We start from the raw sequence: 69,797 nt of genomic DNA, 5'->3' as shown, positions 1-69,797 counted from the left end.
CATTCTTCTACAACCCACATTATTTAAGCTGGTTTGGTTATCAATTATTTTCGTTATTTGATGCCCAGAATCTGCTTTTATGTTCATTAAACTTTATATAGATCTTCATGTTAACATAATTTTTCATATATACCTAATTTATAATTATAATTGTCACTATGAAACATCCGAAGACCATTCCAAAAGACAAAAAGTCCCCATAACTACTCCATCTATATCCCTCTTTTTTGTTTTGGATGAGCCAGCATTGAGGACCACTCAAATTTAAACATTGTTACCAATTTCTAAACATCAAAACAAACAAACAAAACCCAACATCTTACATTTCTTCTCCATAGCCACGTTTCCCCACATTCTCACCCTTTAAAAATAAGAACAAACCATTTCGGCATTTCCAAGTAAAATTCGGCCCCTCTTGAGTTGTTCAACAAGGCCAAAACTCAGCCTTTTTCACCTTTGAAATGCTCTCCAGGACTCCCACTGGCGATACGTGCCCCATCACCGTCACCCTCTTGCTCTCTAGCTCTATACTGAATGATGTCACCCCTGCTATTTTCCAAAACAGTCACACACTCCCATCTTTTTTTAACCAATCATAAAAGCCATCACTTTCTATTTACTGCTACTTTACCCTACTTTGCAACCGCTTGGCTCAGCCTTGGCTTAGCTTCAAGCTCTGGCTTTGCACCAAGATCGGGTTATGAAAAGCTTTTTTGTGAAGTTTTTAGGGAAAACAAAAAAGGGTGTCTTATGATGCCATGATTTAACTGAAATCACTTGAGGGAAATTTAAATAGTAGCATAGATTCGTTAAAATACCTTCCATTTTGGATAAATGCTTCTTCACTTTACCAGCACAACCTTGACAATGCAGAGCGACTCGCATCACAACCACCTGCAATTGCTTATGAGAGAAACGACTATAGAAACCAATGTTTATTTCACTTGACACCCATGCCCAACACATATTTGAATAGGAGTGCGGGGGGATATGACCTCTCAAGGATCTTCCAAATACATTAAGAAACAAAAAGCATGGAAAATGTTGGACATGCGCAACGTAGGATATTTAGCTTGATAATGTAGAACAGGGCATTGAGATATTCAAGTAAAAGATGGTTATTTAGCCTTATAAGTTATAACCAAGTAGGACAGTTGATTTTGTTGATATATTTATCATTCCCACATTATTACATGATTCACATTGGTCAGTTCTTAACGTCATACAAAAAAATGGCATATAATCGAAGCCTGACCTGGAAAACATGATCTGATGAAGCTAGCTGAACTGATCTAGAGTGGGGCATTGGCTTCTGTTCTTGATTTCTTTCCTTTCTGACCAAGGGAGTAACAATGGATCTCTTGTCGTCTCTAACAAATCTTTGAGACTCGACGAGCCTAGAGTAATTGCAATTCTTGATCAATCTAGTATTATCTGTACGGATTCTGGCTAACTTTCTTGGCACCACTGCCGAACGAGGATCAACTGCCATGCAAGTTGCATTTACTGCAGCGGATTGGCACATGAAACCTCTCATCTTACCATTCTTCATCTTCTAAACAACCAAGACAACTGTGGAGGAAGAAGGTTATAAGGAAACTGGTAACCTAACTGAGCAAAGATGAAATGAAAAGTAGGGTCTGGTCTTATAAGTTAAATGTAGGAAATTGTAAATAAAAAAAGGAAAATATGCATGTACTCCATTTATGACTTAGCTAACTAGGCCTTGGAGGCTGTGACAGTAGTCAATACTACCCAGATTGTTTTTAAATTTATGTCTTGAATACGAGCATAATTTGACTTCTTTTTGAATTTTACATATATCTTGTATTTATATGCAAGTAGATGTTTCTCTGTTAATGCTTGCACCTACCTATCTTTGTCTAGGGCTATTAATGTTGAAAGATGTTTATATCCTTCACTTTGGTATATATATTATATGTGATGGTACAAATGAAAGCAAAACCCAGAGTATATATTTTTCGAAAAAATACATAAAAGGTATGAGCAAATGTTATTACGATTGTTGAAGAAAAGCAATAAGTTTATGTCTCCCTAAAAATTAAAGTTCTAATTATGATATTGTCGGTCGTGCCAATTATTGTGTTGAGGCTACCTACTTGAACATGTTGAGAAACATGGATAAAGCAAAGTCCTGAAATTATGACTTGACTGATGAAAGGATTTTGGTTGGAGTTAAATGAGTATATTAAGAACAACAATTTGCCATTCAAAAGAAAAAAAGAACCTCGTGGCTCTTATATACAAAATCATAATCCAAATGTTGAGTAGTGTATAGAAGATTGGGTTATGAAGAAACGAGCCAAATTGTTGGGACCAAAGAATGGTGGGTGAAAGAAGAGCAGAGGGAAAAGTTTAGGTAAAGTGGAAGAAAGGGAGGACGTAGAATAAATGAGATTGGCATGGTAAGTGACTGCACTAGATACAGTGACAGAGCTGGTAACAACTAACATTTCAGACCTGTTGCTTCTGTTGGTCTTGCTGGTTACTGCCTGTCCATCTGTCTAGTGTTGATCTCATATGAAGATGGTTTTAAATTCTTGGAATTGACCTGCCAAAGTGCAGATGCCAGCCCCAATGCCGTTGTTTCTCAAAGACAAATACTTGTGTAAATGTCTCAATCAACCAGCATGTATAGTAAATGCAATATAGATGTATCCATTTACTGCAACGTGAATTTGGTTTTTTCCTTTACTCCTGCGTTTTTAAAAATATTAATCATATATACCCCTTTGCAAATGGAAGGGGTGGTGGCGCAGTTGGCTAGCGCGTAGGTCTCATAGCTTTCTGAGTAATCCTGAGGTCGAGAGTTCGAGCCTCTCTCACCCCATTCTTTTCTTTTCCTTTTTATATTTTCAAGGCATTAAAGCATGTTTATCACATTAAATAATAATTTTAATTTTACTAAAATATTCAATTAAAGAAATTTATTTCATAAAGAAATTTATTTCATAAAGAAATTTATTATACTTATAAATAAGAATTTTGATTCTATTAAAAACTTTTATTAAATGAATTTATATATAATAAATAAAAATTATTATGTTCCCATCAACAAATAGAATAAAAGAAAATTTATATTGCTGTAGTTTTAAATAGAAAATTTTAATTATTATTTCTTATATAAAATTTTATAAATAATTCATTTACATCATCTAATATATTGCAATTATATTTATCTATCAATTATTATAGTAAATTTATTGACTATTAAAAAAGAAAACAATAAAAATTAAATAGGAAATAATTTAATTTACAATATTACAATTTTTATAGTTTGTACAATGTTTTAATAATGAATAGGATTTTTTATTAGCACTATATTTAAATGATAAAAATAGTTGATATATTTTAATTATTTATTATTTTGAATAATTTTATTCTGTATTAATTATATGAAGTAAAACTATATTATACATTGAATATAGTAAACATGCTTTAATTATGATTTGAATTTATTATAATATTTGAATTAGTAAATAAGTTAATATATTTTAATTATTTTCAATAATTTTAATAAATATTATTTTACACTAATTGCAATACATTATTTTAAAAATAAATTAAAAAATTAAACAGGCAAAATTACATATCATGTATGTGACATTAGAAATTTGTATATCTTGTATATATATACTAAACATGACATGGGTTAGTTTTATTTATATAATATATATTTACACGTTTATTTTATTTAATTAAAATTAAAAACTAAAAATGTAATTTAAATTATTTAAATAAAATAAAATTATTATCTTATATTTTTAAATATTTTTAGTATAACAAAAGATATTATAAATATTGTTAATTTTAAGTTAAGTATGATAAAATATTTAAAATAGGTTCAATTTTGCTATAGTCCCTGTACTTTAGGAAAGTTGTGGATTTAATCCTATATTTTAATTTGATCAATTTTAGTATTTGTACTTTTCGAATAGGTTAAATTTTGCTATAATCCTTGTACTTTTTAAACTTTGAAAATTTAGTCCTAACCCAAATAGTATATATTAAATTCATTTGGTTAAATTAAATTGCTAGTCCTGTACTATGCGTACAGTTGTAGATTTAATCCATATTCTCCAATTGAATGATTCTAAGTCCTTTTACTTTTCGAATTTTGAGATTTCAGTCTTGACACAAATGATAGTCTTTACTCTATTAACTGGATTTCAAGTGAGTTATATGTGAAAAGAACAATCAGACATGACATTACACGTATGATAATATGTTTGGCGCGTCAAATTACTCTGTTAACTAATAGCAAAATTTAACCACTAAAATATGACTTAATATAAAAATAAAATATAAAAATATATTTTTAATTTTTAATTATAAATTATAAATTATTATTAAGTGAAAATAAAAGAAATGTGTATGATTTTGAATTACTTTTACTTTAAAATAATTTAAAAGATTTAATGATAAAATAAATTTTAATATTAAATAATTGAAAAAATATCTTATTGAATTATTTAAAGTTTTAAAATTATATTAATTTATTCACTTTTTATCATCTTAATAAAATATACTTTTAAGTTTATAAGTCATAAGATAAATAAATTAAAATATTGAAATCACATATCATATAAAACTATTTTTAAAATGTGTTGTAAAATAGTCAAAATGTAAAAGTTAAAATATATATAAAAAATTAATTAGACATATATTTGTTAGCTTTGATGTTTCAAGATTTTGATATAATAATATTTAAGATAAAATTTACTTATTTTATTACTAAGTCATTTAGTGAAATTATTGTTGAAAATTTCATTAAATTTTGTACCAAATGTTTTTGAGTTAATACTGAAGTGTCCCAAGGCGTTTAAGTTGATTTTAAGGCATTTTGATAACTAAGTATTGATACCAAAGGTCTAGGTATCAATACATTGCAAGTCAGTAGCCTCAAAACCAAAATGGAAGGTTAGGTATCGATGCATGAATACATGCTTTTATAACGACTAATTTTATAGCAAGTATCGATACTTGCTTTGTAGGTATCGATATTTGGGCTGCAAGGTCACTTTTTCAATCTAAAATAAATAGCTAGATTTGAGTTCTTGATAAAAATACAAGTCAAAGGCACTACAATTTAGAAAAGATCAATATCCAAGCAATCAAAACAAGAGAAAACTATTCAATTATTTATTTCTGCTTTTTCTCTTGTACATATATCTCTTGCAGCTTATTATAATATATTTTGTTATTCTCGTTTCATTGTATTAGTGAGCTTAACTTTGCAAACACTCGCTTATTAGAGGTTGATAATTGGTTTGTTTATTTTTTTCTCTTTGTAATTAATGATGTACTTAAGGATTTTTGGTAGAAAATCTTAAAAAATGATTAAGAGCTTTCTAGTTGAGCGTTTGTAAAAGCAAAAGGGTTTTAGTTAAGCTATAAAAACTATGCAAAAGTTTCTATCTCAGTCTTAAGAGAAAAATAGGGATTGTAAATCGATTTGTCCAAGCTTTTTTCATTTCTTTTAAACTAAAAAAGTTTGTAAAAGTTTTCAAAATCCTGATTCTCCCACCTTCTTAGTATTTTCAGACCTAACAATTAGTATCATAGCTAGGGGGGATGACAGTGGGCTCGACCCCCTTAAAATAGAAAAATTTTCATTTCGGCTTTTTAAAATTTTTAAAATTTTAAATTAGTAAAGGTAAAATTATACTTTGCCCCCCTAAAAATAATAAAATTTTGATTTAACTCTTTAAAAATTACATTTTTACTATCGCAAAAATTACAATTTAATTTTCTGATTGTAAATTTTGATTAATTTTTTTATTTAATAATAGTTGATTGTGAGAGAGAAAGTTGTAGCTGGTAATTTAATTGTTGGCCCTGTATGAACACATGATCAAATAGTAAATGTCTTCACCAAACCTTTGTAACCTCCTTTCTTCAAACTTCGATCCAAGCTTTGAGTTGTTAACAGGTTTCTGAAAATTACTCAGTTGGGTGAACATTAAAGATTGTATCAGCTCAAGTATTACTTCATGAGTTTGCTGTTTTAAACATGTATTAAATGTTAGCTTGATCAGTTAGTTGTAAGTTTGTTTCTACTTGTGTAACTATTTCGGTTAGTGGTTAAGCTTGGTAGCAGGGGCAAAATTAAGAGGTTGGGTGGAGGTTCGGATTTCCCTAAAATAGAAAATTTTTCATTTAGGTCTTTTATAATTTTTAAAATTTTAAATTAATAAAGATAAAATTATATTTTGACTCCTTTAAAAATATAAAAATTTAATTTAATCATAAAGATATAAGCTATTAAAATTGTGAAATTATATTTTTACTATCATAAAAATTACAATTTAATTTGAAATAGTTTTTAGTTTCGCCTACTTAGTAGCTCAATTAAGCTTCATGTTCAATTTTTCTTTTGTTGCTGAAGCTTTGCTGTTAGTATGTAGACTAAATCAAACTTTTCATGTTAAAATAAATCATATAACGTGAGTTACCATTTTACATGCTTATTTTAGGTGTTTAAAATGAAAATTTTTAGAAGTTGAGTAACTAATTACCCAACTTATAATATGTATACATTGATATATTATATATATGTATGAGATAAGATTAGAAACTGTTGTAAATTTCGGTAATGTTCATAGGATTTTCAAAATTCTCGAAATATTTTTCCTGTGAAACTTACAGTTTCTAGCGGATTTATTATATATAACAATACATCCTTCGACACGTTAGGGGTGGTGGCGCAGTTGGCTAGCGCGTAGGTCTCATAGCTTTCTGAGTAATCCTGAGGTCGAGAGTTCGAGCCTCTCTCACCCCAAGCATAATTTTTTCATTTACAATAAACATTGAATTGAAATTCTAACATATTTTGTTTATTTACAGTCATTCCTTCTTTTTTCGTTTTTGTTAAGATAAGAGAAAATATTTTCTTCTAAAATGAATGTTTATTTAACACATGAACAATGAAAATTTTCAACTTCACAAACCGAATTGAAATTTTGACACACATTTATATTTATTTTTAGATTTTTATAATTATTTGTTCCATATATTCTATTTCTTTTTTAAAATATAATTTAAGGATAAATGAAAAATGTCAAATTTGGTTATAGAATAAAAATTTCAACTATATTTGAATTAGAGAGAAAATATATTGAAAATGCTGGAATCGGGCTTTTACAGTTCCCCATGCATTATTTATTGAATGTTATAAAATTGTTCATACAGCTCTCAAAGTTTTTCTCATCAATTAGGATGATCTAATTTTCTTATTTATGTATTTCAGCTTATGAAATTGTGAGTGAAAAATTTTAGTTTATAGAAAATTAATCTTAAAAGGCAATTGAATCTTTGGTTGAAATGATTAAGTTCCTATATTAAATTTTTATTATTTTGGGTCCAAATCCTTCAATTTTTAAAATTTTACATAATTTAAGTTATTATAATAATGTTTCTGATTTTACCTAAAAAAAAGGGTTTGTGATAATTGCTCAACTGAATTGAGACTCGGTTGATAGATTACACCAACTCAACCAGTCTGTAACACCCAAAAAAATCGATATATTATAAAAGTAGTGTTAAATTAAATAGAGTATAATTGATTTCCAGTCAAATGAAGGGGAGATATAAAGATGATAAAGGAGAAGGTTAATAAATGCTAAAGAAAATTTTAAATTAAGAAGTATGTTGAGACATGTTAGCCTAAAGCAATGACTAAATCGTAAATATGTGAAAATTTTGTGGCCCAAGAGTAGATATTCAAAAATATAAGGGGTCGAAGTGTAAAATGAGAAAGTTAAAGGAACAAGAGTAAAAATAACCCAATTTATTACGATGTGGAATTTGCATGTAGGGACCAAATTGAATAAGTGGAGAAATAAGAGGGACTAAATCACAAAATTATCAAAAGTAAGTAGTGACTAACAATGAAATTTTGAAGAAACATGAAAGGTAAAATGATCATTTAGTAAAAAAATAATTATTGGGTGTAATGGTGATATGAGAGATATTTTGAATATTTTATTTAATTAAATAATATATTTTTATAATATTTTAATAATAAAATGATAATATAAATGGGAGGAAAGATGAAGAATTTTCTTCCCCAATGTGAATGGCAAAATGAAGGAGGGAAAAACTTTCCTTCTTTTACAATTTGGTCCTTATCATGAAATGTCATTTTTTTTCAAATTATTTAATAATTTTCATAGTCACCCAAAGGAGAAGTGAAGTAAAGATATTAGAGAGTATGTTCATCAATTTAGAAGCAAGAAATTGGTAGACAAAAGTGAAGAAATGGGAAGGATAATGAGGAAGATGAGAAAGAAATGGAAGTGAGGAAAAAGGGAAGAAACTCTTCATAAAAAAAGGTAAGTTTTCATGCAAACCATACTTGTATTCAATAAAATTAAATATCTTGAAAATAAAATGTATGAAATATGTATTTTAATCTACTCTCTTGAAATAGAAAGTACGTAATGAAGCATGACATGTAGAAACTTGAAACACTAAGCTTTCAAGTAGGAGATAATATGATGTGTGTTGTAAAAGCATTAAGAACTAAGAAATGTGTATGTTGCCTACACATAAACATGAGTGATTAAATTGAATAGAAATCAAAGGTATAAGGACTATGTGTGATTAAATGAAAATAATGTAAAGAACCATAGAAAAGTAGAGAAATTTACTAAAAAAAATTTGGACAACAAGAAGTGGCTCTATTTTGAAAATTCACCAAAAATTTTAGAAATTTATTTAGAGATTAAATCAAATATTAAATTAAAGCATAATGAATCTAATTTTGCATAGAAGAAACAATGCAAGCAATGAAATTGTAGATTGTAAGAAATAATAATATTTGTGAGACAATGTCGAATGATTTGGGTTCCCTGTTTTAACTTTGAAAATCATTATAAATTGTAAAATTAAAAAAATAAGAGATCAAATTTATATTCCTAAAATCTTAATGAGCCTATTTTCAAGGGAAACAAATGGTAAAATAATACGAGATTTGTACTGAATGATATTTAATTTTTAGTGAAGAAGAGTCAGAGTTGCCTAGCAACAGAACAGGAGAAGGTTTGAGGAAAAAAATGTATTAATCGACATATGTGAAAATTTTGAAATTTTTACTGTAAAAAATTCATTGAGCCTAGTTTCAAAAATAACAAGCGGATTCTAATTTCGATTTCTTTAGAAAAAGATAAAAAAACAATTTAGTGACTACTACTCAAATAGACAACTTTACTAAGAGTATACATGTGATTCATGTAATCATAATTAATGTTAAATGAAAGCATGTTATACTAAAAGCTAAATAATCTTATATATGTACAATAAGGATGTGGAATGGAGTGGAGGAGGGAAAAATAGTAGAAGGGTTGAAATATTATGAAGTTGTTATAAGTGTTGGAATGACTAATACATATGAGAAGTTTAAAGGAATTGATGAGATAATAAGTGAATAATGGTTATTTGATGTGTTCATTAAATGTTAGTTAATAAATTGAAGTATTGTGTTGAAGGCCATATTGATTGGATTAACGGAATTGCAAAATGTATAAACTACTTTAGCTCATAAACAGTTCTAATATGAATTCAATTGTTACGATAAGAGTGAAATGGTCTTCAATAATCAAACAATATGATAGATTGATCTGAAATTTCTGTAGTTGCTTTGACAATGAATGTGACATCTCGATACCTTAACCTGACGACCGGGTCAAGTATAAGGATGTTACGCAACCCTTTAAGCATAAAAGAAATGGATATATATAAGCTTGTGAAAGCCAATAAAAGAAGAATTATCCTCTTATTTTTTGTCTTACTTTTTCCTCATCTCTTGTTTTGCCCTATATTTCTCTTTAATTTCTTATTGTTACTATAGTTTCCTATAATTTCACAATCGGTTATTAGTACAATTTTGTTCAAAGTTCCTGGTTAAAATATGGTTTAATTTCTTTTTACTTTAAAGTAATTCTAAACTTACATTTACATTATCAAATTACTTTATACTATTTCTTACTTTTGTTGTCAAAGATATTGTTACTATAATTTATTTTCCTATTAAGTTATATACATGTTGATAATATTATGTTTATAATTGTATGTATAAACTTTAATTTGTGTTGGTCTTCAAGTTATTGATGTTTTTTATTCTACATGTATTGGAAGGATTTCAAACTTCTAGACGATTTTCTAAAGAAGAGCTACCACTTATTTTTCTTTTTATATTAAATGCAATTGGTTACCTAAAAATATATTTTTAATAAAATTTTAAAATTAAATTAAAATTAATTAAAAATTGTTATACTTTAGTAGAGCAGGCTATATATCAAACCATTGAGCGGCCTGTGATTAACCATTTGTGGATCCCTCTGTAACACCTCCTACCCGTATCTGTTGTCGAAATAGGGCACGAGGCATTACCAGAGTTTACTAAACATTTTCAATAATTCTGAGTCATTTATTATTCATATTCTGAAAATAATCATAACGTCCCTCTATTGGGCCCTCGAGGCCCAAAACATTCATTAGGAACCTACTGAGATTAAATCGGAATCATAGAGAATTTTTCGCAGAATCCTAAATATATATATATAGAGAGAGAGAGAGAGAGAGAGAGATTTTAGATTTCTTTTTATTTCCGAATTAGGTGCAGGATTCATACGGGCGTATCACATAACAAATCTTTTCATAAGAAATTGCATAACTGAAACCTTTCCACTCTTTCATAAGCTCAATTATATTTTCATCTAAGCATTTACCATTCCAATGCACCTTATAATTAAACATATTACCATTCAACAGTAATTTGGCTCTTGCCAAAACTTCAAGCAACAACATTGGTTAGCGTACTTTAATATTGACAAACTTATTTTCTCGCCATGTCTCACTTAAATTTATTATTCGTCTTAATACACATAATTTTCCTTGTATCAACGTATCAAAGATAGTGTCATATCTACATGTCATGATACATATCATTTTCTTGTTGTTTCTTCTTAAATATAAATCATTCAATTCATTATGACAATAATTCATGTACCATAATTTTTATAAGTTCAATGTAAATTTATTCCAGTAGCAGTTCATAATCTTGAATATGCATAATTATCAGGCAAGTTTCACATACATGTATTTTCCATGTTATATTTCAGTATATCAAATAATTATCATTTTTATGTCTTTCAAGTTTAATTTCATGATTTTAAGTACTTATCATTTTCTATTTTTATCCCGTTGAATTTCTCGAAATTTCGATGGATTTTTAGGGGTACACTTTAGTGTACAAATTCGAGTCCGTCAATTCATATTCATGTGTGCACATTTTCCAATTCAGAGAGCACACTCTCGCGAACCTCATTTCTTACAGCGGGATTACCAGTCCAGGCTAAATCCCCTACAAGAGAGCACACTCTCGCGAACCTTATTTCTTACAACGGGATTACCAGTCCAGGCTAAATCCCCTGTAATATAAACTCATAGAGTATTGTCGGGATTACCAGTCCAGGCTAAATCCCCTACAATGACAATTACTCTAATGAGCTTGGATCTGAATTACCAGTCCAGGCTAAATTTAGACCCTAATTCATATTACCCGTCTGGGCTAAATCCATTTTCCACATATTCTTTGGGAGGGCTATATCAAGATCACCCGTCCGGGCTAGATCTTTTTCACACATATTCTTCGGGAGGGCTATATCAGGATAGGATCACCCGTCCGGGATAGATCCTTTTTACCGTCAATTCCTTTTCAAAGATCTATCGAATTTTCCTTTCATTCAACCGAGATTTCTTCCCCTTTTTTATCAATTATATCAATGTTTCAATGAACATTTAAATCATATTCACATCAATAACATACATTTCAAGCTTTTAAGAATATAATTCAAGTTACACGAACTTACCTCGTTACTTGTTCGTGTTTACAATTTCACTAATTCGATATCTTTTCTTTTTCATGTTGAAGTCTCGTTTTTGAGTCATTCGGATCTTTATAAATAAATTTAATCATCATTTTCATTCATTTCATATTCTGATACCTTCAATTAATGCTCTAGGCAAGATTACCATTTTGCCCCTAAGCTTTTAATTAATGATGATTTTAATCCTTAGGCTTAGAAAAATAAATTCTTATAATTTTAATCCTTGTTTTAAGCCTAATTATTCCCATACATATTGATAACAGCCCATGAATTCTATAAAATATCGAATTTTTCATAATTTCAACACTTTTCAATTTAATCCCTAAAACATGTTTTCACTCGATCTTGTTCTAATTTCATTCAATTTTGTAATTTAAATAAATAAAAAATCCATTTCATGCAATTTGGTCATTTTTGACGTTTTTACAAAATTACCCATAAAGTTTTACTTTTATTCAATTTAGTCCCTGAGCCTAAAACGTGCAAATTATCCATGCTAGCTGAATATTCATTCATATATATATTTTCTCCTCCTCCTCTCCATTCCACATTCTTAATTTATATAACATGCTTATAAGTAGCAATATCTATGATTTCACTATTTACTTGTAAATTTATTCAAAGCTGTCCATTTGAGTCATGGTCACTAAATTATTTTTATCTTGAGCTACAGAACTAAAAATTAGGATCTGCTAATTTTACCTGAAACTAGACTAACATATCTTCTTACCATAAAATTTTTAGAATTTTTGGTTTAGCCAATAAATACATTTTATTCTTTAAAGTCACCTCTGTTCTGTTGTCTAACAGTTCCGACCCTTCTTCACTAAAACTTAATTATCTCTTTGTACAGAATTCGGATGATGTTTTCGTTTATTTCTATTGAAAATAGGCTCATTCGAGATTTTAAATATATAAATTCAAGCCTCTAATTATTTTTATTCAAGTTTTTATGATTTTCCAAATTCAAAATAGGGGAACCCAAATTCATTCTGACTTTGTCTCACAAAATTTATTATATCTTATGATTTAAAATTTCATTACTTACACCGTTTCTTCTATGAGAAACTAGACTTAATAAGATTTAATTCCATATTTTTAATCCTCTAATTCAATTCCCATAATTTATGGTGATTTTTCAAATTTAACCTCATGTGCTTATCCAAAACTGTTTTAGTGCATGATGTTTATTACCATGTTTATAACACCCTTATTTTCTTTCTCTACACTATTTCTTATCACTTTCTCTTATTTTCTCTTCACTAACATATCAAGAACATAGGACCATATATATGAAAACTTTACATTAACATCATTTCCATACTTTTCAATAATATCAAACTTAAAAATATATTAAAATCTTGATGTTCTTACCTTGTCACATTGATTTCAATCTTTAACTTGATTTTCTCTCTCCTCCAACTTCTATTTCTAGAATCTAACTTGATATTCTAGCTCCCCAGTCTCCTTGTTATCTTTCTCTCTTGATGGATATGGAAATTCTTTTGATTTCTAGATGAAAATGGTAAATTTTTGGTGAAAGGACCAAATTGTAAAGAAAAGAAAGTTTCTTTCTTTCTTTTCTCTTCATATGTTGGAATGCATGGGAGAAGATGATGATTCTTCTAAAATAATAAAATAATAAAATATCATTTAAAAATCAAGTTAAAATATTAATAAACTAATATTTATTTATTTATGTAATCTAAAATATCTACAACATCATCATTATCTTCTAGATTTCTCTCTCTTCTAATTGACCATTTTGCCTTTTATGATCTTTTAAAATTCCATCATTGAGTCATCACTTAATTTGATAAATTTGTAATTTAATCCCTCAAAATTCTTCACCTTTTTCAATTTGGTCCTAATCCATCCATTTTCCTTAGTTTCTAGATCATTCCACCCTTAAAATATTTACACCATTGGTCCTTCAACTTTTTCATATTTACACTTTAACCCCTCAAATTTTGAGTATTTATTCTTAGTAACAAAACTTTTCTCACTTTTACGATTTAATCATTTCTTGAACTAATATGTCATAATATACTTTTCAATGTTGACATAACTCCAAAATTTTCCCTTTTTGTCGCTTTATTTCCTTATTTTATTATATCAAAGATAATATCTTACTGTAAAAATTTTTGGGGTATTACACCCTCGGTAAACTAACCTGTGGATGGTTCATAGCTTACCCTTCACTATACACCCCTCACTAGGTCACTTAGGCACAACCATTTCTATGAATTTAAGGACAAATATGTCAGAGTATGTGTAAAACCCCTCGCTCGACCTTGTTGCCTAATCCAAGCTACAGGATGCTACATTCGTTATCGGAGCAACTACAGACGAATACACAGTATAACAATCATCCACACATTCAATTCAATGTTAATCATACTCATTTCATGTTAAAAAATATTTTTTTTGAGTCTTAATCGAGCTTACGAAAGCTCTTTTAAGAACCCGAGTACGAAATAGGATCAAATTGTAATATTTTAAAAGTTCAAGACCAACATCGTGACGTCATCTCCTCCACGTCGTGACTTCAGTTACATCACTTAGGGACTCTCTACTATTTATTATTACTAAAATTTCACATCAATTTTACATTTTATTCACTTAAGTTCTTATGAACAAAACTAATAAAACATTACAATGTAGTCCTTTTTCATATCTAAGCTTAAAATCTATCAATTTAAGATCAATTTCTTCAAGAAATCAACAATGGCAACTATTAAAAATTTTAACAATTTTGCAAATTGGTACATGGGCTAGCTAAATCAAGCTCCCATGACCTAAAATCATAAAAATTACAAGAAAATGACTTGGAAAAGCTTACCAATTAGGGACTGATTGCTTTGAGCTTCAAAATGGTTTTTCCTTACATTTTTATGAGTTGTTTCGGTGAAGAAAAAAGAAAAAAGGTGAAAATTCCACTTACTTAATGTATTTATACCTAGTTTAACATTTAATTAAGTTTAATTAAGTTTAACTTAATTAACTTAATATAATTTCCTATATACATCACATTCCACTAATTCATGTTGAGAAATGGTAATTGTCATTTTGGATCTTTAGTTAATTACAATTTAAGTCCTTAAATCTTTGGCCAATTAAAAACCTATTGCGATAAACTTTTACAATTTAGTCATTGTATCTAAATTAAACAATTAATAGACAAAATTGAAGGACCAAACTTTATTATTAATATTCTTTTATACTAACCATGTTTACGAAAATAGGGTTACGAAATTGACTTTTTCGGCACCACTAAAAATCAGGTAGTTACAACATGACAACCTATGACACGTACGAGATCATGTAGCATGTACCATGACGATAACTAACCTGTAACAACACTGGCATCTAGCCAACCCGCACAACCATGCATGACACTGTTATAATCTAGTGCCTTAGTTGTAGTGTATTCGCCATTTAGTACTTGTAATTTTTTTGAACATATTGATTTAAATAAAATTCCATTACTCATTAATATCATTTGTATCTATCCTCAATATTTTTTGCATACAAAGCAAAATAATAGCAAATATTGGCTCATTGATTATCTAATGTTTAACTAATATTGAGTTGCATTATATGGTTAAATCATAATGCGAGAAGACAAATTATATTAGTAAATAATTTAAACAATCCATAGTCTAATCGAACTTGAGCAAAACAATTGAAAGACTATTGCGTCATCTACCAAGTCCAGTTGGGGAAACACCTTGTTTTGGGTATCAGAGCAAGTGACTCCTAAAAGATATATACATGTAATTGTCTGGACTGGCAATACATTGTATATGATCCAATCTGTTTATGAATTTATGCACTTGTGATGTACATAGTGTGGCATACCTTAATATTGAGTAGATGACGTACTATGTATGATGACTCATATATTTTGACGTATTAAAAGATTGAGTTCAAATAATTAATGAACCGAAAGCTAGTACGTTGGGTATACGACTTTTGCATGATGTAGCATCATTCCACAACAATGGAATCATAGTCCTATAGGGTAAATGGTATCCTCTCATTGGTATTATATGGTTATTGAAAAAAGAACGTAACCACAGGTCATTTGTCATAAGACAAAGTGATTTAATTATTATGTGTTAGTAATTGGCTTTTTCGTATAGCAAGATGTAATTGATGCCATGAAATAACATAAGATCACATTAGGAGAACGAATTTTATCCTAAAGAGATTTAAGAATATCCTATGAGAGTAACACAATTATGACAAGGTCATTAGGCGATCACTTAAGGAGTAACTTTCGTAATAATCATGGTACTATAGTGGAATGGCTCCATGATTAAATAATATTGTAATTAATAAGCAAATAACAATAACTTAATTACAAACTATTTGATCCCTAATTATATATATGCCCGATCGGCCCCTCCATGATTTTTTTTCATAAAATAATTTTGAATGTCATAAATCCATGAATCAAAATTTAAATAACTTTCTTCTCTGATTTTTAACAATGATCGTTATATTAACTTGGATCTAAGGTATATTCTACTACTCGTCGATCGGTATTGGTCCACCAAACAATCGTTAAAAAGTTTCTTGGAGCTCACTAGCTAGATTTAAAAAATATATATGTTTAAATATGTTTTAACGCAAATATTCATACTAATCGAATCGATAATTTGAAAAATATGTTTAAATAAGCTTCCACTTATGTTACCTTAAACATTGCAACAACGATGGCGGTAACTAAATTACAGCTTAATTAATTTTCTTTATTATATTTTATAATATATATTGTTATAAATTATAAATATCTATTAGGTCATGGTGACGTTTGGAAGCTGATGTGAGCAGGAATACGTAGTTACAAATAATATAAAATAAAATAAAAATTCAAATATACTATGACAAAACTTCAATTTATAATAATTTTTTAAATATTTTTATAATTTAATAAATATTAATATTTATAATATCTATAAAATGAATTAAAAAGTTATATACATAATCAATATAATTATATTGATAAATTTCTTATTTTTATTCAAGTATGTAACATATAAATTGTGTGATTTGAATGTATTACATATAAGTTGTTCACCCATAACAGGGAAGCTCAGACTCTGCACAAAAAGTTAACTACGAATGGATAGCCTGAATACCCCATACGAATCGTCTTCTCTGTCTCTTCCTCTTTCTGCAAATACTAAGGTTTTTCTTTTCTCTTTTCACTTTATTTTTTCTGTTTCAATTCCTTTAAAAGTTTGGTCTTTTAGCCTTTTTTTTTTTGTGGGCTTCAACTTTTATGAACTTTCAGTCAAAAATCTGTCCCTTGGAATAAAACAGACTCACAGTTCACAATAAAGGCTCTCTTTTCTTTCATTTATTCTTCAGTTTGTTTTAACAGTGTTAATTTCAATTGATTGTAGGCAAATGTTGCATTTAATTTAGCTGTTTTTTTCCCTCTTCTTTTAGATTACTGCAGTTTCTTTTTTTTTTCTTTTTAATTAATTGTGGATTTATGTGAAGAGCCCTTATTGAATTGTTGTAATTGAGAATTTGGGGTGGGGGGTGTTTAGCTTGTTTTTGCTGGGTGAAGTGTGATTAAAGGAAGGAACTTTTTATTTTACATTTTTTGTTTGTTTAGAAGAAAATAAAAAAAGGATAAGTGATGAGGTATTTTTAATGGTTTCTGTACTGTTCTGACACTCTCACCTGAGTTTGAGTGAATTGGTTCTAAATATCTAATTGGGTTTATTTGGGAAAAATAAGAAAGAGTTACCATTTTTGACGATGTCTTAGAACCAAGTTATTATAGTGTTCTTTGTTTCTCCCGGTTGACCTCTTATATTGGAAGTTTTTAAAGAGGGTATCATTAGCCTCTTCGTTGTTGCACTTCCAATCTTTGCTTTCTGAAGAGAGTGCTGACACCCGCGATAGAAGAGTTGATGGCTGCAGAGATGTATTGGGGAGAGATAAATGTGACCATCTTTATTGTTATATACTGAGCTCGGAAGTTCTTGCTGGCTTTATATGAATTTAAGAATTCTATCTAATTTACCTTGGGATATCAGCTTTATAGTAGAAAAGGGGGTGGGGGAGTTCCTTTTGCTTGTTTCTTTTCTTATCATTCTCATAAGGTATTCCAGTTCCTTTTCTCGTTATACAATTTGCAAAGGGGATTATTTCTCCCCCTTCTTTAGTGCTTTCTAATCTATAGATGATTGTTAAATGCTTATTTATCTGGTTATTGTTGATTGTCTCCCTTCAATCAGATGGTTATACTGAAACTAAGTTAATTGCCTTTCATGCATGCTGTTGGCCTTTTGATTCAACTCTGACGTCTTCCGTCTTACTCTGCTGTTCTGACCTCAGATACCTGATAGAGTCCCGATGGTTTTGAGCAGATTCATGTAGAAAGTTAGATAATTTGGTGTTGATTAAAATCTCTAGCCATCAAAAGTCGGTTCTTCTGGGGTTGATATATGAATATATTTCTATCAGTAAGATATTGATGGGGGCATTCTTAAGTTCAAATTATTCCAGGGCTGGAACGAGTGAGCCCTTAGAGGTTTCACAAAATGAAACATGCAAGAGGCAGAAGTTGTCAACATGTCTTTGTGATGAGAATCCAAGATTGATTCCCTGCCTTCCTGATGAGGTATCCTATCAGATTCTTGCTCGAGTTCCAAGGATTAATTACTTGAATGCGAAGTTAGTGTCTCGATCCTGGAAAGCTTCCATCATGAGTTCTGAGCTTTTCAATATTAGGAAAGAGCTTGGAACAACAGAGGAATGGCTCTATATATTGACTAAGAATGAAGGAGAAAAGCCTTTGTGGTATGCCTTGGACCCTTTGTCAAGAAGATGGCTTAGATTCCCTCCAATGCCCAACGTTGCTTCTGAAGATGAATCCAGGAAAGGTTTAAATGGCCTTCGAATGTGGAATGTGGTGGGCTCAAGCATAAAAATTGCTGATGTCATAAGGGGATGGCTTGTCAGGAAGGATGCATTGGACGGTCCATCATGTGGGTGTGCAATTGGTGCTGTTAACGGATGCCTCTATGTGTTAGGAGGATTCTCTAGAGCTTCAGCCCTTAGATGTGTTTGGCAGTATAATCCAGTTCTAAATTCCTGGAGTGAAGTATGTCCAATGTTAACTGCTAGGGCCTACTGTAAGACTGGCATCCTAAATAATAAGCTCTATGTTGTCGGAGGGGTTACCAGGGGTCCTGGTGGATTAACCCCACTTCAGTCTGCTGAAGTATTTGATTCTCATACAGGTATATGGTCTCAAATACCAAGCATGCCATTTTCAAAAGCTCAGGTTCTACCCACTGCCTTTCTGGCTGATCTACTCAAACCCATTGCCACGGGACTGACATCATATAGGGGAAGGTTGTTTGTGCCACAAAGTTTATATTGCTGGCCGTTTTTTGTTGATGTTGGAGGGGAGGTATATGATCCAGAGGTAAATTCATGGGTCGAAATGCCGGTGGGTATGGGTGAGGGTTGGCCTGCAAGACAGGCAGGAATGAAATTAAGTGTCACTGTGGATGGCGAGTTGTATGCGCTTGATCCGTCTAGTTCTCTTGAAAGTGCCAGGGTCAAGGTATATGATTACCAAGATGATGCTTGGAAATTTGTAGTTGGAGAGGTCCCCATTCCTAACTTTACGGATTCAGAATCTCCATATTTACTTGCTGGTTTACTAGGAAAGCTTCATGTGATTACTAAAGATGCCAACAACAATATATTGGTCCTGCAGACTGATGTCCGAAACCATTGTACCTCTCTATCACCAGCTTCTTCCGACATGCATGCTGAGTCTGCAGAGTCTGCAGCTGGATTAGACATGGATATTTGGAGGGTTGTTGCCACAAGGACAGCTCGATGTTTTGAACTAGTAAGTTGTCAGACCCTTAGTATCTAGTACCACCATCAGGGTACTTTGGGATCTCAGTTGCCATCAGCTTTCCAAAACAGTGGTTCATACAATAGTCTGTTCTGTTTCTATTGCCCCTATCTATTTTACCAGGAAGATTGATTCTGCAAGCTCGGAATTATCTTTGTTCTTGCTTTATTACCATATTTCATGAATTGTTTATTTTTTTAATCTCTATTGACAGCACAGTATCTTCTTTAGTCATTGTTATGATGTGAGAATGATGCTACTATTTATTATTGATGTCAACTAACCAATTTATCTTGATAGTGGTCCATTAAAAATATGTTCAAATATGAATAGGATCTAAATATGATCAATAATTAGATGATGTCACCCCCTTTGAAATAAGGCTATACGTGTATGTATGTCATAGAAACTTTCAATGAAGTGACATCAATTAGTTGACTGGTAGTGTATATAAACTCGTATGTATAGGTTGTCAGTAAAGAAAATATAAACTTGAATGTATATACCTTCCAAGATATTTTGTATTCCTTTTCTAAACGCTTCAAAGAGCAACTCTAATTCAATATGTGAATTGTAAAACCATTATAGCAATGCTTGTGGAACACCATTTAGAATTTTGTATCGTAGGTCCCCAAGTTTGTTGTGTCCCCTCAAGGAGACCAAGTTGGTACAAAAAGCTTGTCTAGAATCCCATTGAGGACAATCATAGACGTTATCTTAGTTTGGGCACCAGCCATCCCATTCTTTCTTTCCTCGACGACAACCATCAGACACCTGCTTAATTGCTACTTGAAGAAGAGCTTAAAGTACTTGGAATTTCCAAGCTCTATATTCAGTTTCCCAGTCTCCCAGAATCTCATCTCCATCTCTATTTCTACTTATGATATGAACAGCACCAATGATCACTTGGAAAATCATATTAATACTTGCTGAAGTGATAACAACTGCAAATCTCCAGCCATGCACATAATGCAGGCCTGTTAGGAAACTTTTATAATTACAGAAACCAGCATAACTTGAACTCAACTAGCAGCAATGTGGGATCAATGTGAACCGATTTCAAAGAGCGGCGGGGTCTCAAAACATCCATGAGAGAACATTGAAACACTCAACATCTCCTTGTTGCCGTACCTGATCCATGCTTGAATCAAGAGCGATCGAGTTGTTCCTCTTGGCATTGATGTCACTAAACCCTTCCCTTGATATGTTGCTGGATAGGTTGGATGTTTCTAGTTCTACATGGTCATCATTGATGTTTAGGCATTGGAGGTTTTGGAATTATATATAAGACCAAGTGGTGTCATTGGAAGCGTTTGTTAAAGCCAAAATCCCATTGGAACTTGATATGTTAAGCTTAAAGCATGGACAAGGCCTAGAAGTAGAATGTGAGACAAGAGACCAAAAACTCCTAGACTTGAACTTCAGTTTTAATGATTACCAGAAGTAGCACAGGCGAGGAATAATAGGGGGTAGGCAGTCCATATGTACACCATAGATAATATTACTTATTGAATGGCTAAAACTCAGGCAGGCTCCCTAGGCGTCGGTACTAGGCTTGTTTTTTTGTTTTTGTTTTTTAAAAGTTGGTGCTTTGTGGTTGTTTTGTAATATATGATATGGTTTCCACTTTCCAGTTTCCAGTTTCCAATGTTTGGTGAAGTGAAATTCACTTCACCACACCACATTTAGAAATGTGGAAATGTTTCTTTCAGACAAAGGGAGACTCAAAAAAATACATATCTTTCAACGCTTCCCAGGATCATATATATAAGTATGTTCATAATGGTTCCCAGGAACATGCGATGAAAGTTTTCCAGGTTATATTATCTTAGTACCAACTTTGGAAAGTTCATGAATTTCGAGGTTATTGCATTTGGCTACAATTACAAGCAACTTCCATATTTTTCTACCACTCTATACACTTGCTTTTTTAATACATTTTAATACTAAAAAGTAAGTCAAGATATTCACATTATTATTTTTTTAATACAATTGCTGAATCTATCCTTGGGTATTATTGTGTTTTAATTACAAGTCATTTATAAAACATTCTTAATGTCTTTCTAAACTGTTATATTCACTTTAGGAATGAAGTTTGGAAATTTATATAGAAGATCACATCTTAATTTTGAGCCATGCTTTAATTATGAAATAATAAGAATTTTGAAAATTGGAATACACTCTTGAGAGATGAGAGTGAGCAAAACTCTATTCAACTAAAAAATAAAGAGTTCACCGAATCGAGTTATTCGATTTTTCGAATCAGTAATTCAGTGTTTTGAGTTGAATTAATTTTTTACTACTTAGATAACAAATTGGTATAAATATCATTTTAGTCCAAGTCAAATTCGAAAATAAGCAAAAAAAAAATTAGTTTTCAATTTATCTCGAAATTAGTTGTATTGTCAACAAGACTTTAGTTTAACCCAAGCAATTTCACTTGACTCTTGAAAAATATTTCAAATCAAGTAAGAATAATAAAATAGGACTTATGACTAAATTACTTATTTACTATTTGATTCAATCAAGCGCTCTGTATTTTTATTTTGAATTATTTTATGTTTACATCATCTCCATTTCGAAACACGTATTTTTACACGCATATGCATCGATAGATAATATTCTATGAAAATGTAATTTTTATTTTAAGTTTTTAAAATATATATATATATATATATATATATATATATATATATATATCGAGTTGTGTAGGTGTTGTTTTAAGGTAGATTTTTCTACATTATGAAAAATTTCCTTTCTAAAATTTGAATTTGTGTGTTGGAATAATTTCATCTTAAGCTGTATTATTGGAGCTAAGTTAGTTAACTTTCATTGCGCCTGAAAGAGATGAATACCCAAATCCTACTATTCACCCTTATAGTTTAGGTAATGCAATGGTCACTCTATCCACCACCTAACATTTATTCATTTCAAGCCTTTTTTTTTACAACTTATATCACATATATTTAAATTTTTTTATAATTATTGAATAAAAATAAGTTTTTAAATTCATTCTAAAATAGCGTGTTTTTTTATTTTTCTCACTTCAATTTGTTTTGTCAATTTAATCATTCTAATTAAGATAATTATTTGTATTGATCATTGTTGTTAACAATGTCGTTAATCTACTAACAGATTGTTGACGTGGTACAATAGCTCATTCAATGATTGGCACATGTCATTTTTGTTTACTTTTGACTAAGGCTAGGGACTTCTCTGTAATTAGTCTAAAACATTTTTTTTTGTTTATTTGCAACATAAAAACCACCAATCCTTATTACTGCCCATCCCCTTCTCCCCCATCTCTATTGCTCATGACTATGCTACCCCCACACCATAAGAACCACCTTACACGACTGCTTCTCCAACATGGTTGATGCAATTATGAGAAGCAGTTGTGTAAGGTGATTCTTATAGTGCGGGGATAGCATAGTCAGGAACGATAGAGACAGGGGAGCAGGGGATGGGCGGTAATAAGGATTGGTGGTTCTTTTCAAGTTATTCGAGTTTAAGAGGGACCAAAGGGGTATTTACACAAATCTGCTCTCTTTTTTTTGAAATTAAGAGGGACCAAAGGAGTATTTACACAATCTATTATTTAAGTTATTCAAATTATAAAATTCAACTCAATTAAAACTCAAAAAAAAAAAACTTATTCGAGTTGACTCGGCAAAACTGAATAACTTAATTCAGTTAACCTTGAAATTCGAAATTGTTATTCGTTTTTTCGAGTCGAATCAAATATTACTCATCCCAAATTCGAGAACACCTCGATTGTGATCTTCTCCAATAGTTTCTTCCTGTTTTGCAAGAAAGAAATTAAGGTAAAATTGAAAAATCCAAAGATATTTTAGTACGAAACACTTCAAACCCCTTTTTTTTCAAAACACATTCTTGAAAACCTATTAATGTTTTTGTCCTAAACCCTTAAATTCGAAACACATAATTCCTTTGATCTAAAAACCCATAGCTATATTCTTTCTCCTATTGTGCTTATAAACTCTAAACCCCTAAACGAACACTCAAATCCTTCCCAAACGCCAAAACAAAATGGCTATTACCACTTCCATAAAATAACCTACAAATCTTAAACAAGTTTTAGATTGAATATGCAATTCTTTAATTATTTTTATTTTTTTATATTAAAAACAATAAGTCAATGTGTGTCAGTATATGATTGGACCACTTGTCCTTGAAAGTGTTATGCAATAACAAATTTAATGGAGTTGCACTTTGGGATAATTTGTATAATATATCTAAATTGGATATCATAAATATCAATTTAAGAGGATGTGGGTTCAAGTATGTTGAAACACATTATCTTCATATTTATAGGTTGGGGAGGAACTATAGGTAGTTCTAAACATTGTATCAAAAAAAGCATATATGATTACAACTTACAGTGAAATTTTTCAAAAGAAATACTAAGTTGAAATGCTAAAACGTATATTAACTTTTTTTTTTTTTTTTTAGAAAAAAAGTGCAAATAAGCACATATAATATATATACCCTTTGGTGATTATATGATGAAGTTTGGCAATTGGCACACGGCGTGTAGAAAAAAGGGTGCGCGTTGCGAGTGCCGCGCTGCCAAACAGATGTGAACGCCCTTGGAAATCGGTTTGGATAACCACCGCTTTATATTGATTTGATTTCTGCAACCCCACCCGTAGCTTTCTTATAAAGGGGCACTTAAGGACCAAAGCTTATATTATGCATGTGATATGCGTCTTTCTCCTTTCTACTTCACCTTAATTAAATCATTTTTAACATGCTAAAATCATTCCTATATGTAAATTCTAGTTTTAATATTTTAAGATTTGTTATTTGGTATACTATCGAAAGTAAAAATCTTATAAGTAATAAACCGACGTTGGGTGCAATGATAAATGTATATTGCACTCTCAAAGAAGAATACAAACTTAAAGCTTAGAAACGATATTACGGAGAAGAGCAGATATAAAATCGGAACATAAACCATAAAAAGAACATGGAAAATATAAAAAATAATTAATGGGACATGTGTTTTCATTTTTAAGATTTTTTTTTTCACAAAATTAAAATATGAACTAAATAAATACAAAAAAAACATTCAACCCCTAGTAACTCTACCTCCTACCTTCTACCCCAATTATCAAAATCTACTTCAACTCCTACCCTTACCCTATCCCACGATTTGGATGCTCTGCCCACTCTTACATGCTTGCTACAAAGAAGTGTTGCATATATAAAATATTGTACATCATCTAAACATTTTTTTTCTTTTGATTTTTGAAAGTTATTCAAATATGAATTTGAGAATAAAAAAATAAAAAAAACCAAGTAATTGATTGAGGAAAAAATTGATAATATTATTTATTAATGATGAGGTGTAGCGTGGTATGATTGTTGCTCACCTCATCCTTCAATCATGAACTTAAAGATTCAATCCCCATCGCTATTTCAAAAAACACTTTCATTTATGTGATGCATTATTTGTAGAGATACTAATCTCCGTCTTTATCTTTTTCTCTGACCCCATTGAAGTTGAGTTGAGCTTGAACTCCCTTATTAAGGAATTAATTGGTTGGGTTGATTTGCTTTTTTAACACTGACTTATGCTTTTTTGTATCTCAGGTTTTGAATAAAATAATAACATATTGGTTGCTGCATGTGAGAAAGAGAAAAAGTATGCCCAATGTGTTATTTAGTTACATATGTGATCAATGGCAATTCCTTGATGTTAAAATAAAAGATGTGACTAATATCTAAAATCAAATCACTTCTAACAAAACCCAATCTTCTAAATTCATTTTCAATTTAATAACATTTTTGTATAATTTTTAAAAAATTTTTAAACTAATTTATAAATAAAATCTTTATGTTATTGTTAAAAAAATTAAAAAAGAAAAAGAAAAATCAACCTATTTTCCAAATTTTAAAAAAAAGAAGAAGGAGAAGAAGAAGCAATTTTTGGTTTAAAATATTGAAAATATATGAGCCCTACATTAAAGTTGTAATATATATGGATAGGACCAAACCCCGAATTGATTAGTGCCACGTGTATGCCAGCAGATGCATGATATAAGCATGATGTATGAGGACGGTCCACCTACATCCATCATATATATTCATTCATTCATTTAATAAATTAAAAAATGAACCAACAGTACATATGACAAAAATCTCTTTCTCTTTCACCTCCATATCTTATTAACTAATAGTAGTAACAGATAGCGTTACTTGGAAGTAGGCGAAGCCATGCGTCCCGTTAACCGCCGCCCGCCCGCCTAGTGGAGTGTTTTGGAGCTTTGAGTTGAGAGCACCCAAACCAAATATTATCATCAACTTCCCTTTCCCTATTCGTCCTTTTCCATCAAACCCCACCTCCTTTTTTCACGTCATTTAAAAAAAAAAAACAGAATAAATAAATTCCTCTCCCACTCACACTATAAATATCACCCCACTACAAATCCTTCTTCTTCACTATTCTTCTTCTTGTTTCTTTTACTGCAGTGGAGAGAGATGGGAGAGAATAGCAGTGTTAATCTTCCTCCAGGATTCAGGTTTTGTCCAACTGATGAAGAGCTTGTGGTTCATTTCCTTCAACGCAAGGCTGCCCTGTTGCCTTGCCACCCTGATGTCATCCCTGATCTTGAACTCTATCCCCATGATCCTTGGGAACTTGATGGTATCGATCTACTATGTTTTTACATAAACTGATCATTACGTACTAGTAGTAGTATTTGGTTTTTTTTTTTTTTTTTTTTGTTAAAGTTAATATGTTTTTGATAGGCAAAGCTTTGGGTGAGGGGAACCAATGGTACTTTTACAGTAGAAGGACGCAAAAAAGGATTACCGGCAATGGGTACTGGAAGCCAATGGGAATAGAAGAAGATGTTATTAATAGCAGGAGCAAGAAAGTTGGTATGAAAAAGTATTTGGTTTTCTACATTGGAGAGGGCCCGGCTGCCATCAAAACCAATTGGATAATGCAGGAGTATCGTCTTTCCAAGTCTGATTCTAGCTCCACCAAATCATCCAAACGCCGAGGACATTCCAAAGTAGTAATATACATTTTACATATAAAATACGTCCAACTCGATCTATTTGTCTTTTATTTATTGACTTGTTCTGTTGATTTTTCTGATATGTTAGGATTATAGCAAGTGGGTTGTATGTCGAGTTTATGAAAGAAATTGTAGTGAAGACGAAGATGATGGTGATGATGATGATGATGGAACACAACTGTCATGCTTGGATGAAGTGTTTCTATCTTTGGATGATATGGATGAAATAAGCTTGCCATTCAACTAGCTAATTGGAGGAGCAAATATCTGGGAAGATCTTAGCTAGATAGGGTTAATTCCATTTCCATCAAAAAAGCTTTATCCAAATGTAGAATGTTGACAATATTGTGTTTCTTGGGAAATGATATTACTGTAGCTAAGTATATTAATGCTACGGACTGGACTATATAGACTATATTATATATATGGCATTGTATATTTCTGGAATTCACTTTCACTGTTTTACTACCGAAATTTCCCTGCTTGTATACTTAATGCTTCCGAAATATGCAAAAACATTCTGCAAGGACGACAGACACCAATTATGTTGGAAAATATTAGATTCATGAATTGAAACACTTTACGTGAGAGTGGAGATAACTTGGTAGGTAAATGTATATTTTTATGAAAATAATTGTACGTGCACTATAAATTAGGATACATCCACACTTCGTAATAAACTATGTTTTTGGAGTAATGTTTGTGCCAAACTTTTGGTGAGATAATCACGTGCAAGGATGAAAGTGGAGCCCAAACAGCACTGTGAAGCTTGGTAGGGCATGGAGCAATAGAGGATTATATATTTCGCATCCCCTCGCCCCTGCCCTCTGCCCTTTGTCCATTGTAGCCTTTTAATAGCATTTTCCACTTTGATGGGTGTTTGGTAGTTGTCTTGTGTCGCAATGCTAAGGAACAATTTTTTTCCTGGGTGCCTACTTAGACAAGCATTCAGTCACATATGATGCAAGCAGTCGCACGCTTTCCAATTTTTCCAACACGTGCTTTTTCATATATACGTCCATAGAGATTTAATTAAAAATGTTAGTATTTGGTTGTATTTTTTTATTTTTTAATTAATTTTAAAAAAAATTCTTGGGTCTCTATTTTTAAAAAAATAATATTTTACATCAACTCCTTGATTTAACTTATAGAGTTTAAAAAATCTAAACCGAATGCAAACTTTAGGGTTCTAGCTTGGTTCAAGTGCTTGAGAAGAAGTCTACTTCCACTTTTTCCAATCACTTGTTGGTCAAATATATATATACATATATTAATATAAACAATATTTTAGATTGATATTATAGAGATATTGTATTGATTCAAAATTGTACATACATGATAAGTATAATTATATTGATAAATTCAACGGCGAACTGTTAAAATGTAAATCTTATAAAAGTATGTGACTATTACCAATTAACAAAAATAATATTGTCTAAATCCTTCTTTGTTATAATTGATATCGATTAAATATATATTTTTTATTAAAAATCATGTGCATAAAAATTGAAAGGTACTTTAACAAGATTTATCATTAGTGAATACATCAACAAGGTCGACTATTCTAATGCATTAAAAAAATTAGAACATCAAGACAAAAACTATTCTAATAAAGTCCTATACTTGATTGATAAACTTAATTTTACAACAAATAGGATGGGCTTATAATCCTTATCGAGATTAATAGCTTATAATCTACAAGTGAAGTGCAAAAGAAGATTCTAAACACTTTTGATGAGCTCGTCTATGCAAGTAAAGAAGTTAGAGGTCGCTTTTTATGGATTTGCTAGTAGAACCCTATGAGTACTTTCTAGAAACAGGATGTGACGCAAGTCCCTTTAACGCACTGTCTTGTAGAAATTAGAATAACTTTGTGGTACAAAAGTATTGCTTAATATCTTACTTTAATTTTACAAGCTCAAGCCTCAGCCACTTTTGACTATGTGCCAATTAGGGTTGGTCTAGTATTGCTTTTGAACTTCGCTTTTGAACAGTGTTGTAAAAAAATATTTTTGAAAAGTTTAGTTTAAGATTTAGGGCTTGTCTTTGTCTCCCCTGCCATTTCCCCTTGGTTTGAATTTGGGCTTGGAAGACTCAGGCTTGTCTTTCTTCGGGACAAGCTCGACAAATGATTTTGCTATAGTTATAGATTTGGTAAGCTCTTGAACTCTTCGGCGTTAAAACTCTTGCTTCGTCCATAGCTTCAATCCATCCATAAAGGAAAAGAACGCCTCTTTCTCTCCCATATTCGAGATCTGAAGCATGAGTTTATTGAGATCTCGCATATACTCTCTAACTGTGCCTTGTTGCGTAAGCCAACACAACTTTGTTCGAGCTTCATCCTTGACATACTCTAGGTAAAACTGTGCTTTAAACTCCCTTTAGGACTCCTCCCAAGTCTCAATTTCGGTCTTACCACGTCTCATATCTGTGAACTTATGACACCACCACAACAAAGAAACGTCAGTAAAATATATAGCAGCAATATTTACCTTAGTGGTACCATCCATAATGCCTTTGTCACAGAAGTATCACTCCATTCTCCATAGAAAATTGTCCACATCTCTCGCGGACTTTGTCCCCTTGAAATTCTTTGGGCTTGGGAACATCCACGTTGGGCTTGAGTGTCGTAACAAACCCTCAATTGTCCAAAGCAACTTTGCAGATTTTGAGTTCACCCTTGAACTTCGTAATCTTCTCTTTCAAGGTCGTCATCATAGCCTCAATGGCATTATCTCTTCCCGTCAGCTTGTTCTCAACGGAACTGAGAGACTCTCATACATAGTCCCTGAGTTACTCATTCATTGATTGCAACCCATCTGTGAGTCCCTCCTCAACTTCCTTGAGCCTCTCCTTGACGTCCCCCATGGACTCTTCGAGAGTGACTACCCGTCCTTCCAAAATCGACAGTATGTCCCTCGATCGACTAGCTTTTCTAGCCCTCTCACGGGTCTCTTTTGACTCACTCTAATCAACAATTTCTTTAGACATCTTTCAACAGTGCCTTCGAAACTTTAGCTCGGTACCAACTGTCACAGAGCTAGAACTTTAGTCTCGCAATTCATGCGGCCTTAAGCAAATTCTTCACTATAAAAAAGCTTAGGTCAACCTAACTCCCAACAATTGAGGATTCAAATGGAATTCCTCCAAGGCACCAACGAAAAGCAAAGTGGAAGCAAGATAAAAGTTGAAAGAACTCAAAAGATGAACAAAGCCATAGAAAAGCAAGAACACAAGAGAGAATGTTTGAGTGAATGCTCTCAAGAATCCTATTACTCAATGAATGAATTACAATAAGGGGGAGAGACCTCCATTTATAGTTTAGACATGATATTGTAAAGTAAAAAAAATAGTTAAATGATGTTCAAATTCGCTAATATTATGATATTTAATATAAATATATAAAATAATTTATTGTAACTCAGTATGAATATTTTCATATATAAAATATAAATTTTAATAGACAAATAATTGTATACCCAATATAAATATTACATAAAACGCATTAGATTATAATTGAAGGTTAAAAACATCATTTGATTCAAATTTTTTTCCAAAATGCAAAAGTTAGAAATTACAACTTTTGTATTTGGATTTAAAAACACTTTTGACTTTAAAAACACACATTTTTTTACTTTAAAAGTCATGTGTTTAACATTACTTATTTGCTTTAAAAGTGCTTTAGAATTTGATTTCTTTCTAAATTTTGGGCTGCAATTGAAATTTTGTCTTGGAGCTATTGAATTTTAAACTGGTTTGGGCCTTATATTTTTTCTGATTCCGCTTTATTTGATATTATGTTTCTAATGTTTGGGGACATTTAGTTTGTATTTAAATTTTGGGTAAACACTTTAAAATAGGGTTTGTTTTATTTGATCACTCTAAATAATTTTTCAATTTATGGTCCGCTTATTTCACTGCACCTCCTGCTACACCTGAATTCACGCGCTTTTGAAAATTCTAGATGTTTGAACATGATTAATGGAAAACAAAAACCCTCATGCAACAACTTCCCGTAACTTAAATTATTTTAGTATTTTATTTAATTATTAAATTTATGTTTTATCAAATCACCTAAAAATTGATGAAAAAACTAGATAATTTATGTTTAAATATTAATAAGTATATATTTTTTTAAAAATATTAGTGTGATGCTGATTGAGTTTTAACTCGATTGGCATAGGCATTGTTACCAATGCAGGAAAATATGGTTCGAGTGTGTTAAAACACATTATCCTTATTTATGAATAGATATGATAAAACGATTATTAAAAAAAGTATTGACGTGATTAATGAGAAATTAATTCAATTTGCCACGTAATAAGGAAAAACCAAGTCAACATAATAGAGGCAAAATTATAAAATTTAAAAAGAAAATCCTAGTTTATGTAGGTTTTTATTCATCAAGTGTTTTGTATATATAAAACTCTCAAAAGTGTCCCTCTTATTTATTGATTTAAGTAATGTTAATTAAATACAATATTAATGATAATTATGATATAACTAAAATTTACATGTGTTGATTAACATAAATAATGCTTAAATTTTTTCAATAACTAACGTATTTATTGAAGATGTTAATGCTTCAATTCATTTTTATGGGAAAATATGTATGTGCAGAAGTTGTGAAGAGATTCCTATGTTCAGCAATGCGTAAAAACATGCATGGTGAAAATTCCTAACACTTGTAGTTGGCATGCGACTTAAATTTAAGACAAGGGCACCGGAAAAGGGAAATGCTTTGTTGTGGTTTCGTTGTTTGATAGGTTTAATTTGGTTTGCTATTATATATAAAGCAGAATAAATGGAAGATTGGTCTTCAAACTTACGAAGCCAGTTACATGGCCTGCACATGAAAATATCCTTCGTCAGTACGAGTAATTTACATGTTCATATATTTCTGCCGGATTAATATTATTTTTCACGTGTACTTCAGTTAATTTTTCTATATTGTTTTTGTGTAGTATCTTAATTTATTTACTGTTTTCATAATTTATTATTTTGATTCATTCCAAAAATTATTACATATTTTACATAATTTATTTTAGTGATACAATTTATATGTATGAGTTGATTCATCAAGCATACAATTTTGAAATGTTTCAATTATATCCCTAAATTATTTGAGATTATATCAATCGGGGTTTTCTATTATTAAAACAAAATTTAAAAGCAAAACTAAGAACAAAGTAAAATTAAAAAAAATTAAAGCTTCTGTAAAACTTCTTAAAATTTTTACAATTTGACGTGTTATTTAACGATTAAGTTAATAATTGTAGAAATGAGAGTTTAAGGGGTCGGATGCAATTAACTTTATTTGTATTAGTGATGTATATTTTTATTATAAGATATGCATTTATGTTAGAAAGTAGTTGGAAGAAATGATAATAAATTTAATTTTTAAATATTTGGGTTAAGTTTGAATGTTGAAATATTCAAGAAAATTACCATTATAATATTACGTGTTGACGAAAGAACGCAAAAAGCTCTCTTGCTAGGAAAAGATTATTTTTAATGACCTAAAGAGTCGGCTAGACTTACACGTGTTACTTGTTGTCACGTGCGGTAAGGAAAAGACAAGTAGGTCCCTTCTGTAAAGCACTCACCAAATCCACTAACCCTGTTAAACGACGAAGTTTCCTCCCATAATACATTCCACTTTCATTAACAGCGCAGGAGCAGGGCCCGAGATTGAAACGACACCATGAATATCCTCTCCTTCTGACTTAATTTGTCCACTTTATGTGGACACTGGATATTCGACTTTTCTCTTCAAATTCCCATTAAACCCCCCAAAGAGAAAAAAAAAAGCTATACGTCCGAGGAAACGAAACGAAAGAGCTGTTAGAGTTGAGAGAGTATGGGGCACGGGAGCTCAAAGGAGGACGGCTCTTCTTCTTCTTCGGATGAGGATGCTAAACCCTCGCGCATCTCTCGGGTGAAGCAGAGATTGCGTCGTCACCGCCTTCGTCGCCGTCGTGGAAGCGATTCTTCTCATAAAAAACTCTTTGCCGCCGAGGATTTCGCTGGCATTGCTCACCTTACTCTCATTAACGTATTCTGAATTCATCGTCTCCTTATTTACTCTTTACTGTTAGTTTCTTTGATTCTAATTTTTTTTCCGTTTAATTCTCTCTCTCTCTCTCTCTCTCTTTGATCATAGGCGGAGATGAAGTTTAAGGACAAATGGCTGGCATGTGTTTCGTTTGGGGAGCAAACGTTTCGAACAAATGTTTCTAATGAGTTAAGCATTGTAAACTAATTCCTATTACGTATTAAAATAGAGTTTTGCTCTGCTTTTTTTTCTTTTAATTCTTACTCAGTCTTTTGGTCCGACATGCAGTTTAGTCCTTACTTTAGTGCTTATGTTTTTCAATTTTGGATTAACTTTGAGCGAAATTAATTTCTTTTCAATCTGTTGCAGATAGCTTAGATTGTACAAGTTCTTACATTTTTAGGGCTTGACTTCCCATTTCCAGTTTTATGCTTGTTGACTTTTTTTTTTTTTTTTTGGTTTGGTGGTGCAGAACAGACAAGCCTGTTTGGAACTGTGTGAGTACTCCGAACTATAGGCTTATGATTTTATACTTCTTGTAATCTTATTTGATTTGAATAGTTGTTGATTTAGTACCGATTTGTGGAATGAGCTACTGATAGTCCATTGTTAAAATGAAAATGTCTGGCCTTCAGTTTACATTTGCTGCTAGCAGTTGTTCAAAGCTTCTAATCTGTTTTATGAATGTTATAACATGGAATTTATGTTCCCAGTTATTTACTATCTGCTTGTTTCAGCTAACAACTTCATCTCTTGACAGGAGAGGAAACTTCTTTTGGAAAAAACTGGACCTCGTGTTGCCAGAATCTCAGTATTTGAGGTGCGTGCAACAATCTGAAAGTGAATTTTCATTTATTTGACTAAACTACAGTTTCATTTATCATGTCTTGTGCTCAATTTGTCATTATGTCCATTTGGGGCAGACGAACAGATTATCAAAAAATAACCTCATAGGGTACTGTGAGATCAATCTACTTGACTATCTGACACAGGTGAACAGTCTTTCTCATTGAACATCATTATTGTATATTGCTATTCAGGATAACTTTATTGCATAAAACTCTTATTTCAGGATTCAGATTCTGACTTTGGTACATTCGACCTGATTGATCCTGGATCATCTGACAAGGTTGTTGGTTGTGTCTGTATTTCCTGTAATGTTGAGGTGTGCACTATGCAACAAATAATTCTCTAAGTTGATTGGAACTATTGTATTTATTTCTAACATCTAGTTGGAAAAACTGTCAGGACCCAATTGAAACGGAGAAAAATTTTGCAAGACGAATCTTATCAGTTGTGGTGAGTCATATTTAATGATATGTTTTGTGCCACATTTTATTTGTTTATGCATATTACCACAAAAAGAATTTAGGTCTTGATGTTGTCATTGACCTTTATCACCTAGCTATGGGATTGTGTATATGAGAAGTTGCTATAGCATTTCTATGGTGGACTTAGTTGTGCTTAAGATGTGCTATATATTTTCCATAGGTTTTCCTTTTTTAGATTTATTTTGTTGCAATCAGTAGGTTGGGGTGAGGATGGGAAAAGGAAGATGCTACTAATCATAGGATTTCATTAAAGTGTGGCAATATAATACAATGGTAACACCCTTGCCTCTAGATTTTTCTCATTTCCTTTTTGCCATTTCCTATAGTTCTGCTTGTTCTCATTGTGGTATAAGTGTATAGCTAACCATGGCTTTTAAAACAATAAAATAAAATCCCTAATGGTTTCAAGTCAATCTGCTCTGAAGTTCTAATCTAATTCTGGATTCTCTTAAGAATGGTTTTGTTTTCCTGTCATGTGTATGTGTTAAAAATTTTGGAGATATTGCTCTCAGTTCTTATGACAAGATCTTGGACTTTTCATGCAGCTTTCTAGTTCAGTATTAAAGCTTGGCCATTATATGTAATTATTTTCAGGACTACGATGAAGATGGAAGGCTTTCACTCTCTGAGTTTTCTGAGTTAATTAATGCTTTTGGCAATAATCTGGCTGCTAGCAAGGTTTGAGCTCCTGTGGTTTATTAGCATATTGTTTTCTACAAAAAATTCCTCTCCTACCTAAATGCAAGTGATACAGTTCACAGTTTGTTCCTCAAGAAATTTGTCTGCTCTCATTGTTTCAAATTCCTCACCTGTGGTTAAGCCTTGCATAGTTATATATTGAAAATCTTCTGAGTAGGCCATTGAGTCTTAATGATGCAAATTTAGCATTAAGTTCTCATGGAAATTCATTTTCTTGACTTTATCTCTGCACTGGTTTGCTAGAAAGAGGAGCTCTTCAAAGCCGCTGATAAAAATGGGGATGGTGTTGTGAGCCTGGATGAGCTGGCTGAACTTCTTGCTCTTCAACAAGAAACGTAATGTCTCTAGTATAAGTGACATCATGATGATGTTGAGGGATTTTATTTGGCATCATAAACTTTTTTTTTCTTTTATTGTTGCATTTATTTATAAAGTGTGTCATTCATTTCTTGCATTCAGTCGGGAGATTTATGATTTTTACATTTTGTACACTGTTTCTGTTAAGAAAACCTTGAGAAGGTTCCCTAAATTAATACTAATATCCTCTGCCTTTTCAATGTTATTTTGCGTCATGCTGAATCCTTGTAGGTTAAGACATAAGGTGTAAACATCACAATCCTTTTTTTCTTTTTATCTATCTCCATTGAGTTTCCACATTCCTAGGTGTATTGAATAAGTTTCTTCTTAGTTCGAGGCCCAGGTGTCAGAGTTGGTTACCATTCTAAAGCATTACTCTTCTATCTGAACTTGACTTTTCATAGCTGCTTGGTTATCAAGATTCTCACAAACTTGCATGTTATGATTTTTACTTCGATTATGATATCTTTTCATTGTGGGTGGGTTTGTAGTCAGGGTAGTTGGATTTATGAAACATTGTTAATTCAAGTTTCTTAGTTCGAGGTCTGGGTGTAAGAGTTAGTTACCATTCCAAACCTTTACTCTTCTATCTGAACATGACTTTTCATTGCTGCTTGGTAATCAAGATGCTCACAAACTCACATGTTATGGTCTTACTTTGATTATGATGTCCTTTCATTGTGAGTGGATTTGTAGTCAGGGTTGTTGGATTTATGAAACATTGTTAATTCAAGCTCCCACTTTTAAGTAAAATTTTGGACCTCTCCCTTGGTTTGAGTGCTGACCCTAGCTTTCACCTGGCTTCCATGTTATATGATTTATTCGTGGTAGATATAATAGGTTCAGGTTTATACTTCCCAGTAAAACAGTCAAAGCTTAGCGAAATTTCTCCAGAAACATGTTATGAAATTTTACCTGTTGTTTTTGTGTATTATATTACTGTATTGCAGAGAGCCGATAATGAACTGTTGCCCTGTCTGTGGCGAGGTAGTTGAAGGCGGTGATCAGCTGAACTCTCTGATTCATTTGTCTTTGTGTTTTGACGAAGGAACTGGTAACCAGGTCATGACAGGAGGCTTCTTGACTGATAAACAGGCCTCGTATGGGTGAGAATCTTATCCTCCAACTTTGTGATTTTTGTAATATTGTTGTGAAATTTCTTAGTATAATCATTGAACTTCATTACCATGGCTTAAATGGTAGGTTCAAATTGTAAATTTGTAGGTGGATGTTCAAATTAAGCGAGTGGGCCCATTTTTCATCATATAGTTTTGGTTTGAACTCTGGGTCAAGTGCGTCACATATATTGGTAATTTCATTTTAATTCTCTTTTGAAAAAAAAAAAATCTCATTCTTGATCTGCTAGTTTTTGTTGGTTTCTTGGTGCTATTGATTCACATCAGTACTTCCAGAAGATGTTTGTCTTCATGATATCTTTCTTTAACAATTTGTTGCTCTAGGTCTTTGATCGAAAGACAAAGAGGTTGGTAGAAGAATTAATCGATACAAAGATTGTTCTGTCAATGAGAACCATTTACCAGTCAAAAATAGGACTTGGCCTTATGGATAAAGGTATACCTTTATGTATTACACATGCATGTATGTCATGCCTGTTAGGGTTGAAATTCAACTAAACAGTTAATAACAAATAATTAGCCAGGATGGGTTTTCATGTGATAGAATGATAGCTTAGAAAACTGTGCTTATTTGGATCACAAATTCAGACAAAGTATAAGCATTAATCTTGTAGCCCTTATACCCATATTCAATTTTATGTGAGGATATTGCAATGCCTCATTTTCTTTTTTGTGATAATACTTCCAATTCTTTTCTAATATTTGAAGTAAAGAGAGGTCATTCATTGTTTTCTTTCATGGCTTGACACTCGTTTTTTTGCACACAATGAAGGGATGCATCGTATATGATGGTTACCTTTATATTCTTGTACTGTCATTCTTACTCCGTTTCATCCCGTGTTGAGTTTTATCCTTGCCAAAAGCAAGAAGGTAACATGCTTTGCCTCTTAGGGATGGTTATATTAGGGTTGGGATAAGGGCAAGAAAAGTTGAACCTGATCTAGTTTAGAGGAGTCATCTGTTTTCCATGTCATAAAACAATTAATTTATCATCTGTTCTCCAAAAGACTTGATATTTTAACTTTGTGCCATTTAGTTATAGATGTATAAGTTGAGCATAATTCATTTTATTATCCTTCCAATCTAAATTAGGTTTAAATTTAAATAATTTTATGAAATGGCTTAGGTCAAATGTCTGAAACCTAAACTGATGTCTCTAGTTTAGAGGAGTCATCTGTTTTCCATGTCATAAAACAATTAATTTATCATCTGTTTTCCAAAAGACTTAATATTTTAACTTTGTGCCATTTAGTTATAGATGTATAAGTTGAGCATAATTCATTTTATTATCCTTCCAATCTAAATTAGATTTAAATTTAAATAATTTTATGAAACGGCTTAGATCAAATGTCTGAAACCAAAACTAATGTCTCTAGTTTAGAGGAGTCATCTGTTTAACATGTCATAAAACAATTAATTTATCATCTGTTTTCCAAAAGACTTAATATTTTAACTTTGTGCCATTTAGTTATAGATGTATAAGTTGAGCATAATTCATTTTATTATCCTTCCAATCTTAATTAGATTTAAATTTAAATAATTTTATGAAATGGCTTAGATCAAATGTTTGAAACCTAAACTGATGTCTCTAATCTATTGGTGGATCATTTGGATTAAGGTGCAAAGGAAATCTTGCAAAGCATCTCGGAGAGGCAAGGAAGACAGATGAATACAGTTGAATCTGCTAAAGAAATTCCTAAATTTGTAGAATTTTTCAAGGTCTGATACTCTGTGCTATAGAAGAAACCATTGTTCTAAGGTTTTGATCAGGAGCATTTATAAGTTGCTTTGATTGATACTGTTTAAATGATGTATGGTTATAGGCTTATTTGGTTTTTGAGTTTTTCCTTTTCTTCTTGAAATGGACTAGCTAAGCATGAACTTTCTAAAAATCCATGGCTTAGAAGTTTCTGTTATTAGAAGTTAACTATGGACTATGGTATTGTAGGACCAAATCAATATGGCTGAAGTCAAGTATCCTTTGGAGCACTTTAAGGTAAAGGTCCATATCCCCAAAATCTGGTTTCTCTAGCTTTCTTGTTGAGGTAAGCAGTTAAATTCCTGTAGTATTGTTTCTCCCCTAGGACTCTAAGCATCCCCCCTACTGCTTCCCGTAGTTGAGCCTTTGCTCCTTGTGGACTTAAAGCTCAGTGTTGGATAAGTAAAGAAGGGCCACGGGTACTTATGAGTTTATAGATGTGCCTAATCCACGCCGTAAATTCTATATGGCATTGTATTTAAAATGTTTATGAAGAAGCTCAAGTAGAAAGAATAAAGTTGATTCTTCTTATAAATAATGCAATCTAGTCTGGCATTTATTTTCATTCAGTTACCAGGATTTCTTGCTGTTCCAAATTTAAAATACTGAAAGTTATTTAACGAATAAATTTGTTCTTTGAGGCTCTGAATTTTGTCTTTTTCCCCCCCTAATGCACACAAATAATTAAATAATATTACTAAACACAAGACTAATTACCTAGCAAAACTTATGGGCTTATTAGCATGGAGCTTATAAGTTGAGATATTTTAAGGAGGATGTTTGTTCACTCTCCCCCTTTAAAACCAAGCCATTTCCCAATTCAATTCTATGATTGATGAAATTCATACTTGTTCCTTTCTTCAAAGTGATCATAGGTAAAATTGAACACTGCTTGTTCTGTGATAATTGATTATTATCATGCTAGTAATCTCTTTACACTGGACGATCCTTTAGTTAGACTGAAAGAATTGGCACATAACTTGCAAATTTGCTCTTAATTCTAGTTAATTTAGGTTCTATGATCAGTGGCAGCATGGTTTATGATTGCTGGAACTTCTGTCTTTTTTCTTTTTGGCATTTTCTGGTTCTCGGCAACCCCAAACTTACATTTTATTGTGTCAGACATTTAATGAATTTTTCGTGAGAGAGCTAAAACCTGGAGCAAGAACAATAGCTTCCATTGAGCGTCATGATGTTGCAGTATGTGCTGCTGATTGTCGGTTGATGTCTTTTAAGTCAGTAGAAGATAGTCTGCGGTTTTGGGTCAAGGTATTATTTGCACTTCTTCTGCTTCGAATATCTCCCATGTTACAATTTTATTGGTTCTATATAAATATTTCTTGAAAGAGGTTGAGACCCTCGCATAAAACAATCTTATCTCTACCTTTCACCCAATGCAACTAAGCCAACTATCAATTCGTCTTGCACTACTCTACCAAGTGTTCTTTAGCTTTTATTCTTGTTCTTCTTCCTTCTCTCTCCCTCTCTCACTATCTAATTTTCCTCCTTTCTCTCTTCGGAAATGCACTTTCCTAGGAACATGCTTTAATTTTGTATGGGCAATTTTTAGGGTCGAAAGTTTTCAATTCAAGGTCTTCTGGGGAAAGAAGTCTGTTCAAATGCTTTTATTGATGGAAGTTTGGTGATATTCAGGTTGGCCCCACAGGTAGGTGGTGCAAGCTCTTACACTATTTCCATTGTAACATGAAGTTCACTAAATTTTTTTATCAGATTTTATTAATGTTAAACTTGGACTCCTTTACCCTTGGAACAGGACTATCATAGGTTTCATCTTCCAGTTTCTGGCACCATTGGGAAATTTGTAAATATTCCTGGATGCTTATACACAGTAAGTGCAGCCTTTAAGACATCTTGGATTTGGGGATGCTAGGCTTTGTACTCAAGCTCTAATGCCACAAAAGCTTCTTTCCTTGAAGCCAAGATGTTATTGGCATCTTCCCTTACAATTCTATGCATCTTCCCTTACAATTCTATGCATCTTCTTTTTAAAACTAGTGACATTTGTATTATTCTTGATTGTTCACATCTTATTTCCATTTCCTAGGTTAATCCCATTGCTGTCAATAGCAAATATTGTAATGTTTTCACCGAGAATAAACGAGTGGTGACCATTATTTCTACTGCAGAGTTTGGAAAGGTTGGACTCTGCTTTAATTGACTGTGGATCTTTTACTGATATTTTCTTGAAATTCTGGTACAACCCTCAATGCTCTGCATGGCATTGAGGCTTAGATCCATCAACGCTCTCATAACTTCTATCAATAAGGAAATTCTTTCCATGCCGCAGGTGGCATTTGTTGCAATTGGAGCTACTATGGTTGGTAGCATTACTTTTGTGAAGAAGGAAGGTGACTTTGTCAAAAAGGGAGAGGAGGTTAGCACCCCATACATATATATTATTGATGTTTGTCGTTTCGCATAATGCCATCCCTTTTAATAAGCAATTCACTCATTTGATCTGCAGCTTGGATATTTCTCATTCGGGGGGAGCACAGTGATTTGTGTTTTTGAAAAGGTTGGCATCATACTCTTCATATTCATCTATATTACTTTTAACTTTTGATTTTCATCGACGTATATCGTGTGATTGGGTGCAGGGTGCAATAGATATAGATGATGACCTCTTAGCTAACAGTGGAAGATCACTAGAGACGCTAGTCTCTGTTGGAATGACGCTGGGAGTTTCCAAAAAGAAACCTGGGAGCGAAGGGTTGCCAAACTTGGAAAACTGTGTTTTGAGGAATTGAGTTTCGCTTGCCTGATCAGTTGCAAACTATCTTTACTACTTTCATAACTCACTCCGGCGACATTGTTAGTATCGTCTTATTAGTGTTTGACATGATAATTTTAAAGTTTTAGTATATATTTATAGTAAATAGGAATTGTTAATAAATTACTGGTTTAATGGTAATTAACTTGTTTAGGGCTCTGGTACACTTTAACATGAGGTTTTTTTTCTTTCCCCAACTTAAAATATAAATGTGAGCTTAATCCTATAAAATTAGGAAATATTTTTAGTAAAAATATTTAAAAAGTATATTGTTATTTTAAAATGTTAATTTTAGTAAAAAAACATTAAGAATAGTAAGAGATACCATTACAATACAAGAAATGTTTATTATGAAAATATTAATAAAATTCTCGTTAAACTATAAATAATAATATTTTGTTTGGGGTGTGTTTCCTTTTGACGTTATAAAATAACGACGGAATTTTAGTTTTGGTCTTATTTTAGGCTAAAATTTGAAATTTAATTGATGTAATTTAATTTTAACGTCTCTTTATTATTATAAGATCATTAGTATAAATAATTAATATAGTTAATTATTTTAATTAAAAAATAATATCAATTTTTCCTAAAAATACTTCCAACAATTTTCTCTACATAAAGAGTTTGAATGACTGTTTTAAAACCTCATATTCATATTTTCAATTTTACTTTTTTTACATGTCTATCATGTAAAATTTTTTAAGAGGATAACAAAAATGAACCTAAATTTTTAAATAAAAAACAAATCAACCAAGTCGGGCCGCCCCATCTCTCCTCTGTTTTTGGTAGATGACTTGGTATTTTTCTCGAGTGGATTTACAGCAAGGGAGTGTGGTGGAGGATATTCTGGCTCGTTTCAGTTGATGTTCTGGGCACAGGGTTACTAGTCAAAAGACTCAGAAGGCCTTTTCAAGCAATGTCGAGGACAGGGTGACGAATTAGATTAGCAGGCTGCTAGGTGTTAGTAGGTATCTTGGGGTTCCACTGTTTCACACGAGCGTGACTATAGATACTTGTAAGTTTGTTGTGGAGAAGATTAAAAATCGACTAAATGGTTATGAAGTAAGCCTCCTTTCCTTAGCTGGTCGTGTCACTTTGGCTAAGTCGGTTCTTCTGGTCGTACCAAGTTACTGTATGCTATCGACCCTTCTGCTTGTGGGGGTGTGTAGGGAGATTGAACGATTGGTTAGAAGGTTTATTTGGGGTTCCACAACTGCTAAGTAGAAAGTTCAGCTTGTTAACTGGGACTGTTGCTGCCAGCCGTTGGACCATGGTGGGCTTGGCGTGCGATCAGTTCATTATCAGAATTGGGCATTTATCATGAAACTTGGGTACACTTTGGTTGCCCGCCCGGAGGGATTTTTGGTTCGGGTCCTCCGATCAAAGTATAAATTGGTTGAGCGGTGCCCCCATGGACATTGACCAGCGGTGTCGTAGCTTTGTTTAAAGATCCCTTTCTAGAGAATGGAGGGACTTGCGGGAGAACACGATTTGCAACTTAGTGATGGTAAAACCCCGATGTTTTGGAATGACGTTTGGATTAAATTGGGTTCCTTGGTTGGCTACTGCTTGCTGTCCGAACCTAGTTTTCCATTGGCCTCAGTTTTTACGATGGTAACGATTGATGGTGAATGGAATCGGTCAATGTTTGCTGGTGAGCTGCAGCATTCCGTGTTGACGATCATTGCTGGGATTCACTCTCCTAGAGCAGATGCAAGGGTTGACCGGTGGGTGTATGAAAGGTTCGAGACGGATTGTTTCACGGTGGCTAGTAGCTATTGAATCCTGAGGCAACCATGTTGGGAGCCAATCAGTTCAAATTGGAAGCTGGTTTGGTAGCTCCGACTGCCACAGAGAATACGACAATTCTTGTGGTTGTTGGTGCATGATCGCTTGCTTACGAACTCTGAGCGACAACGACGACAAATGACCGATTATGGCTCTTGCTTTATCTGTGGGCAGCATGAGGAAACTGTAGTCCATGTTATTTGAGATTGCCCAGTCCGCGGTCAATTTGGAAACAACATGGGTTTTATACGTCATCAGTGGGCAGCTGGTTATTGGAAAATCTTTGGAATAGTGATGATGTGGTGGTTAATGGTGTCGGCTGGGAGATATGTTTGGTGCTTTTGCAGGGAACATATGGAAGAACCGCAACCGGGTTATTTTTCAACACCTGCATCACTGTGTAGTAGACATAGGGGCCGCTAGCCTGTCTTGGGCTAAGGTTATTGACGAATCCCTTGAAGCTGAGTGACGACTGAGGCAAGTACAGTGAAATGCGCCCCGAAGCGGATGATATAAGCTGAATACATATGGGGGCGTTAGCAGTGTCACAGGTGCAACGGTTGGTGGTGGGTTGATACGAGATTCATCAGGAGGATGGGTGGTCAGTTTCAGTTGCTACATTGGGTTATGCTCGGTCTCACAATTTTTACATTTCAAAATCAGAAAATGTAATTTTTAGAATTTTAGGAAAAAAAAAACCTTAATTTTGGTCTCACAATTGGCTCGTTTTCTATAAAAGAAACAAAAATATAGTTCGCATTAGCCAATTAGGAATGAACATGTGGCTTAATATCTCCCATCGAAAGCTTTTCTTATAATAGAGGAAATAAATGGCAATGCTGGTTTGACAGATATGACTTTTAACGTTTGATTTAAACCTAAAAACAAATAAGAAAAAAGGAAAGGGAAAGATATAGTGAAAGAAGGGAGAGGAAAGTTTCCCAGGAGAAAAAGGAGACCCTATTCTTCAAAGACATATTCCTCGTTTCTCTTACTTCCTTTCTTCTCTGTAATAATCTTTATTCTCCCTTCAACGATCGTTTTGTAATAAAAACGATTGTTGTTGGGGGATTTATTTGACCCTTCATTCATATTCTTACGTCCGACAGCCAACGAGGTGGGATTTCATTCCATGATTCTCTCTCTATCTCAGCATTCATTTCATATAATTCATTGCTTAATGCCAGAATTGTTGTAGCAGGAAGGAATACGAAATTCCCCATGGCCCCAAGCAAGATCAGAAGAGCCATCGGACATGTGAAAGACCAAACCAGCATAAGCCTGGCCAAAGTGGGCAGCAGCAGCTCAGTTTCCGACCTCGAAGTGGCCATTGTCAAGGCAACAAGGCACGAAGAATACCCAGCAGAGGAAAGACACATTCAAGAAATCCTGAGTTTAACCTCCTACTCGCGTGCCCACATCAGCGCCTGTGTCAAAACCCTCTCCAAACGCCTCAACAAGACCCGCAACTGGACCGTCGCCCTCAAAACCCTCATGCTTATCCAACGCCTCCTCTCCGAAGGCGATCCTGCCTATGAACAAGAGATTTTCTTCTCCACTCGCCGCGGGACTCGCATCCTCAACATGTCGGATTTCCGCGATACTTCCCAATCCAATTCCTGGGATTTCTCTGCCTTCGTGCGTACTTACGCGTTGTACCTGGATGAAAGACTTGAATACATGATGGAAGGCAGGTATGGTGGAAGACGAAGCATGTATGGTTACAATGATGAAGATCATGAAGATAACGAGGACCCCTCTGTTGTCCGATCCATACCTATTGCTGAGTTGAAGAACGAGCATTTGTTTTCAAAGTTGTTGCATTTGCAACAGCTTCTCGACCGCTTCTTAGGCTGTCGTCCAATAGGTTTGCCTATATATATACACATCATAATCGAGGAGGCAACCATTATCATTTCTTAAAAAGTAATGATATGTACGTAGTGGTAACTTTTGTTTTTTGAATTGAAACAGGTTCAGCAAAGGGCAACAGGGTGGTCATCGTGGCTCTTCACGCAATAGTTAAAGAAAGTTTCCAAATATATTATGACATAACGGAAATATTAGGGGTTTTAATCGATCGTTTCATGGAGCTTGATATCTCTGATTCCATAAAAATCTACAATATATTCTGCCGCGAAAGAAAACAGTTCGATGACCTCGAAAATTTCTACTCATGGTGCAAGAGCATCGGCATTGCACGATCTTATGATTATCCCGAAATCGAGAAAATCACCCAGAAAAAGCTCGACCTTATCGATGAATTTATCCGCGATAAATCTGCATTGGAACAAGGGAAGAAAATTAGTGATGAATCGGGATTCGTTAAAGAAACAGACTCATGTGAGGAAGCAGAAGATATGAACGCCGTTAAATCGTTGCCAGAACCCGAGCCTGTTGAAAAGGAAGAACCAGAACCTGAGAAAGAAGAGGAAGTAGATAATTCGAAAGCTTTAGTTGTTGAACCAAAGGGTGATCTATTGGACCTCGCAGAGGACGCAATGTCCAGTCAAGATTACGGAGACAAATTGGCGTTGGCGTTGTTTGATGGTTATGCACCAGCCGCCGTTGGTACTCCGTCATCGGGTCCAGGATGGGAAGCTTTCATGGATGATGCTGATTGGGAATCAGCTTTGGTTCAATCAGCGAGCAACTTAACCAAACAAAGAGCGACACTCGGTGGTGGGTTCGACATATTATTGCTTGACAGCATGTACCAACAGGGCAACACCATGGCGGCCATGGCTTCATCGGGTTATGCCGCCAGTGGAAGTACTAGCAGCTTTGCGTTTGGTTCATCAGGAAGACCGGCGATGCTTGCCTTACCGGCACCACCATTATCTAAAAACATAGGAAACACCGTCGTTGATCCGTTCTCGGCGTCTCTGACGGTGGAGCCGCCTTCGTATGTGCAAATGTCAGACATAGAGAAGAAGCAGAGGTTTTTGGTGGAGGAGCAAGCGATGTGGGATCAATACAGGAGGGATGGATTGCGAGGGCATAGTTCGATGTCGAAAGTACACAGTTACCCTTACAGCCCAGGGTACACGCCATGGCATGGTTATTGAAGCTTTGGTTAAATCGACCCATTTAGATTAGTTACCATAGCGGTTATTTAGTGATCTATATTCGGATAACAAAGCAACAATAGCGAAGATGTGAAAATTAAGAGAAAATTGAAGACGTAAAAGTGTACCCTATTCACTCCTTATTTGAATGACATTTTACAAATTTTTAAATACCAATAAAATAATAAGATATCAAATATACTCCAATGTGTTGGGAAAGTGTCTTGATTTCTTCTTTTGCCTCTTCTTGTTTGATAGCTTTTTCCTATATATTATGGCTCGTAAAATGGGGGTGTTGATGTTGGAATGCATCACTGGAGAAGAAGAGGTGGTGGCAATGTTATCCCCTCTAGAGTGATGTGATGGGGGACCTCTTCATCTTCCTTTTACATCCTTTGTTTGTTATTGTTTTGAGAGAGAATAGAAGCACATAGATTTCTTGGTGCATCTTGATTGTTTTTTCCTTTGATTGTAAGAGGAATAAGGCTACAAATCTTGATTGTTTTAGAATCTTGTATTTACTGCGTTTTTCAAGCACTGGTGTTGTATATATTATATATTATTATATTATTTTCACACCAAATTTTTTTTAATATTATTCATAGGATTGAATATATAATTGGTATCCAAACTTATCCACTTCTTCCAGATTGATATTTATGAATTTTTTTTGTCCCAAATTAGTACCCAAACTTTTTTTCCGTTCATTATATTGGTACTTAAGAATAGTGACGTTAATTTTTTGCTAATGTGGTAGCACTGACCAATCGCACGCCGCCACATGCCATCCTATTATGCCTCATTTTTTTTCTTTTTATTTTCCTTCCTCTTTCCTTTTTCTTATTTTTCTATTTCTTTTTCTTTTTCTGGGCCTGCTTCTACACTTCATCTTTCTTCGTCCATCAAAAACTTCCTCCCATCGAAATGCTCATCTCTGCCCACTTGGAACCAGATTACCCAATGCCCCATCTCCATCTGATCTCTGAGAAAACGAAATCAACGACAACTCGAAACCTGATGTAAAGAAGAGCTACAACCAAAAGAAGTGCGAGGCTCGTCATGCCGTCTGTTGGGGCATGGACCTCGCTTCCTTCTCAGCTCCTCAAATCAAACGTCTCCTCAAGTGTAGTGCTTCCTACAAACATATATTCATTAAAAAACATTTTTAAACTTTTCAAGTCCAATGGTATAATATTGAAAGCTAACATCTTTGTTTATTTTAATTTATTTTGCGGCGTGGATGATTAGAGCTTCATCTCTCGAACAAGATGTTTTCGATGCTTTAATGTTGGTTAAGGTACTTAAGGAAGTTTTATAATTCTAAAGCTTTAATGTTTTCGGCGTGGATGATTAGTGCAAGTTTTATAATTCTGAAGCTTCTTAGTTTCGTTGGAAAATATGTTATTGTAGACAAGGTATTTATTTTTTGGTTGCAGAGACTAGGGCTTGATATGTAACGACCCGGTTTCCAGTGGTATCAGAAATTATGGTTCTGAAATGACATTTTCGTAAATTGTGTTAATAGATATTAATTTTTAATATTTATGAGACTATTATGGAAATATATTAAAGTTTGGTTTAGTAATTTTGCTTAATTGATAGTAAATTAAGGTACAAGTGTAATGATTCTAAAGTTAGTGGAGTTGGAAATTACGATTTTGAGACCCCGTTTCCATAAATAATATTTACAAAGTTAGTAAAAAGATTAATTAAAGTTTGGTCCATTAATTTTGTCATTTGAATAGCTAATTAAGATACAAGGACTAAATCGTAAAAAAAATGCAAAAGTTGATTGCTATTGATTTTTTTATTAACTAAAAGGCTTATATAATAATGGTTCAAGGCTTAAAGTGGCAATTAGCCATCTTTTTATAATAGTGGAGGGTTGGTATGAGATTTTAGGGGCTTTTTTACCCAACTAACCTAAAATAAATAAATAATTACAAAATTACCCTATTCGAAAAACTATGATGGAAATAACCTAAAATCTACAGTGCCAGATGGTGTCGGCCATCTCACCGCCGACACCACCCTCCACAGTCCCCTAATCATGCCTTAACAATTGCCCCATTAACAATTGCCCCATTCAATAAAAGATGATTTTTTTGTGTCGACACTGTAATAATCGGCACATGTATGTATTTTTTTGAAATACCTTTAAAAAATATATGTATTCTACGATTTAAAAAGAAAAAATAATATTTTAATAGGTGCCGACGTTGAAGTGGCCAATATCGGTTCAAAATTAAAGAAAATAATTTTTTATTTTGTGGTGTCAATGTTGAAGTGGCCGACACCGATTCAAAATAATAATAAAAAGGTGGATTGAGAAGGAAGAGAGCTACACTTCGATTGTGTCAATTGACTTGAGGGACGTCGGCGATGACTGACTACATAGTGGAGTGAAGGCGACTAGGATAAATAGAGAAGAAAAAATAGGAGTAAAGAATGAAAAATGAAAAATAAAAATGAAACCAAAGCCCAACTGTGACCATTATTGAGGAGAGAGAAGATATGAGATGAAAGTTCAAGAAAAGATAAAATCTCTTACAGTTACCAATGAAATTAAAATAATTAAAAATTAAAATTAATGATATCATACCTACAAGCATCCTTTTAAATATGAGATATTAATTAAAATAAATCAATTTGGAATTAGAGAGGGGAGTAAATGTGCTCATGGGCCGGGCCGGGCCCATAAAAATTTTGGCCCGAGTCCTAGGCCTGGGTCCAGCCCGAAATATGGGCTTAAAATTTTGCCCAGGCCTGGCAGGAAAAATCATAAAGGCCTACCGCCCATTTTTTAATAAATACCAAAAATTTATTTTAAAAATTAAAAAAGTATTTTAAAAATATTTTAAAATTAAAAAATAATTAAAAAAAGTATTTTAAAATTAAAAAAATTAAAAAATAAATATATTTATTATATCGGGTAGGCCCGGCCAAAAAGTGGTGTCAGCCCAGCCTGATTTTCTAAAGGCCTCATTTTTTGCCCAAGCCCATATTTCGGCCTATATTTTACCCAAACCCTCCTATATTTTGGGCGGGTCGTCGGGCTGGGCCAGGCCGCCCGGCCCATGAGCACCTCTAGAAGGGAGCTAACATCTAGGTTTAAATGCTAAGGGGTTTAAAATGTATTGAATGATTTTTTTTTTATTTTTAAAAAATATTTAATTGAATGTTAAATATGAATTATTTAATAAAGAATACCGAGTTCTAATAAAAAAATTTTAAAAAAATTACTTAAATATAAAAATTGTTTGGTGGGTCATTAATGTTAAAACTTGTTATTTCATTGGTAATTGTAAGAGATTTTCTCTTTTTTTGAACTTTCATCTCATGTCTTCTCTCTCCTCAATAACGGTCACAGATGAGTTTTGGTTTTATTTTTATTTTCTATTAGGTAAATTACAGCAACAGTCATTCAATTTTTAGGTAGCTGATAAAATAATCATTCATGTTTCACTTTAGTTACTTAACTTTTGAAAATTAACACATCAGTTCTTTTAACCATTTTTCGTGACAGACGTAACGAAAACGTGATATGGTATTTAATAGTGGGCTAGCTGTCATTTAAACAATCCCATTTAAGAGCACTGGGCAGTAGAAAAAGAAGTGAAAAAAATGGAGAAGAAGAAGAAGCGAAAATGGAAGGATCTTCGTACCAGCGATTCCTAGGGGTTGAAATTCGGGAAGTCAAAGACGACGACTACGCTTCCACGACACCGACATCTTCATGGCCAACACCCTCCACCGCATCATGATTGTCGAGGTTCCCACCATAGCCATTGACCTCGTCGAAATTGAAGTTAACTCTTCTGTCCTCAACGACAAGTTCATCGCCTATTGACTCGATCTAATCCCTCTCACTAGCCAATGTGCCATGTCTGGTCTATATTAACCTTCTTCTTGGAAAAAGGTTAATTGCATTCATGGGTTGTTTTTGCTTGAAGAAAGTTAGAAACAAATCTGGGTGTAAAGATTCATTTTCTTTGCACCATTTTCTTTGAATTTAGCATATATTTCTTAGAAGTTTTTATTTTTTTTTGTTTAAACAGAAGAAATTCCAGCATGCAATTTTTACAAACTGCAACAAGCAAAATCTTTTTGCAGATAAAGGGAGTAAGAAAATGCTAACGTTATGGAAAAACTTGTGTTGATTAATCATTGAAACCTTTTATGCTACCACAATTTTTCCTGCTATTATATGTGCTTGAACTGTCAATTTTCTCATTCAGTTGAAGCATAAGGAAAGTGAAACATAAGGAGGAAAAATAGTGGAGAAGGAAAAGCCGAAGCATAAGGAGGATAAGGGAGAGAAACAAAAGAGAAGGTTAAGGAAAAACAGAGGATAGTGAAATTGGAGAAATGAAGAATAAAGAAGAGAAAATGAGAAGATGCACAAAGATGAAGAAGATGATGAGAACACAGAGAAAAAAAAGAAGAAAAAAGACAAGGAGGTGGAGATAAAGAGAGAAGGAAAACACGAGGATACAGAGGTGGTAAAAGAAGATAAAGAGAAGAAGAAGAAGATGAAAAAGAAAAGAAGCATAAGGAAAAAGAGGTTGAAGGAGAAGAAGATGAAGAGAAAGATGAGAAGAAAAAGAAGAAAAACACAAGGAAGAAAAAAAGTAAAACCCAATCATCCATTAACCTTGTGACAGAAAATATGTTAATGGGTGACTGATTTGTTAATTTTAAAAAGTTGAGTGACTGAATTGAAATTTGGGTGGTTGTTTTGTCATCTACCCCTAAAGTTGAGTGATTGTTAGTGTAATTTATCTTTTTTTTATATTTTATTATTTACTTCTCTTTTTCCTTCTCCAATTGACCTAGCCGCCGCCTTCACTCATTATGTAGTTAGCCATCGCCGACTTCTCTCAAGCCAACTGACACAATTGAAGTGAAGTTCTTTTCCTCCTGAATCCATTTTTTTTATTTTGAACCGATGTCGGCCACTTCAACACCGGCACTAAAAAATCAAATTTTTTTTAAGATTTTGAATCGGTGCCGGCCACCGGCACCTATTAAAAAATATATATTTGAAAATCATAAAATACTCATATTTTTCAAAGGTAATTCAATAAAATACATATATGGGTGCTGGCCATTACAGTGCTAACACAAAAAAAAACATTTTTTAGTGGACGGGGCAATCATTAAGGCATGATTAGGGATTATGGAGGGTAGTGCCAGCGGTGAGATGGTCGGCGTCGCCCGAAACTATAGATTTTAGTTTATTTCCGTTATAATTTTTCAAATAGAATCATTTTTGTAAATATTTTTTTTTTGAGGTTAGTTGGATAAAAAAAAAGCTGATTTTAGTTGAAAAAGATATTCAAATTTTAATTAATTAATTAATTAATATTATATATTAAAACATAATAAAAGTTACAACTTCCACTTTCTTTCTTTTTCTCTCCGCCGTTTGGAAAGGAAAAAAAAATTGCAGGAAAGAACCCTTGGTTGTTTTCGTTGTTTTTGGGAAGAACCTCTCATGAAGGATAGTTACGAATAGGAGAGGAGAAGAGGAGACAGATTGTGAGGGAAAGGAGCTTGCTTGAAGATGGGTATGATTTGGAGAGAATTCGGGTAAGCCCTTAAGGTCTATATTTTCTACTTGATATCTCATTGGTTGCGAGTTTACATGAATGTTTAGTTGTTCCATCCTTAATTATGTTGGCATGTACTTAGTAGATTGGATTCCACGTTATTAAATAATTTTACGATCAGACTTTGATCTTTATAGTCTAGTTGGTTGATAGTTTGTATGTTCTTAGATGCATGTAAATGAAACTCCTAATTATATAAGTATAATTGAGGAATATATATTCGTTTGATTTAGTTAAATTAATTGTATAATTTAGTGGTGAATTATTCACAATCGCTTCAACAACGATTGTAATACACTGTAGTTCAGGCTCAACAATCGGGTCGAGTTTAGCGTGTTACATTATGTATAGCGTAACTCAAGTTTTGATTTGAAGACTTATTTTAGGCTTAAATTAATTACACGTACATGTATATTCTCTTACTATTTGTGCTATTTCTTTTACATGCAGGAGTCACAGGAGTTTGTTAACACTGCAAATAGATGGTTTGATGGGTCGATCAGCAATGACGTATTTTCAGTTAGCAGTGTTTTAACATACTCTCGCGAAGCCGTCTGACCCAGGGGAAATTAAAACACCAACATCATTTATATATATATATATACGAACGCATATTGGCATATGAAAGGTCTGGCAAGCACAGTGCAGATAATTTTTTCGCTGTTAAAAAAAAGAAAAGATTTTCATTACTTTGTTTTTTGTTGTATCCCTAGATTTTTCAAGGTTTTCAGTGTTCCACGGCGGTGTTTTTGCGACGACGGTGATCTGTTTTCAAGCTTCCTACCAAAGTTTCCACTATGAATCTTCGTCTTTATAAGGTATTCTATATGTGTGTATGTGTGTTTACTCTGTTTGGCTTTAACGAGGAAATGAAGGAAAAGGAAGATGTCGATACATGATATATATGTGCTTACTCTGTTTGGCTTCAATGAGAAAGTGAAGGAAAACGAAATGGAAAACGTCAATGCATGATATGTGTGTGTTTCTTGCTCTGTTTGGCTTTGACGCATCATTCCTATTATTATTTTTATGAACACTGACGTTTCTGTTTAATATTTCTATTATATTAATGGACAATCGAAAACCACATATTCACTGAATGAAAGCTTTTTATATCAAACCAATAATTAGACATTTTTAATTTATTTAAAATTCTACATGCGTAATCCACTTTAATAACATGAAGTATGACACTAATGTAAGTTTAACCTCTTGTATATATTTGCTCTGTTCATTGAAAAGTCCTCTAGTTTACTTAATTTGGCTGTTCAATGCTTGTTAATGAAAAGACAATTGAATTTAAGTTTGTACCTGCTTCATTTTCTTTACCATGCTCAGCCTGTATATGATTTATTTGCTGAAGATGTGTTTCTAAGAAACTGAGGCCTAGAAATGGTTTCAAAAGTTTCTTTTATGCTTTGCTTTTATTATAATAAAACACTTCACTTTCTTTAGAAGAGTGACCTTCTGAAATCTGTTAATGCTTTAATTTTTAATATAGGGTTTTACTTGCTAAAGTTTCCCATGGAATTATTAGACTTTGAGTTAGGTACTTGTGTTGTAAATAAGGACTATCTTTAGTGAGTGGTCATGGATTCGTGCTCTTATGGGTGGCAAATTTTGAGATGCTACGGAATCCATTTGGCGCACTTAGTGCATCATAGCAGCACATACTTTCTAGTTGTTTACAAACTTAAAAGATGTGTCTTTGTTTATTTCTTGATGTGCATGTTTGTTCATCCATGGAAGGGTATCTTTGCCAATATTCCAACAACATTGCAAGATGGAAAACATGTAGGGGAAAGTGGAAGGAAATTGAGGGAGGATTTGGCAAAAAGTTATGTAACGACTCGAAAGTCAGTGGAGTCGGAAACGGTCTGATAGAATTAGTGAATATTATTTATTAATATTTACAAAAGTATTACAGTATTATTGAGATTTGGTTTAATAAAATTAATTATTTGTAAAGTTATATAAGGTACAACTGTATCGGTTCTAAAGTCGATAGTTTTGAAAATTAAGGTATCGGAACCTTGTTTTCCATAAATCGAACTTGTAAATATTTTTATTAAATATTTACAATTTAAATTAGATCTGAATCAAACTTTGGTTAAGAAATTTTATCGAATTAGTGCTAAAATTTAGCAAGAGTCAAAAGTTGAATTATAATTAAATCGTAAAGTAAATCATAGTTAAGGGACTTATTAGGAAATTAAACCGTTAGTTAAATGGAAGTGGACGGCAATTGAGAAATTTTATTAGGAAAATGTTATAAAAATTATTTATTAAAACATAAGTTAAAAATTAAAAATTAAAAGTATAATATATGTAAAGTGGAAAGAAAGAGAGATGAAATTTTCTTCATTTCGTTCTTTGGCCGATCCATTAGAGAAGGAGAGAAGAAGCTAAGTGCATGGGGATTCATTTTTCAAGCTTAAAATTGGTTAGTGCAATTTAGTCATTTTCTTATAATTTTTATGTTTTTGGAATTTTGGTACCTCGAACTAACTAAAATATGTTCTATTTTTCGGTACAGCTTAAGATTGAAGATGTTATCATTGTTGATTAGTTAAAGTTTTAAGGACTAATTTGATAGATTTTTAGTTTAGAAGTGAAAAATAACTAAATTGTAAAGTTAATAGTTGATTTTGAGCAATAAGGATTAAATTACGAAAATTTTGAAATTGAGAGGTAGAAATGAAAAATAGGAAGTTAAATTTAGCTTAGAGTGAAATTGGTATAAAAATTCAGGATTAATTGTGGAAGTTATGTTAGTTCCGGTTTTAGGGACTAAATTGATTAAAATGTAAAAGTTGCATTAATTAGGAATGGAATGTGAAAGTGTATGTATATTGATGAAATATGTTGTTTATTTTATTCCGTAGCTAATGACGACCCAAAATCCTCAAAAAAGAAGGGAAAAACAAAGTCGTTAATAAATAGCTCGAAATTTACGATTTATATTTCTATAACCTGAACAACTTCAATTGCTACACTTATGAATTGTATTGCATGAGAAGTTCATAAGGTAAGCTATAAATGATAAAAAGAGTTGAATTGGTCCAATTCAAATTTATTATTTGCGATGAGGATTAAAGTGAATAGTTTTAGAAATATCGTATAGTAATATAAATATGAAATTGAATCTATTTTGAGATGTGATATATATAAATATAATTGCGTATATGTATATAAGTATGAGGGATGAAATAATGATATGGAATTGAGACATTGATTATAAATGAAATTGAATAGAGGATCTTTGGAGTTAAGTCCTAAATGTGTATATAATATTGATGTGATAAAATTATTTTGATTGTTATAAGTAAAATGTATATGTGTTACAATTATGTTAGATAGATTTATTATAGTAAATCAATTGTAATATTAAATGGTGCATTATGATTTGTAGCTTTCAATATTAATTTGCATTAGATATTGTTGTTAAGTCATGTATTACATAATTTATATTATAATTTAATATTGCATATAGAAATACCACTAAGTTATACTCAGCGTACGTTTGTTTCTCTCAAGCGCAGGTTAGATACCTAGTAGTTCTATCATCGATTCAACATCTAACGACGATCCCAAACTCAAATATGGTGAACAGTCTTTTTGTTTGGTTTTGGCATGTACCTAAGTTGTGATATTCTAGTTTTGGTCATTTTGTATCTTGATGGTCTTTAATGGTATGTAATTAAATACATGTGTATTGGAAATGGTCAATTTGCTGATAGCTTGGAAGAGTTTTACTTTGGGTTAATTGCTTAATATTGTCATGAATCAGTTGGTTACATATTTGGTTTTATGCTTGATGATTGTTTGGAACTAGTTAATACATGATATGCCTAGTGATGTTAGTATGGAACTGGTACAAGTCAAGTTATAACTATGTTTTACCTTATTAGCTTTGGTAGTATTTGTATCTAAGTTATAATGTTAGAATGAACATCAAATATGAGATGGTTAAATGGCCTAATGTGCTTAAGATTAGTATGTTTGATCAATTCCATTCTGAGTTGCTTTTGAATTATTGAAATGTGGTGCTAATGAAGGTACACTAGTTAAGCACTTAGGTTGAATGTTTTAACATGTTTTAAGCTTGTTTGAATAAGTTTTTAAGTTATGTAAATAATTGATTTTGGTTTGGCTTGAGACCCAAGTGATGTGTGAATAATTGTCTTGTTTTAGAAGCCATTTTAGGTGCACACGGCCGTGTGTCTTGTTAATTTTAGGTGCAGGATTTTTCACATGGTCTACGACATGACTGTGTGACCATATTTCGAACACATTCATAGTTCAGCACACGGTCTGCGACACAGCCGTGTGACCCATATTTCGATTTGTACACGGTTTGACTATACAATCATGTTTCTGAGCCACACAGTCTGGGCTCTGTCACACAGCTTAGCCACACAGCCGTGTGGCCATTATTTTAAAATTTTCTCAACTTTTTGTTTTCAATTCAAATTTATCCATGTTCAATCCTGAATTGTTTTTAAGCTTCCATATAGTCATTATTTACCTGAAATTGATTAATTAGTGTGATTATACATGCACGTATGTGATAATTTAATAATTATTTGTGATTTTGGATTATAAATTACTTGTCATTGTGTGGTATTTGTTCGTAGCATTCTATTGCTCAGGTTTGGTAACCGGACCTAGTAAGGATTGTTATAGGTTAATACTCTTTGGAACTAGCAGTCACTCAGGATAGGCCATAATAGAGTTCAATAAAGAATGGGATGGTTTGAACAATGCCATCATGTTTGAAAAGAGTTTTGAATTGGATCATTGGAGAAAGAAGGATAGCATTATTACAAGGACGGGATGTTATGTGCGTAGTTGTAGATTTAGTTCACATTCTCCAATTAGAGCATTCTAAGCCCCAATGTTTTTGAATTTTAAAATTTCAATCTTGACACAAACGATAATTGTTAATCCATTAATTAGATTTGTAGTGAGTAATATGTGGAAATAATAATCTAACATGATATTACACATATGATAATATGTTCGCTGCATTAGATTTTAGAAATAGCAAGATTTAATGAATCTAATAATTACCGTTTAGTGAGGCTGAAATTTTAAAATTCAAAAAGCACAGGGACTGATAGCAGAATTTAACCATTTAAGTTTAAATAAAAAGATTTGTTTACTTCTAATAGTAATTTGGGTTGGGTATGGTAGACCGGAATGCACAACACTTTTCCATGGATTGATTTGTAGGAGTCAAATTTACCAGGTGGTGCAGATTGCCAGTCCTTGAACAAGTGGCCAACTGCATTTGTCAATTGGATAAAAGTTTTATTATTTTACTACATTACAAATTGGAAGAGATTATGGATTAATCTGTGATGCCAACTTACCACTATTGTTCCCGCTACAACTACAATTTTATCAGCAGTTGGATAAAATTTAGATTAGTGGTGGATTTGATGGTATTTGTGTCTAAAATTTCATTTTCTTTTGAATTTACACTCTCCTTGACCAGATATTGAATTTGAACATTAAACCTTGCTCCTTGGAAGATCCAAAATATACTTCAGCATTCAGTCACACCCGACTGAATCCCTTCCTCGATATTCATGCAACTATGCAACTGCTGGACCATGATGTTAATCTCTTGAGCCCGAGGGTTTGAGCAATCCCCTGCAACAAAGCTACATGCCCTGTTTCCGACTTGAACCATACTGTAACCAGCAGAGAACCTCACCCCTTGTTCTTCTGCCAACTGCTTCATTATTGCTGCCTGGTCCCATGAACCTTCAGCAGCATACATGCTTGATCCCAGCAAATATCCAGCCGAGTTCATCGGCTCCAGCTCAAGAATATGAGAGAGTGCTCCTGCACCAACTTCCTTGTTTCCATGGCTTCTACAGGCACTTAAAAGAGCTCCCCAAGCTCTTGCACTAATTTTAACACCACTAGGGATCTGGTTGATCAACTCCATTGCAAGGTCCACCTTTCCTGCCCGACCCAACATGTCGATCACACATGAATAATGTTCCATCCCAGGTACTATCCCATATTCATGGACCATAGATTTAAAAAAGGTAAGCCCTTCTTCGACTAACCCTCCATGGCTACATGCAGATAGTGCTGAGAGAGTAGTCACAGAGTTCGGCTTCAGACCTTGCGATTTCATTTCTGAGAGCAATGCCAATGCCTCTCTAGGGAGACCATTCATACCGTATGCTGCTACCATCGCACTCCATGAGACCACATTTTTCCACTGCATTTGATCAAAGATCCTTCTGGACGTATCAATGGCACCACATTTTGCGTACATATCAACAATTGCAGTTGCAACAGCTACATTGGCCACCATGTCTCTTCTGATTGCAACTCCATGGGCCCATTTTGACCTTCCCAGTTCGGCTGAAAATGAACATGCTTCAAGAAGGTTTACAATGGTAATAGCAGTGGGCTTCTCCTGAATTTTGGTCATCTCACGGAAGACCCTGACGGCCTCATCAGGCTTGCCACAGTGAGCAAACCCAGCTATCATAGTGCTCCATGTCACCACATCCCTGCCCTCCAAGCCATCAAAAAGTTTCCATGCAAGATTAACGAGATTACACTTAGCATAAGCATCAATCAAAGAATTTATAACCAATTCATTCAATTCGTACCCCCGTCGTATTACTAGACAGTGAACGGACTTGCATGGAGATGCGAGCACAAAATGTTTGCAGATTTGAAGAAAATTCGATAAAGTTACCTCATTTACCTCGACCCCTTCCTCCCCCATCAAATTAAACAACAATAAAGCTTCTGAGTACTTATCATTGAGGACAAATCCATATAACATAGAATTCCATGAAACACTGTTCTTTTGGGACATGTCCCTGTAAACTTGAAAGGCAGAAACAACATCATTACATTTCGAATACATATCAATTAAGTAGTTCCCTACAAACAAATCCTCATAGCCTCCTCTTCTGATCACTACTCCGTGGACCACCTTCCCCATATGAATGTCTCTTAATCTCCCGCAGGCCTTTATGACAATTGCAGCAGTTATTGCATCTGGTTGGATCCCATCCTCAGACACCATTTTCTGAAACAACTTCAAGGCAATATCCGCTTCCTCGCTTTGCAAATAACCCTCAATCATTGCACTCCAGGAGATCACATCTTTGTCAGACATTTCATCGAAAAGCTTTCGTGCACTCACCAAGTCTATATGCACATACATACTTAACAGGGAGTTTTGAATGGAACCCATGGCGCACAATCCCCTCCTAATTATGTACCCATGAATTTCCAGTCCTTCAAGGTAAGCTCCTACATTGCGACATGCCTGAGTTACAAGAATCAATGTGGCAGTATTTGGTGCAAAGCTAGCTACCCTAGCTTTATTAAACCACTGTAGACCTTCTTCTATATCACCCCGATTAAGGTGCTCATAAATAATGATATTCCAAGAAACTGAGTCCCTGTTTTTCATGCAATCAAACGCACGCAATGCTGATTCCAAGTCTCCACGTTTCATGTAAAAGTCCAAAATCGAATTCCCAATGGAAGTAAATGATTCATAACCTTGTTTGATGAAACGCGCATGCATTGTTTTCCCATAACATATGGAGGAAAGGTTTAGACATGCTTTGAGAATGGAGGAGAAGAATGAAGGATCTGATGGTTGAACTCCGTATCTCAGCATCTCCCGATAGTTAGATAACACCTCAACCCATTTCCCAAAACGTGATGACTCTTGGATCCTCAAACTCCAGCCTGGGAGCTTCGAAACCCAAAGGTTTGTTGGAAAGCGCATTGCGAATCAAAACACATAAGTGAAACTAAAAAACGGTAATGGCATCAAAGCAACAAAGAACCATAAAGAAATGAAGGTAATGGTTACTAAACTTCACATATTTAGACCAGTATGAATTGCGTACTGGACGACCAACCAGGCTTATGGTTTCCATTGTAAAGGATGAAAAGCTGCACACTGTCTATCCTAATTTGGTTGAGGAGTGGGTCATACCTAAAGTCCCAAAACATGCCATTTTTGCTCCAGTTGTAGGAAGGGATCAGTCCCGACGGACGGTAATGTGCCAAGCTTCCAACCAGTTCTATCCGAGTTTCTGCAAATTAATTTTTCTTCTTCGGTCGCAATCCAAATCACGACAGGATCGATATAAATGCATAGATTCATGCCTCCCTCGATAGAAAGAGAATCAAATTAGCTTAACCGAAAATAGGACTAGTGAAGTCGTAACAATCCGAAATGCGGCTGAATCACCAATCAAATTTCTCAAAAATTATTTTCAGCTCAATGGTAAATTATTTTTGTTTTTGAGTTTTCTATAACTTTTAACTTTTATATATATTTATATTTATATATATATATATATTTATTACGTAAATAGCAACTTTAATATAATTACCTTCAATGTCACATGAATTGATATTTAAGTAATTTGTTAAGTATTATATTTTAATTATTAATGTAAAATTATTTGAATTATTAAATATAATTAAAAAGTATTAATTTATCAATTTAAATAATAGTTAGGTAAGTTACACTATTATCACTCTAAAATTAATGTAAAATTAATTGAATTATTAAATATAATTAAAAAGTATTAATTTATCGATTTAAATAATAATTAAGATAAGTTACACTATGATCACTCAAAAATAAGATTTTTTATTTTAATCACTCTAATTTTTCTTAATTTAATTACTTAAATTAAGATAATTGCTCAAATTAATCACTCTAATAAAAAAAGAGAGGACTAATTTCCTATAATCTAAAATGTAGCTTAAATTTCTAAATAAATTCTTTTATTAGGTATATAATTAAAAAATAAAAACGAAGTCCCACTACACCTTGTGTGTGACCTTTATACTTATGTTCAAGGTGTGACCTTTATATTTATGTTCAAGGTGTAACCTTTATACTTATGTTGCAGTTAAATAAACTGCATAAAGTCACTATACAAGTGATCACCCGAAGTGATGAAATGCATTAGACATTGCGTAACTTAATATTATCAGTCAGATTGTAATTGAATTTGATTATGGGTCGGGTTGATTTCGGGCGAAAGTCAATATAAAATTTTAATTCCATTTTCTAGGTTCGGTTCGATTCGAAAAATAAGTTTAAAAATTTGTCTAAGGTCAATCCATATTAAAAAAACTAAACTCGAGACAAACTCGGCTCGACTATCATAATTCATTTTAGATTATTATTATTTGTATATAAAAATAAATTTAAAAAATATAATGCATCAAATATATTAAAAATATTAAAATAAATATTTCTCAACAAATTGAAAATATAAAAAAAGAAAGTATAAGCATGAGATTTGGGTTGGGGCAGGTCGGGCCTGGACCAAAAAGTTTTATCCGAGGCTCGGTCCGTTTAAAAAACGGGTCTTATTTTTTGTCCAAACTCATTTTTCGGGCTTATATTTTTACCGAAATTCTCTCACTTTTCTAGCAGACCTTCGAGTCTACACAAATAGCTTAATCCTTGATCAGGTCTACATTTGGAATGGAAGATGCACTTGTGAATAACAGCAAGAAGCGTAAAAATGTAATATTCTAGGCTGGACTTATCATCGGGATCACATTACAACATTTGGTTTTTATCTCTACTGTTTGTGATCAATAAATATAGGGATTTGTGGTGTCAAACAGCACAATACTGTAGGTAAAACTATTCTAACCAAGTTATCAAGCACAACTTGCTATACTTACTGAAACAAGTGCTATTTAAATAAACTCCTAGACTCTTGAACAAACTAAGGAAATGGGAGATGTTTGAGAAACAATCGGCACCTTAATATTGAGACCTGCAACCAATTTTGCATAGATGAAGTAAGTTATCTCACCCCATGCTTTGGAGCAAGTGGAGAACGATGGCGCAATGACTGCTTGCCGTGTCTGCGAGCAGAACGATTTCTTGGCTCTTTTGGGTTTTCGTTGATTGACTTAATCTGTTCCAAAGTCTCTACAACTTCTTTCATTGATGGGCGGTTCTTAGGTTCAGGTACAAGGCATTTTAAAGCAAGCTGGGCTATTTGAAATGCGGCTTTGGGAGGATATTTTCCATCCAGTCCTTGGTCCATTATGTTGTTTAACTTTCTTCTATCAGATAAATATGGTTTTGCCCAGTCCACCAGATTACATTGTCCACTTGGACGGTTCGGGTCAAGCGCTCGCAAGCCTGTTAATATTTCAACTAAAACAACACCAAAACCGTACACATCGCTCTTTACGTATAAATGTCCTGTTTAATCAGCAAGGTAAGCAAATCATGAGAAGAGCAAAGTAGGCTTTCTTAAATTGGCTCAGAAAGGCAACTTATGAAAGCACCCAAAAATTGAATGAAGATTACCTGTAGCCACATATTCTGGTGCTGCATAACCACATGTACCCATGATCCTTGTTGTTACATGTGATTGGCTAGCTGATGGACCAAATTTGGCCAACCCAAAATCCGATATCTTGGCAGTGTAGGACTGTAATGTGTAACAATAGTAAAACTATATATATCAGTTTTATGTACTTGATATGTTTTGAAGGAGAATGATGCAAGTCATCAGCATTTAATCCCAAAAATAAAGGCTATCCTGCTAGTGTACATCTGTTATTACCAAATATTGAGGCTTGTACAGAAACTTACGCCATCAAGTAGTATATTGGAGGCTTTGAAATCTCTGTAAATTACTTGGTTGTTTGCAGTGTGCAAGAAACATAAGCCCTTTGCTGCTCCTATCACTATCTTAAGCCGTATATTCCAATCAAGCGATTGAACGGTACAACCCCCTGGAGAATGAAAACAGTAAAGAATGAAGTTAACTCATTGGATATAAGAGATGGAAAGTGTGCACACATAAATAGAAGCTCAAACGAAAAGTCAGATGCATAAACTTACTTCCGAATAGATGGTTTTCCAAGCTACCCTTCTGCATAAACTCATACACCAGAAGAAGCTCTTTATCCTCCCAACAGTATCCCAGCAGCCTTACAAGATGTGGATGTGACAATTTTTCTAAGAAATTCACCTCACACTGCACCAATAAGTAGAAGTCAAAAGCACGTATTAAGATGACATGGTACAACAAATTAAGTTTTTCAATAGGTTAATTCGTTCTCAAGACGGATGAAAAATGACCTGCCATTCCTCGAATCCTTGCAAGCTCTCTGGGTTCAACTTTTTAACAGCAACAAGGGTTCCACTTCCACTCTTCCCTGATGCTTTCTCATCAAGCCAACCTTTGAAGACTTTACCGAAACCTCCTTCACCAAGTACCACGTCAGGCCTAAAATTCTTAGTTGCAGACTTCAGTTCTGCAAAACTGAAGATCCTTAGGTTAGGAGTGGGCAAGATGTGGTCATTTGGAGAAGACTCATCGCCACTGGAAGCCGAGAACACGCTGTCCCCAGACATGTTACTGCCCCTAGATGTTGCAGTAGAGGATGCTGTGTTGCTGGTTGTTTGAGATATCACTATTGCAATCACAGATTTTAAATTTACTTAATAAATGTTAATTGTAAATTTGTCAAACATATGAGTACTTATAACAATACAGCAAATAGAACACAGCACAACACAACACAACAGTCTGTAATGATCACAAAGACACAAACACAAGTCAACGGTCAAAATACCATACAAAGCCAGCAGCAAGAGCTGGGTTTTTGGCGATGATTACAGAAAAGAACATGGATTGTTGGTCAACTAAAATTGAAAACTAAACTGAACCCAGTTAACAAAATCAGGCAATCTAATTATAAAACTATACAACAATCTTTGGTTTTTTTTTTTTTTTTTCAAAAATAAAGTTTGGGAATCAATATGTTTTGAAGGGTACCTGAACTGAGATGAGCAGTGGTGCTTGGTGTTGGACAACCCCAGCAAATCCCCATCTTCAAAGTACGTCTTTTCCTTTCCTTTTTCACTTCACTTTGTCTTCTTGTTGGAGCATAACCAGACACATAAATCAGCTGTTTTTTTCCTTCTGCAGATGCCAGAGAATATATATATATATCAACAAGTTGTTGATTAAAATTTTCAACTTTCTTGAACCTTTGTTCTCAATTCAAATAGCAATGGAAAAGGGTTACTACGTTATCTTTTTCTTTGACTATATTTTTAGAAAATTCGGCTTCAATTCTCTGTTTCCGTTTTCCACTATCTGAGCATGTAAAGTTATGCACTAATGATGGGTGAAATATGATTTGATAATGTAGTATTGTTTCATAATAATAAGATTTGTGCATGCGTTAGGCTAATTACCAAATAAGACAAGACTAAGTCGAACATCGTTGGTATGTTAGCAGGTAATAAGTAGACAACGTTTTATATCATGGGTCAACTGCCGTGTCTTGGAAAAGAAGTCAGTCAAGATAATATATATATATCATTATTCAAGGACTTCAATTTTCCAAAGACAAATTCAAAGACTTCACATTTATTGACTTGATTAGTAGTAGTTTGGTACATCAACTTACTCCTTGTTTTTATAATAGTAAAAAAACCTTAATCATTGCTTTTATGCTACTATTTGGAAGTCCTTTTCTTTAACAACCTAGTAATTAAAATTCAACTAAAAATACATTTGCAGCGATGGTTCAAATAATGTATATGTGTAGTACAGCTCATCATGCCCGGGTTCGACTAAACTAAAAATTTAATCCGTTTTTTTAGGTTCGGGTTTGGTCTAAAAAATGAGTTTAAAATTTTATTTAAGCTCAGTCCGAATAAAAATGTTAAAATATGAACTCAGTCCACCCATATTAAATTTTTTATATAAAAATAAATTTAAAAAATATAACACATCAAATACAATAAAAACATTAAAATAATTGTTTTCCAAGAAATGGAAAAAAAATTGAAAATTTTTATACTTAAATAACACTAAGATAGGTGCAACTTAGCAAGTAAATACCTCTAAAATAGTAGCAAAATTAATAATGAGTAATACTTATACAATATTCAAATAATAACAACAATATAATAATAATAATATAATAGCAAAATGATAGCAAAACAATGAAAAAATTTAGGGCAAAACAGTAAAAAACAATAACAGATTTTCTTTTTGCAAATTCGGGTCGAGCCAAGCCGGGCCTAGGCAAAAAAAAAGGTTACTCAAGGCTCGACCAGTTTAGAAAACGGGTCTTACTTTTGTCTAATCTCATTTTTAGGTCTATATTTTTACCCAAATCATCTCATTTTTCGAGCGAGCTTTCGACTCAACCAATGATTAGGTCTAACATGTAGAGAAAGCAACTATGTAATTAACGCATTAACCAACATAGCACGATCATGAGACTTGGATTCGTAGTTAAGCTTATTAGCTTGTAGAAGGGTGAAGGAAGTTTGAGTAAAAAAAGGTATTCATGAATTGGGTCGGGTCAAGTTCGAATTAAGCTTAAGCATAATATTAACATATTTTATATTCAAATGTGGTTGGACCTAAAATTCTGTTCAAGCATACTCATATTAGTAAATTGCTAACCCAAGGATATTTTAAGATTTATTTTTAATTTTAAAAAATCATATTATTTTAAATTTTAAATTTAATATTTTTTCATTTATTAAAATAGTTAAACGTTAAAGACGAAATTTGCAATTAAACCAAAAAAAAATTGTAGTTTCGATTAAGCCAAAACTTTCATTGATTGAAACAGCTAATGTACCCCTCGAGTTATGATAATCTACAAAATTTGTGTATAAAATGTATTTTATAAATCCTTTTCTTTCTCAAAAGTTATCCATGTTTAAAATTTTAATTAAAAATCATATAAAATTATAATTAAAATAATATTTTTCATATTAAAATAACTTATTTAAAAATATTTTATTAATTATATTATTAAAATATTAATCATATAAAAATATAAAAGTGTTGAGTATTTTTCTGTATATCCTCTTAGATGTGACATGGTAAGTAGGTCTCCATGCATGATAACATGTATCATATCTTACGATTAACATATGTATACTTGAAGTGGTTTCGCATACACAAAGTTCACACCATGTATAGGCAAACCTATATTACGTATTACGCGTCCTCATATTGAACTCACGAATGTGCGAACACTACATATGTGCAAACCCATACAAAATCCATATATGATATTATCGTCAAATATTATGGTCAAAGTTTTGCATCAACATCTCAAGTTTAAATCTTATTTTTGTATTAAATAGTTATGGAAATATATAAAATTATATATAATCATAATAACACTAAAAAGATTCGTTTAGATTTGAATCTCGAAAAGTTGGATCCCACTTTTTTTCTTTGACATCATTTTTTGGTCAACCTTGAAGTACCATTCCTTTTCATACTACCAAGAAAGTAGGTTATAAAGTTTATTTTATTTTATTTTATTTTTAAATTTTAAATGTTTAAATTATATTTTAAACCATCTATGTTATATTAATTAAATTATTCTATTATTAAAATTATTAATTTAATCTTTAAATAGTAAGTCAATAAAAAAATAAAACATTGTTGCATAACTTATAAAATTGAAACTAAAATTAAAGAAAAAAAAAGAGTGAATGATAAAATTTATAAAATTTTGAAAATCTTAAAAACAAGATTTTTATAATATTCATTTTTCTCTAAAATTTTCATTTTAAATTATGTCATATAAGAAGTGACTCTCATATAACGATTTTAGTAATGGAATGACCTTAAATTTAACAAGGACAAAAGTTGTAATTTGATAATAGCAAACACAATTAGCACAACTCAAACCCAAACCACAGCTGAGGCAATGAACACCCTTAACCATCAAGTCATCACATGAGATTCATAAAAATTTCAATTTTAATCCTTATGCTACACTTAAATTTTAAATTATATAATAAGGAGCTCAACTTTTAATCCGCATGACTCTTATTTTATTTCTTTCTCTTTTTTAGATATATCAAAAAGCGAATGATAGTATATGTAAGCAATCAAAGGTTAATAGGAGAACAAGAAACACGTCAAGTACTTAAAATCATAGCCTATGCAAGCCACGGCAATTCAACATGCATTTACATAAGCAAGGAAATAAATTTCAATGAAATTAGTATGATGATGAAATTCAATTTAATGGTAACTTTATGCATTTATCAAGTTTCATACATAAAGTATGATGTTTTAGCTACCCAGTGAAAGTAAATACTTAAATCTTGAATGGTAATGCATTGATTTTGTAGCATAAGACTTAATTTTATATTATTGAAATTCTGTAAATGTGTAATTCATCCTGGCATGAATGGATACAAAATAGACGCAACATGGAAAAGAAAATCAAGACACAGTACAAGACATGTCATGATGAAACAATACGAACAGGACAAATATTTCCAAATGTATAAAATATAAATTGTTAACATATCATAAATCATCTTAAACATCATTATAACACCATACAATACACAAATTGTTGAGTCTAATATATTGTTCTATGCTGTCCATGGCATTCATGTTCATTGTCAAATACAGCCTGTTCATCTTCATCTAGGAATGAATTAAAGACTACAATCATGGCTTCCAATGAAACCACTTTTGCTTATGTGCCTAGGAATTAGAATACACTGATCTGTACAACAATAATCTATAAGCTTCAGCAGATCCCATTCAACTGGACCTGCTTTGCACCTCACCATTCTAAGGTTAACTTAATTGAAAGAGAAAAAATAGTTAATGATATCGATTATGCTCAGAGCTGCAAAGCTAAATCTGGGTGAGCTGGATCGGCTCGACTTGAACTTGGTGACCCGGGTGACTGAAATCTGATATTAAGATCTGGGGGAACTGAATCTGGTTTCTGTTTTGGTGACAAGCTTGAATCTGGTTTTTGTTGTGGTGATAACATGGACTCCAGTTTCTGATGCGGAGATAATTCTTCCCACAATGGTGGTGGATGAATCCTTGATCTCGGGGTTGCCACTGTCTCGCACCTGGATTTTGGTGATGGAGAGCTGGGATTCATTGTGCATGAATTTTCTGATAATTTAGGGTCGTTTGGGTTCGAGTTTGCGGTTGCTGGATGCGCGAAGTTAGTTGCATTCCTCGAGACAGTGTCAAGCCTCTGAGATGACTGGAAACTGAACCCAGGAGGCCTGGCAGTCCCAATTAGTTTCGCCATGTGAGCTGGGAGGTTAAAGCCATAAGCACCATTATTATATCCATTCATGCCAGGATGAATAGGGAAGGGAGGCCTCGGTTGGCCTGCTCCTGCACTGCTGTTTGTCATGTTAAAACCAGTATTGGAAAATCCCTCACTGGCTTCAGTCTTTTGATTCCATGATTCCGGAGATCTTTTAGCAGCTAAAAGGGATGATGTAGTAGTGGCAGAAGCAGGTATAGGTTTACTTGAATGGCCACCTGAGACGGATTGGACGGAAGGAACATGCTTCTCAGACAAATTATCTGCTTCAGGCTTGTCAGATTGCTTATCTTCTCGGGTTTCCGGGGCATAAGGTTCAGTGGAAGAGTATGAATTTTGACCAAATGTCTTCTGGCCTGGTGGAAGCGAGAGAGAAGGTAGCTGTAAAGGTCTGGGTACCGGAATATCATTTTCCCCAACCCATCCAGGACCAAAATTTACTGCAGCTGGCAAACACTTTTCTATCCTTTTAGAAGCAATTTTCCAGGCAACTGGACCAAGGTTTGCAGCAAATCGAGCTAGACTTCGTGTGTAACCATGCTCGTAGTATACCCCCACCTGCTTCAAATGGAAAAGAAGATATTAAACAAACACAGGCCAAACCAGGGATTCCCCCCCCCCCCTTCTGCTCCACCAGAAAGGATAGAGCAGCAAATCATATGGGCAGTTGTAAACAGTGTAAATGCAGTTTCCCAATCCGCATTCAGAAAATTGATGTAATTGGAAATTGTGAATGATACAGTTCACTACTTTTCTCTTTCTTTTTTATCGTTTATGATATCCTCAGATCGCAACAAACATGCAAAAACACACACTTCCACCACCTAGGGAAGAAAATAAGTAGCTTAGCCATGTTACCATTCTGAAATTATATGGCCTAGACATATTCTGAAGTTTCATTTCATCATTAATGTTTCAAACTTATAGCACCGAGGAGCTTCAGTATTCTACTCGATAAATTTAAATGATTATCATACATAAATAGGATACGTACAGTCAGTAGCTGCTTCCTCTCTCCATTAAAAGTATTCAGAACGGATGCCTCTCGTGCAGCAGATGATGGATTATAAGTGTTACGTCTATTCTCATCCAGCACAAAATGCTTTTTTCCATGCTTCATCATATAACCTACTAAAACAGAACCTGCAAGAAAAGATGAATGCTTCAACAACATGGGATATATAACAAGGGTGAGAACTAATGAGAACAATAAGAGAAGCAACCCAAAAAGGAGAAAGTTCTAAGATTGTTTTACCTATACCTTCATCATTTCTGTCAGATTTGTTTTCAGTGAATGAGCCTGAATAAACATCATTGTGAGAACCATAAAATTTTCCAGACGAATCTGCAAAATTAGACTTGTCAGAAGCAAGAGGTCCTCTCCTCATATCATGATTGGACCATAGGGTATTCTCTTGACCAGTAGCAGGGGTGGCATCTGAGGCAAATTCTGAAGCAGCACGCTCCAAGGAAGGTCTGCCTGGCGGCTTCTTGAAATGTTTGGTTGGAGGTCTACCTCTCCTAATCACCTTTGGCTCTGCTTCATTATCATCACTATCTTGCCGTAAATTATCAAAGTTCTTTTTTGCTAGCTCTTGTATAGATCGTGCCTGATAACAAAATAAAATCTTCAGAAATAACATAAAGTTAACCTCAAATATAAATTAGAAGTAGGTTCCTGACCATACCTGTCGAAAATATATAGTATCAGGAGCATTATACTGCATCGCATTTGAACATATGAGGAAAACGTCGTTCTGCAAGATAACAAAAGGAAACATCTATTCACAATATGCCAAAGTTTTAGCTTCTAATCGAGAAAAAACCAAAGCATCAATCACGGATGGCTGATTAGCCAGCTTACGCCTTTAAAAAAATAGAAGCATAAATTCTTAAATTTCAAATATAGTATTAAAATTGCTTCAGCAAAAGTTTATTTGAAGTAACAAAACAAAGTGAATATCTGAAAGACATTTTTCCTTTCTTTTCTTTTTATCAGCTCGGCAAGCTTTGTGCGTAAACTATAGAAATCACCAAAAACACTGCCATCAATGGATGGCCAAAAAAAGAAGAAAACTAAATAAAAACATGTTCAGCTTTCATCCCTTTCCTTTTTCACACTCCATATGTCGCATCTATTATGAGAACAAAGAAATGATACCTAAAGTGAAGCAGGCAAGTTTAAGAAAATGACTAA

General features: G+C 33.1%; 8 protein-coding genes, 1 long non-coding RNA gene and 2 other non-coding genes across 18 annotated transcripts in view; 7 read left to right on the top strand and 4 right to left on the bottom strand.

The window, feature by feature from the left end:
* Positions 1–110: 110 nt before the first annotated feature.
* LOC105762717 (heavy metal-associated isoprenylated plant protein 3) lies at positions 111–1,792 on the bottom strand. 2 transcript variants are annotated; one of them, XM_012580565.2, is made up of 3 exons: positions 1,256–1,792; positions 819–894; positions 111–549 (listed from the first exon to the last, which is right to left on the bottom strand). In XM_012580565.2, the coding sequence occupies exons 1-3, from the start codon at positions 1,550–1,552 to the stop codon at positions 425–427; spliced, it is 498 nt and encodes a 165-aa protein (XP_012436019.1). In that variant the 5' UTR covers positions 1,553–1,792; the 3' UTR covers positions 111–424. The 2 variants fall into 2 exon arrangements, with proteins under 2 accessions (XP_012436019.1, XP_012436020.1); XM_012580566.2 differs by having other exon boundaries at positions 111–546; positions 1,256–1,788.
* A 973-nt stretch (positions 1,793–2,765) lies between these two features.
* On the top strand, positions 2,766–2,851 carry TRNAM-CAU (transfer RNA methionine (anticodon CAU)). The gene is given in 2 exon segments: positions 2,766–2,803; positions 2,816–2,851. It is a non-coding gene; the product is annotated as a tRNA-Met (tRNA).
* Positions 2,852–6,716: 3,865 nt separating this feature from the next.
* Positions 6,717–6,802, top strand: TRNAM-CAU (transfer RNA methionine (anticodon CAU)). The gene is given in 2 exon segments: positions 6,717–6,754; positions 6,767–6,802. It is a non-coding gene; the product is annotated as a tRNA-Met (tRNA).
* A 10,158-nt stretch (positions 6,803–16,960) lies between these two features.
* Positions 16,961–20,109, top strand: LOC105762715 (F-box/kelch-repeat protein At1g22040). Its single transcript, XM_012580561.2, has 2 exons — positions 16,961–17,108; positions 18,273–20,109. The coding sequence occupies exon 2, from the start codon at positions 18,412–18,414 to the stop codon at positions 19,828–19,830; it is 1,419 nt and encodes a 472-aa protein (XP_012436015.1). The 5' UTR covers positions 16,961–17,108; positions 18,273–18,411; the 3' UTR covers positions 19,831–20,109.
* Positions 20,110–26,271: 6,162 nt separating this feature from the next.
* Positions 26,272–27,308, top strand: LOC105762712 (NAC domain-containing protein 104). 2 transcript variants are annotated; one of them, XM_012580559.2, is made up of 3 exons: positions 26,272–26,482; positions 26,587–26,858; positions 26,950–27,308. In XM_012580559.2, the coding sequence occupies exons 1-3, from the start codon at positions 26,317–26,319 to the stop codon at positions 27,106–27,108; spliced, it is 597 nt and encodes a 198-aa protein (XP_012436013.1). In that variant the 5' UTR covers positions 26,272–26,316; the 3' UTR covers positions 27,109–27,308. The 2 variants fall into 2 exon arrangements, with proteins under 2 accessions (XP_012436013.1, XP_012436014.1); XM_012580560.2 differs by having other exon boundaries at positions 26,274–26,482; positions 26,587–26,855.
* Positions 27,309–32,551: 5,243 nt separating this feature from the next.
* On the top strand, positions 32,552–41,161 carry LOC105762709 (phosphatidylserine decarboxylase proenzyme 2). Of its 2 annotated transcripts, XM_012580555.2 has the most exons (21): positions 32,556–32,916; positions 33,025–33,104; positions 33,389–33,413; positions 33,677–33,736; positions 33,840–33,908; positions 33,989–34,081; positions 34,165–34,215; positions 34,842–34,925; positions 35,190–35,281; positions 36,254–36,409; positions 36,528–36,612; positions 36,764–36,875; positions 38,058–38,158; positions 38,388–38,435; positions 39,321–39,467; positions 39,769–39,864; positions 39,973–40,047; positions 40,264–40,356; positions 40,507–40,593; positions 40,684–40,734; positions 40,817–41,161. In XM_012580555.2, exons 1-21 carry the CDS (start codon positions 32,722–32,724, stop codon positions 40,964–40,966), a joined length of 1,950 nt encoding a protein of 649 aa, XP_012436009.1. In that variant the 5' UTR covers positions 32,556–32,721; the 3' UTR covers positions 40,967–41,161. The 2 variants fall into 2 exon arrangements, with proteins under 2 accessions (XP_052480744.1, XP_012436009.1); XM_052624784.1 differs by lacking the exon at positions 39,321–39,467 and having other exon boundaries at positions 32,552–32,916.
* Positions 41,162–41,509: 348 nt separating this feature from the next.
* Positions 41,510–46,055, top strand: LOC105762710 (putative clathrin assembly protein At1g03050). The gene is made up of 3 exons (XM_012580556.2): positions 41,510–43,894; positions 43,979–44,644; positions 44,752–46,055. The coding sequence occupies exons 2-3, from the start codon at positions 43,999–44,001 to the stop codon at positions 45,843–45,845; spliced, it is 1,740 nt and encodes a 579-aa protein (XP_012436010.1). The 5' UTR covers positions 41,510–43,894; positions 43,979–43,998; the 3' UTR covers positions 45,846–46,055.
* Positions 46,056–51,272: 5,217 nt separating this feature from the next.
* LOC105762714 (uncharacterized) lies at positions 51,273–55,243 on the top strand. 2 transcript variants are annotated; one of them, XR_008192150.1, is made up of 4 exons: positions 51,273–51,437; positions 51,908–52,085; positions 52,171–52,275; positions 55,000–55,243. It is a non-coding gene; the product is annotated as an uncharacterized LOC105762714 (long non-coding RNA). The 2 variants fall into 2 exon arrangements; XR_001124012.2 differs by lacking the exon at positions 55,000–55,243 and adding an exon at positions 53,207–53,504.
* A 1,506-nt stretch (positions 55,244–56,749) lies between these two features.
* LOC105762708 (pentatricopeptide repeat-containing protein At2g17210) lies at positions 56,750–59,687 on the bottom strand. Its single transcript, XM_012580553.2, has one exon. The coding sequence runs from the start codon at positions 59,238–59,240 to the stop codon at positions 57,009–57,011; it is 2,232 nt and encodes a 743-aa protein (XP_012436007.1). The 5' UTR covers positions 59,241–59,687; the 3' UTR covers positions 56,750–57,008.
* Positions 59,688–61,005: 1,318 nt separating this feature from the next.
* On the bottom strand, positions 61,006–63,741 carry LOC105762711 (probable serine/threonine-protein kinase PIX13). Of its 2 annotated transcripts, none has more exons than XM_012580558.2 (7): positions 63,720–63,741; positions 63,295–63,441; positions 62,595–62,929; positions 62,355–62,490; positions 62,103–62,245; positions 61,815–61,938; positions 61,006–61,706 (listed from the first exon to the last, which is right to left on the bottom strand). In XM_012580558.2, the coding sequence occupies exons 2-7, from the start codon at positions 63,347–63,349 to the stop codon at positions 61,300–61,302; spliced, it is 1,200 nt and encodes a 399-aa protein (XP_012436012.1). In that variant the 5' UTR covers positions 63,350–63,441; positions 63,720–63,741; the 3' UTR covers positions 61,006–61,299. The 2 variants fall into 2 exon arrangements, with proteins under 2 accessions (XP_012436012.1, XP_012436011.1); XM_012580557.2 differs by lacking the exon at positions 63,720–63,741 and adding an exon at positions 63,551–63,673.
* Positions 63,742–66,801: 3,060 nt separating this feature from the next.
* LOC105762707 (uncharacterized) overlaps positions 66,802–69,797 on the bottom strand; it is a 5,380-nt gene continuing 2,384 nt past the window's right edge. Inside the window, exons 6-9 of one of the 3 annotated variants that reach the window (XM_052625362.1) lie at positions 69,289–69,357; positions 68,856–69,210; positions 68,595–68,743; positions 66,802–68,161 (exon numbers count right to left, since the gene is read on the bottom strand). In XM_052625362.1, the coding sequence (XP_052481322.1) occupies positions 67,151–68,161; positions 68,595–68,743; positions 68,856–69,210; positions 69,289–69,357 (1,584 nt within the window). In that variant the 3' untranslated portion in view covers positions 66,802–67,150. The remainder of the gene's footprint in view (positions 68,162–68,594; positions 68,744–68,855; positions 69,211–69,288; positions 69,358–69,797) is intronic. The other 2 variants (XM_052625363.1, XM_012580551.2) reach the window with 2 other exon arrangements.

The sequence above is a fragment of the Gossypium raimondii genome, chromosome 12, assembly GCF_025698545.1.
Source record: "Gossypium raimondii isolate GPD5lz chromosome 12, ASM2569854v1, whole genome shotgun sequence".
Taxonomy (NCBI): domain Eukaryota; kingdom Viridiplantae; phylum Streptophyta; class Magnoliopsida; order Malvales; family Malvaceae; genus Gossypium; species Gossypium raimondii.
Note: the sequence above shows the minus strand (reverse complement) of the source record. Positions and strands in the feature narration are given on the sequence as shown.

What these genes read in the sequence shown, in the direction of transcription:
- LOC105762717 (XM_012580565.2), bottom strand. Translation starts at nt 1,552, where the DNA reads ATGAAGAATGGTAAGATGAGAGGTTTCATGTGCCAATCCGCTGCAGTA. An exon ending in CATCAGATCATGTTTTCCAG is followed by an intron (nt 895 to 1,255) that starts GTCAGGCTTCGA and finishes AAGCAATTGCAG; the next exon opens with GTGGTTGTGATGCGAGTCGC. An exon ending in GCATTTATCCAAAATGGAAG is followed by an intron (nt 550 to 818) that starts GTATTTTAACGA and finishes TTTGGAAAATAG; the next exon opens with CAGGGGTGACATCATTCAGT.
- LOC105762715 (XM_012580561.2), top strand. Translation starts at nt 18,412, where the DNA reads ATGGGGGCATTCTTAAGTTCAAATTATTCCAGGGCTGGAACGAGTGAG.
- LOC105762712 (XM_012580559.2), top strand. Translation starts at nt 26,317, where the DNA reads ATGGGAGAGAATAGCAGTGTTAATCTTCCTCCAGGATTCAGGTTTTGT. An exon ending in TGATCCTTGGGAACTTGATG is followed by an intron (nt 26,483 to 26,586) that starts GTATCGATCTAC and finishes TGTTTTTGATAG; the next exon opens with GCAAAGCTTTGGGTGAGGGG. An exon ending in GCCGAGGACATTCCAAAGTA is followed by an intron (nt 26,859 to 26,949) that starts GTAATATACATT and finishes CTGATATGTTAG; the next exon opens with GATTATAGCAAGTGGGTTGT.
- LOC105762709 (XM_012580555.2), top strand. Translation starts at nt 32,722, where the DNA reads ATGGGGCACGGGAGCTCAAAGGAGGACGGCTCTTCTTCTTCTTCGGAT. An exon ending in CTCACCTTACTCTCATTAAC is followed by an intron (nt 32,917 to 33,024) that starts GTATTCTGAATT and finishes CTTTGATCATAG; the next exon opens with GCGGAGATGAAGTTTAAGGA. An exon ending in GTCTGCGGTTTTGGGTCAAG is followed by an intron (nt 39,468 to 39,768) that starts GTATTATTTGCA and finishes GGCAATTTTTAG; the next exon opens with GGTCGAAAGTTTTCAATTCA.
- LOC105762710 (XM_012580556.2), top strand. Translation starts at nt 43,999, where the DNA reads ATGGCCCCAAGCAAGATCAGAAGAGCCATCGGACATGTGAAAGACCAA. An exon ending in CTTAGGCTGTCGTCCAATAG is followed by an intron (nt 44,645 to 44,751) that starts GTTTGCCTATAT and finishes GAATTGAAACAG; the next exon opens with GTTCAGCAAAGGGCAACAGG.
- LOC105762708 (XM_012580553.2), bottom strand. Translation starts at nt 59,240, where the DNA reads ATGCGCTTTCCAACAAACCTTTGGGTTTCGAAGCTCCCAGGCTGGAGT.
- LOC105762711 (XM_012580558.2), bottom strand. Translation starts at nt 63,349, where the DNA reads ATGGGGATTTGCTGGGGTTGTCCAACACCAAGCACCACTGCTCATCTC. An exon ending in CACTGCTCATCTCAGTTCAG is followed by an intron (nt 62,930 to 63,294) that starts GTACCCTTCAAA and finishes TGATTGCAATAG; the next exon opens with TGATATCTCAAACAACCAGC. An exon ending in CCAATATACTACTTGATGGC is followed by an intron (nt 61,939 to 62,102) that starts GTAAGTTTCTGT and finishes TACACATTACAG; the next exon opens with TCCTACACTGCCAAGATATC.